This window comes from Dasypus novemcinctus, chromosome 2 (assembly GCF_030445035.2).
Source record: "Dasypus novemcinctus isolate mDasNov1 chromosome 2, mDasNov1.1.hap2, whole genome shotgun sequence".
NCBI lineage: Eukaryota > Metazoa > Chordata > Mammalia > Cingulata > Dasypodidae > Dasypus > Dasypus novemcinctus.
The window spans coordinates 44377757-44438704 of record NC_080674.1 but is presented as its reverse complement, the minus strand read 5'-3'; the positions used below and the strand labels follow the sequence as shown (position 1 = coordinate 44438704).

Genomic DNA, 60948 nt, shown 5'->3' with positions numbered 1-60948 from the left:
GCTTCAAGAGGAAAACCATGGAAGCTGAGGTCTAGAATTAAGACATCTCATTGGGCCAAGGGAGAGAATTCCCATCTCTACTTCAGATAGCCAGCATTTCCTAGGAAAGTCAATGATGACCTTGACTTGGATTCCATGTAGCTCCCTGAAGTCAGTGATGGTTAATGCTCCAGCCAGTTCTTTCCAAGAGCCAGCCAACTTTAATCTCTACACTGCTTCCTGCTTTCTCCTCCAAGGTATATCATATCCTAGCCCAGGTGACCCCTCACCTGGTCTGAGGTAGAGGGAGGGGTCATCAAGGAGAATCCTCATACTCCCTTGATTCTCTTTCTAATCTATTTTCCTGGCATAAATCATACTCCTAGGTTTCCTCAAAGTCTTTTCTTTAAATGTTCAAGAACTTATTTTGGAAGATTTAAAACATTTTTTTTTAATTAAAGTTAAATTAAAGTTGACCTTACAGACCTGCAGCAATGATCCTAATTCTCCCATAGGCGATATGAGTATACTGCCTGGTGAGAAGAAAGGTCAAGTACAAGAATTTTCAGAAAAGGAAAAAAAGCACAAAAATCAGTATGTCAAGACAGTATCTCTGTACAACTGCATTCACTGTTCCCTCCTTCTCCACCAACTATTCATTAATCCTTTACTTTTCCTTCACTAACTGCTGCAACAACTATCTTAAAATTTTCACTTGTCAAATCCAGCTGTTTTTTTTTCAAACTTCATTCTTCTATGTCATTTGATAATGCTGACCATTTCCTCTACACTGGGGGAGGGAAGAGAATGGGTGCTTACACAGTAGAAATCTGATTCCAACTTCAGCTTAAGTCAAGAGGAGAAATTATTAGAAGGATTCTGAGATATTTCCTCCCAGATGAATTATTTGTTCAACTCCTTGTCTCAAGGTCTGCATCTGAGCGTGGGATTTTTAATCTATCCCCTCTACCCAGGGTAGAAATTAACTCCATAATAAATCTAACAAATGCATTTGGCCTTAATTATTATCTGAATGTTACTAAATATTGTCTGAATGTTACTGTTTTCCTTCTATTTAAACCTTTCTCCTTATAACTTTCATGTATGGTATCTGAATCCTCCCTCAAGGGTCAATTTGATATAAAAAGCTGGATCTGAATCAGACATAAACCTTGGGACAAGAACACATTAACCATTCCTTATGGAAATTGTCTCTAAAATTAAACACAGAACAAAGCTAAAAAATTCTGAAGAATACTGTCTTCAATCTATGTTTTAATTATTGTTATTTTTAGATAAAGCTTTTTTGAAAGGTATTTATCAGTATCAAAAATACAGAGATAGCACTCAGCTAACATGGAGTTGAAGAATATCAACCACCACACCACGGAGCCTACAGTGCCTACAACTGAAAGGAAGAGGATTGCATCCAATATCCATGTGGAATCTAAACCCCCTCTTGACATAGATGTGGAATGGACACAACCAAGCCAAGGTCCACAGGAAGGAGGAATACAGTAAGGATCTGAGTGGACTTAATGATATTCTATTCATGAACTATTGTGGTTAATAATTGAGAAAATGTGGCATTGATGTGGAAAAAGTGGTCATGGTGGCTGCTGGGTGCGGGGAAGGGGAGGAAGAGAAGAGATGTGGAGGCATTCTCAGGACTTGGAGTTGTCCTGGGTGGTGCCCCAGGGACAATTGCCGGATGTTGTATGTCCTCCCATGGCCCACTGGATGGAACGAGAGAAAGTGTGGGCTATGGTGTGGAACACGGGACATGGGGTGCAGCGATGCCCGGAGATGTACTCACCAGACGCAATGGATGTGACATTATGATGGGAGAGTGTTATTGGGAGTGGAGTGGTGGGGTGGGGGCGATGGGGGCAAATGGGGACCTCATATTTTTTTAATGTAATATCTTTTAAAAAAATGACTAAATTGAGTAGAATTTGGAAAAAAGATAGAGATATTATTGTATATAAAAGCAATTTAAATTCCATTTGAACCCTCTCATTTCACCTGCCACAGCTACTTTTTGTTTTGTTTTGTTTTGCTTTAATGAAAGATGAATAAGGGATAAATAGAAGGCCAATGTATCAAACTGATCTACCTGTATGCCACCTGAGAAATACAGAATATGTACACGCTGGGGGAAACTGTTCTCTCAAATACACAATCACTCAGTAGCTCAGGCATGACCTGAAGCTTCCTTTAAAAAAAAATTTTTTTTAAGGCAAATTGCCTGTCTTGTGTTTGACACATACAAAAGAAAGCCCCCAAAAGAAGACTTGTATTTATTCTCAGACAAAAAAGCAGACAGCAGGCCCATGGCCACACCATGAGATGAATTCTCCTCTGACATTTAAGTGTTTCAATCTCCTGACAAGAATAGGGCCTGGGATCCCTACATGCCAGTGCTTGATTCAATAAGGTGAATTGTGAGATTACTACTTGGGATGAGATAATTATATCTGTCTTTTTTCATTCAAGGCCTCCTTTGTATTTCCTTTCACTGAGGGAGGCACCCTCCCTAATCAGGCAATTGTGCTCTTCCTTCTTTCCTAATCAATTTGTAGAGTGTCTTCTGGCCCATGGGCTCGATCAATCATGCTTAATGGAATTAGAGGGCGGAATGGTACATTCGAGTTTCTCCAGTCTAATCCTCTAATTTACAGATGAAAAGAATATTTAAGGTCTAGAGAAGTTTGCAATGTTTCCAAGAACACATAGCTAGTTCACGCAAAGACACGTGAAAGGTCTTCATCGTCACCGACACTGGGTGGGGAGGGGGCATCTGGATTCAGGTTTTCATGTCTGGAAGAACATAAGTTTGTGTTTATACACGTGGCGTCAAGTTCAGGAAAAAAGTGGACACAAGGGTGGAAGGAGAAAGAATGTGCCTTCCTGCTGGAAAGCTAGTTAAGGAGCCTGGTTATGTGGATGCTTTAACTCGGCTACAGTTGGCTCTCGGATTCAGAGCGTGGCGAGGAGCGCACGCAGGCGCCTCCTAGGTCTCCGCAGCGCAGGGCGTTATGCGGGCGATGTGGACTCTCTGCCCTCGGCACCTCAGGGCGCCAGCCTCACACTCCGTCATGGTCTGCTCGTTGCCGTTGACGTCCACGCAAACGCTAAATCCGTCTTCCTCACAATCCGATGCTTCTCGGCAGACACATTTGTTGCTCTGGGCTGGAAAAACAAGAGCAAGAGGCTTACTGGCACGTGGTGGCCGTGGGGGAAGTCAGCGACCTTACCTCCAAGGTAACCATTTGGAGATTAGAAAACTGTAAAACCTCCCGCCTCTGGTGGTACAATAAACTACGCAGTAGGACCAGGCAGTGGAGATGTTTTGGGTCACTTGGAGTAAATAGATTTTGAGGTCGGTGCCAGGCTTTTTACTGGTTGGATTCACTTGGGGCGCTCTATCGAAGTCCAGCTTTCTCTTCTGTGCTGCTGCAAAAATGAGCGGCGATTTTGAGTGTAACCCTTCCATCTCCAAACCAAATGAGAAGACCTCAGCAAATAGGAGAGCAGAGGGAGGGAGGGGGGAAAGGGAGAAGAAAAAGAAGGTGAGGGAGGAAGAGGGAGAAGGGGAAGATGTAGAGAAGGAGGGGGAGGAAGAAGAGAGGGAAGAGAATTATTATTTTTATTAAACATGCTTTGAGAGCAAGAACATGAAATGCAAAAGGCTTCATAGCCCATAAAAACAAACCAGAAATGATCTGGGGAGGAAAGGCGTCTGTGCTCTGAACACGTGCAGTTGGAACTGACCGGCCAAGCATCTCCAAAAGGAGAGTGACAAGGTCAGGCAGCAGACAATAGTGATTGCCAAACCAGAGGAACCCAGCTGTGGTTAGATGTGTGCATTATCAGTGCTACAACCGTGACAGGAGTGAGGCAAAAGACGCCCAATGGTACACACCAGGAGAGGGAGAGAGGGAGCCTGAAAAGCTGGCAGAGACCTTATGGACCACACAAATTTAGAGAGAGTAGACCGAGGGCAGTGACTTGGCACTGGTGACCCAGTCCTTCCCCTTTCATAGACAGCTCAAAGTACCAGAGGTGTGCCATGCCATTGGTGGGACTCAAGATTATTGTAAGTGCTCCTTAGATAAAGCATTCTCAAATATTGAATCACAACATGAGAAAGTAATTCCTCTTTCTGTTCCCTTCAAATCCTTTAAATTATCTATAGTAGAAAAGTGTCAGTTTGGCACTAGCATGCTTTTAACACCCCACTAACACTTGCTAAACCCTTTATCACAAAGAAAGAACATCCCTCAAGTTCAGAGGGTTCTGCCAGTAGCAGTATCTAGCTAGACTCTAAAACATTATTTTGCTTTTCTGTATTTGTTCTTATAGCTATCTGATATTTATGACAAGAGATACCAGCTTTCCTTTTAAGGATACATAGCTTCCTTTTATAATATGGATAGTGCAAGGACAGTAAAAATCATGAAGGTAGAATGGGAATCACAGAAGTTTTGGAGAACATTCAGACCATCAGGGACAGGTGCTTGTCCTGTTAGGAACAGGCTTGTCTTTGACATTCTCAGGGATCTGCTTTGATCCACTACTACACTAGACACAACATTTTTTAAAGACTCAGTAGTAAGTAACAAGTGTCAGCCAGGATGTGGAGAATTTGGAATCCTCACGCATTGCTGGTGGGAATGTAAAATGGCACCACTGTGGAAAACATTTTGGCAGTTCCTCCAAAAGTTAGACATGGAAGTACCATAGGACTTGGCAATTCCACTCTTAGGGTAATACTCAAAAGAACTGAAAACAGGGACTCAGCAGATACTTGAACACCAATGTTCACAGCAACATTATTCAAAATAGCCAAAAAGAAGGAGCAATCCAAGAGTCCATCAACAGATAAATTCATAAACAAAATGTGTTTGTGCATATATATGTATATATAAAAGGGTATATCATGCAGCCGAGAAAAGAGGATGAACTTCTGATTCTCCTGATACATACTGCAACATGGATGAACCTTGAAAACATTATAGTAAGTGAAATAAGTCAGACACAAAAGGAAAAATATTTTATGATTCCTCTTATATGAAATATCTAAAATAAATTCATAGAGACAAAAAATAGATTAGAGGTTGCCAGGAGCTGGAGGGGGGCTGAGGCATCAGGTGAGGCATTATTGCTTAACAGGTACACTGTTTGAAGTATAGAAAAGTTTTAGTAATGAATGGTGGTCATGGTATCACAAAATTATGAATGTAATCAATGCCCCTGAATTGTATACTTCAAAATGGTTAAAATGGCAAATTTTATGTTTTGTATATATATATACATATGCTACCACTATAATTTTTTTTAATTTAAAACCCTCAGTGCTATTGATTTAGCATTCTTATAGCTATAAATACAAAATGCTCCTTACCATCACATTTTCCCCAGAGTGGACATGCACCACAAGCTTTCTCAACTGTGGCAGGCAGAGTGCAGCTCTCTCCATCCATTAGAGTGTAATTTCTACCCCGACACCCAAGAACATGCATCTTGCAAACTGTCAGAGGCAGTATTCTTTTGCTTCTTTCATCTTGAGCACATACGTCCAAGGAGGATCTGAAAAGAATTTGTGAAAGATTTCCATTCTTACAAGCTGAGGATGAGATGTGAAAACCAAGGCTCTGATTTCAGTACCTCCACTGTTATCACCCTCAGCAAAAGACAGCACAGACACTCAAAGCCCCTTCGTTCTTACCACCCACTCCCTCTGGTTTTCAAAATGAGCATATTACTCTATTTGCACACAATTTTCACCTGCTTAGATATCTAGTTTTGATTTAGTCTCATCTAGAACAGAGCAGATGCAGCAAGTAAGAGAAGGCAAGGTCTGCTAGTGACAGTTGGTGGATTGATAAGAAGGAAGGAGACAGAAAATCAGCAAAGATCAAATGAGCAAAGATCAAATGCTCAAAGAGATCACAATTGAATGGGACCACTGACTGCAGGAGAAATTAGCTTTTCCCAGTCCAGCAGCCCTGAGAGTTCATGTCTGTAGTACACATTGTCCAATAATCCATGTTTCTGAATCATCAAAGAAAGATGAAACCATTTTTCTCTGCTATATTTACAAATATTTATATTTACAACATACTTCAGCATTATTTCCATAAAATTTACTTTTTTTCCTAAGCTTTGGTGCTAAAATGGTAAATCTAGCTCTTTAGAAGTCTCACTAATAAAAATAAGCATTGTTCTAAATGATTTGCTATAAGAAGACACTGCTGGAGTTAAATTTTAACATACTTTTGCATATCAGAGGGGATCAAAAAGAGCCAACATTCACATATTTTATTTAGCTCTAAAATTTTCTTCTTTGACCAAGAGCTAAATGCAATTAACAAAAACAAATCCTTGCATCTGTCTTTTAATCCGTCTATTTAAATCATAAACAGAACTACTCAGATCAGTTGAAAGTGCAGAGGCCTTACAATGCCACTTTATCAGAATCTTAAACCATGAAGTGATATGAAAGTTAACACACATCCATAAACAGGCTGCAAATAAACTAAATGAATTGGAGAAACCAGAAAGAAGTTGAAAGTGAGTCAAAAGAAACAGTGATTAATAGTGAATACCAGTGGAGTCAGACTAATATCTCAGAATGTACCTGACGGACTACCATTTCTATTTACACCATTTAGTTATATTCTCCTTCACTCTATAAGTTACTATTATCAGGTACCACCATACTGATCACCATTACCTACCGTAGATGTGAAAGGAGTTGGGTGTAGACTTCGATGGCCAGATTATTGAAAGCCAAAGTAATTGGTCAGTAAGTTAGTGTTTTCATTCTTAATGTGGAAGATGACCAGTTAGTCCAGGAGCTGGGTTATCTCCCGTTTGCCACTCCAGATCCACTGCTCACCCTTCTCTATCCTGCCTGGGAAGCTGACAGTGCATTGGCCATAGCAGTGGACCCCCTTAGCCTCTAGCTTCTGGGGGGTTTGGCCAAAGGGGAGTAAGGAATGAGACTGGAGGGAAGAAAGAGAGTGCCACTGGAGTGTTTATAACCCTGGCTCATTCTTGTGTGATACCTGAGGTCCCTAAAATAAAGGCCTCAGCTTCTTCTCAGCTGTCATCTCCACACAGCCCTCTTGTCTCCAGGCTTTCATAAATGCTTCTCTTCTTATTCCTTGGGTCTGGAAGTGGATATATATCCTGGCTATCAGCAGTCCAGGGCTACTGCTCTGTGGGTTGTGATTTCCTTTACCTTGCCCGCACTTACGTAAATAATTCCTCTAATAAACCTCTTCTCGTCCTAATTTAATTGTGCTACGTTTTCCTACTAGGACCACGACACAGACATCTAGTAGCAATTTCAGATATCCTCAGACAATGGAGTGATTTCAAGTTGAGCAGCATTCTTATAATGCAAATCTAGAGAAGATGCTTCAAAAATCATAAAAGTAGCTACTCTCTTCTCTATCAGTATTGCTTTAAGAATTTAAGTCCCAAAGGAATTTCAGTCCTAATTCTCTAAAGTTCTAAATCCTCAAGGGACAGTTTTGTCATTTTGCTCCATTTTATAGAAAGAACAAGTGGTACTCAAGTGATCCTTAGCTCTGCTCACTAGCCAGATTAGGATACTACTTAATGCCACTGGCAAATAACAGGCAGCGTATGGACCAGGCTGAAATGCAAACACAGATCCTTGTTATGACTTTGGTAAGCAATGCCTTCAATCTAACAGAAACTAGCATCTAAGGTTTCTTCCCATTCATCCTGAATAAAATAAAACTGACAGAAGTGAGTAAAAAACAACAACAAAGCTTACCCACATTCATAGGGCATTTTACAAACACATCTTGAATTCTGAATTTTCTCCCAGCGCTGACATTCAGGTACTTCCAGTGTCAAAGGGGCGTCTAAAAGAAAAAGGATAGGAGAGATGCAGTCATTAAGAGAAAAAGAGCTTCTTCATGGTAAAATTTTTTAAAAAACAATTTTATATGTATCATTTTAATTATTGGACCAGGTCATTTTAACCAGGTAAGTCTCTCAACTGCAACAAATTTGTATAGCAAAAAGCAAACAAACAAACACTGTAAAAACATTTAACAAGAGATAAGAGAGCTCCTAGGAGCACCATTCCTATACTTTAATTTATAATAGCCACCATTTCCTTGCACTTTTTATACATTGCAATATTTAATCCTCCATAACAAATGTCCATGTAAGACATGGGGAAACTGAGAGATAGAAAAGTTAGGAAATTGGCACATTTACTCAGTTGGCCAAGCCAGGAGTGAAGTCCAGGTTTGTCTGAATCCAAGGTGAGTAGATCAGGCTCCCTCCCAAGAAGGTGGTGCTTATAAACCATAATAGGACAGAAAGCAGCAACATAACTTGACCTATGCCCGGAGAACTCCCTACTATCCCAAGGAGATGTATAATAATCTCTTACATGTAAATGTCCAAGTGGTCTCTCCTCAACAGTGAATGAATATCCAGAGGTATTTTCACTAATAAAAGTCCTTCCATTACTTTCCCTTTTGTACAAAATGATAAAAATCAACTATCATTCAGTTTTGAAAGCCAAACATCATGGTCCAGCTTTCAAGAGCATAATATGACAGTCATTAACTCAGCCATACCAACCTGCAATGTAAGGAATCTAAAATAAGCCAATATTTCCACCTCCTGCCAGCTTCATTACAATGGAGACAATGGAATATATTTTTGCATCAAAAACTAGATGCCTATTTGATATATCTTTAAAAGCAGTTTATCTGAAGAGCATAATTTTATGGATATACAAACTATAGAATACTTTACTTTGGAAAGTGTAAGTGCTTTATACATTGAATTACAGTCTCATGAACAGTTTATAGACTTGCAAAAATGTTGGCCATTTGAAGCATGCCTGCCATCTCCAGCAATTTCTATAATCAATATTCATTCTGGAAACACATCTCTTAAAAATGGCATTATCCTAAAAGCAATGTGGTATTCTGAACTGGATCCTAGAACATAAGGACATTAGTGGGAAAACTGATGTTTTCTGAATGAAGTTTCTAGTAAGGTCAAGAGCGCTGTACCAATATTAATTCCTTAGCTTTGACCAAGTTATGTCAAGTTGTATAAGATAAAATCTTAGGAGAAGCAGAGTGAAGGGTGTATGGAAACTATTTTTGCAACTTTTCTGAAAATCTAAAATTAATCCAAAATAAGCAACTTTTAAAAATGGTATCTTGATTAATGCTTCTCAACCAGGGGTACTTTTGGCCCCTAGGGGATATTTGGCAATGCGTGGAGAAATGTTGGTTGTCACAACTGGAGGGTGCTACAGGCATCCAGTGGGTAGAGACCAGGGATGCTGCTAAACACCCTGCCATGCACAGGACAGCCCCGAACAAAGCTTGATCCAGCCTAAAATGTCAGTGATGCTGTGGTTAAGAAACTCTGCTCTAGATTTAACAAAGCTAAAGTTTAGTGATAACGCAGAATAAATTAGTTCTATATTATGATTTAGAAATGTATTTGCTTATCATTGATAAAGCTAAAATTTCAGATTTTAAGTTTTTTTCAAAAAGTTGTTTTTTCTTTCTGAAAAACCATTTCTAGAATTCCTAAACCAAGGACTTTTGCATCAAAGAATATAGCTTTCTTATCTTCATAGATTGGTTGATCAAATAAATAAGCTCTTAAGTCCCATGTAGGTTAAGTATCTTTGCTATTTTAAAACCAAATAGCATCATATAAGACTAAATACCAAAACTGCAGGTATTTTGAAACACCAAAATTTAAAACAACTTTGGAGGCTAACAAACCAGGACTTTGTTATAAGTTTATCTTAAGGGTAGTAATTAGTGTTATCCATGTCTTCAGAAAAAACTTGTCTGAAAAACATCCTTAATTAAAAATCTGCTTTAATAGTATTTTCCACAAAGGGGGAGAAAATTCATATGAAATTATGCTATAAAAATGACTTAAACAGATAGTTTAAAAAGACAAGTACATAGTTTCATTGAGAACAAAAGTGCATCCTCATCAAATGTGTATTGTTCTCTTTAATTTGGGGATTATTGGTACTCTAAATACTCCCAAATTAACTTGTATTTATGTTTCAGCATATGTAGAAGACAAAACAAATTGTCTTTCAGTGATGGTCTTGACAGCTAAAGAGCACATCAAGACTGGCAGGCAAGGCCTTCCAACAGATATGCTCCTATGCCATTCTAGCCCCTATCATCTATTTAACACTGCAGCCCATATCACTTCATTAGTAACAGAGTGCTCCCTGTAGCTTGTTCTCTCTTTTAGTTGTAAACATTTGGTTCACCTAAATGTATCACACATAGAATTCAGTAATTCCTCCTCACTATTGAAAGACAAATTTCAGCAGTGAATTTAAAAACATATATTAGAGAAAATGAGAATATTATATAAAATAACACACAACTGAATTTTTCTTCTTTCTTGTTTTTGTTATAAATATATTATTTTCCATGTATTTTAAACATGCAAACAAATAATGAATAGGGGATTGTATTAAAAACAAATCCACCCCATCTCAAATATTTCTTTCTAAAAAGAAATAGTTTGATTTTCTAAATCCCTTCTTACCTAAGGTTCTTAAAAGACCACTTTATTTTGCCTGGTGTTCAAAACTATTATGAATATGTTCATTCATAACATATGGAAGAAATTGTCACTGTACATATAAGATAACAGATCTTACAGTGATGAAAGACAATGTATAAAATATTTTTATTTCAAATTGTTTTTCTATTTTTTATTTTTATGTTTCATTTTTTATTTTTAAAATTATTTTATTTTCTTAATAACTCTACTTGTTTTTTTTGTGTTTTTTTTTTTTTGCCTTTGTTTTTGGAGAGGTTTTGGATCACAGAAGGGTCACAACTGTGACAGGGGAAGATCATTGTTGTGGTGAGGGGGGATGGGTGGGAAGGGAGCACCTGGGACATGTTTCTAAGGCATAAGTATATGATCATGTGTTCACGGAGTGTTGTCATGGTGAATGGAGACCCAAACAACAAGGAAAAGAATATTAAATTCCCATCCTGGGGACTCCTACAATGTTCTCTAATAGAATAGCAAGAATCTCCCAAGTACATCGGCAGTGCCTAGTGAAGGAAGATGGACCATTATGTCAGGCCCTTGATATTGATGATTATACTTATGAACATCTGCTTGTGAAATTGAAACTTAACCTAATATATATTCCCTAAGAGTTACCTCCTGAAAGGCTCCTTGTTGCTCAAATGTGGCCTCTCTCTGAGCCAAATTCAGCATATAAACTCACTACCTTCCCCTTTGCATAGGATATGACTCCCAGGAATAAGCCTCCCTGGCACCAAGGGATCATTACCAAGCACCCACTAGCAATGCATTTGGAAAAAGACCTTGACCAAAGGGGAAAATATTAAATACAGGTGAATTTTTATGGCTAAGAGATTTCAAAGTGAGTTGGGAGGTCATTCCAGAGGTTACACTTACACACATCTCAGCAGGATCTCATTGACTGCCACAGTAAACAGTACCTCCAATAGGAGGGCTCCTGAGAGCTCTGGAGGCATCCAGAGACTATAAGCAGGGCAGACAAACTCAGGAATTTGGCACCCTGTCCGTGGGCCTTACTTTGGAATATAGGCTCCACAGTGTAACAGAGTTAGACTCATTTATAATTTCCATACACATGTCTCTTCTGCCCCTTTTATTTGAACCTATAATTAGCACTATACTTATTAAGTATACATCCCAGAGACTTAAATCTTTGGTCTGTTCTTGTGCCAGTTGAGTCCCAAATCTCAGCAGAGTTGTAACACCTACTCTCCAGTTCATTGGACTCACCCAGGACAACTAACATGGAGATGGTGATGGACAGCACCCATCCCAAGGAACAAAGAGTAGCTGCAGTGGTAAGCAAGACAGTTCCACCCATCTGCCCCATGGGATCTGAGGCCCCTCTCAATCAGAAACAGAGTGGGCATCACCATCCCAAAGTTCTCAAGATTGGGGAATGAATAATGGATGAAAGTAGACTTATTATTATTCTTTTATAGACTTATTATTCTAGCAATGGAAGAACTTGTATCATTGCTATAAAGATAGTGGTGACTAGAGGTTCTGAGGAGAGGGAGAGGGAAGAATAAGTGTAACATGGGGGCATTTTCAGGACATTGGAATTGTCCTGCATGACATGGCAATAATGGATACAGGCCATTACACATTTTGTCAAAACCTATAAAATGGTGTAGGGCAGAGTGTAACTATAGTGTAAACTATATTCTATGGTTAGTAGCAATGCTTCAATATGTGTTCATCAATTGTAACAAATGTACCATGCTAATATAAGATGTTAATGTGGAAAAGTGTTGGAAGGGGAGGGGGTGGGGTATATGGAAATTCCCTTATTTTTTTATGTAACATTTATATAATCTAAAGCTTCTTTAAAAATAAAAAAAAATAAAAAAACATTTCACACAAAAAAAGAACAAGTTCAATTGATATAAAGATGGTGGTTGACAGGGGTCTAGAAGGGAAGGGATAGGATGAATAGGTAGAACAAAAGACATATTTGGGGTGGGAAGATTCTTCTGTATGATAATGTGATAATGGACATATAACATTATGCTTTTGTCAAGGTCTATGGAACTGTACAGCACAAAGTGTAAATGCTAATGTAACAATACACTTTGGTTAGTAGCAATGCTTCAATATTATTTCATCAACTGTAACAAATACACCACACTAATCTAAGATGTCAAAACAGAGGAAACTATGTGTGTGGGTTATATAGGAATTCTCTATGCTTTGGTATAATTTTTCTGTAAATTTAAATCTAAAACTTCTTTACAAGTAATATTGAAAATAAGAGAACAAGTTCATGAAGTACAATTCTTTTCCTTTGGTAACTTTTGCTTTTTATTGTTAAATGTCTTAAATTTTCAAATTTTTTTTTATTTTAATAATACCTATAAACTCTTTGAAAACCCAGAAATAAAACATACAGAATTTCGTTTAAATTATATCATCTGTACTTAGTACAAGTACAGGGGGAAAAAAAAACAAAATAAACAGGAAGAAACCAAAAACCAGTTTTTTTTTGTTTTTTGTTTTTTTTTTTTTAAAGATTTATTATTTATTTATTTATTTAATTCCCCTCCCCTCCCCCGGTTGTCTGTTTTCTGTGTGTTTTTGCTGCGTCTTGTTTCTTTGTCTGCTTCTGTTGTCGTCAGCCGCACGGGAAGTGTGGGCGGCGCCATTCCTGGGCAGGCTGCTCCCTCCTTCGCGCTGGGCGGCTCTCCTTACGGGGCGCACTCCTTGCGCGTGGGGCTCCCCTACACGGGGTACACCCCTGTGTGGCAGGGCACTCCTTGCGCGCATCAGCACTGCGCATGGGCCAGCTCCACACGGGTCAAGGAGGCCCGGGGTTTGAACCGCGGACCTCCCATGTGGTAGACGGACGCCCTAACCACTGGGCCAAAGTCCGTTTTCCAAAAAACCAGTTTTTAAAAATCATTTTTTTGGCACCATAGCAGCTATAAAGTTAATAATTCATACAGAGGATTTAAAGTAAAAGTTTTATTATCACCAAAACTATTCTTGTCTTTTATTTTTTAAGAGATTTATTTTATTCATTTATTTATTTCCCCTCTCATTGTTTGTGCTCACTGTCTGCTCCCTGTGTCTGTTCATGTGTGTTCTCTGTATCTGCTCTTCTTTTTTTTCAGGATGCACCAGGAACCAAACCCAGGGCCTCCCATATGGCAGAGAGGTGCACAATCCCTTGAGCCACCTCCACTCCCTATTCTTGTCTTTTAATGTATTCCATGAGTCTGTCTGTGCCATGTGAAAAAAAAGTATGTTACTCAGACTACAAACTTAGCTCCTTTTCATAGAGGGCACTGATGGTGTTAAAGTGCCAGGAAGGACGGCCCCAGGATGCTTACTTACCTGAGCACAGGTGTTCTCTGACAGACAGAGGGAGTGACTCACCTTTTTGCACGCACTGGGCATTCTTCATCTCAGGACTCCACTTAAGGCTGGACCCACAGAGAAAGGTTGAGGGACCTTCTAAGGACATGCCACCTGAACAGGAAAAGGTCACCTTCTCGCCAACGGCATAGAAATTCTTGAGGGGATGACTCTGTATGCCACCCATCAATTTGGGTAGAACACAGGCTATTTCTAAAGATAAAAGGGAGCAGAATACAAGAGTCATTGATTTTCTAAACAATCTTTAAAAAAAAAAAAAAAGCTTTGATTGGTGCTAATATAGCTGATCTCCTTTTTCCCAACATTAAAGGACCAGGAGAAAGAGGTAAGTTTACTCTTAAAGTGGCTGGTATGTAGTGGACTATGGTAGTTTGAGTTTTTTATGGATACCAGAGAATCATGTTCCTTAAATTGGTCCAACTTTGTGGGTGTGGGGCCCTTTGACTGGATTAGATTCAGTTGAGGATCAGATTAGATTACTTCAGTTGGTCATAACCCAGGGTGGGTCTTGGTCCTCTTGCTGGAGTCCTTAATAAATGGAAAGGAGGAGGATGAAGAGACAGAAACACCCAGAAGCTGAAAGAGAAAGCCCCAGGAGCCAGAAGCTGAAATCACTGAAACAGAGACAAAGAGGAGCCACTGAAGTCAGAGGCTAAAAGCAACAAGGTCTGGAGGAGAGGGGAGAACAAGCAGATGCTGCCACATGCCTGATCATCCACAGCTGCAGCTTGGGAGAAAGCATCTCCTAATAATGCCATAATTTGGACACTTTCATGGCCTTATAACTGTAAACTTATAAGCTAACAAATCCCCATTACAAAAGCCATCCCATTTCTGGCATACTGACCAGGCAGCCTGTATCAATCTAAAACATTGACAAATGAATTACCAAAATCCAAAACAACTCCCAAGCCTCCCACACCTGTCCTCAAAGCAATATGACAATTTAAAATGAATAATCTTACAAGCACATAGTTTTAAAACCCAGCCTGTTGTTAAAACCAGACTTTTCACAGCTTCAGCTTAACTCTCTGGTCTGGTGATATCCATCAGAATTTCCCCAAATGCCATATTCAACTTTATTTGCATATCATTAGCATATGTCCAGTTAGATCATTTGCTGTCTGAATTTTTTTAAAGGACCAATTTTAAATTTGTAACCATAATGTTAAATGTTTTTGGTTTCCCATCTCTGATCTTTCTTACTCAATTACAATCATTAGTTCAAACTTCTATCTGGAAAAAGAAAAGAGAAAAATGAAAAATATGAAGATCTATGGAAAACAAATCAGGAGGGCTCATGATTTAAAAAAAAAATCTTGGCAGTCTCCCTAATGGATTTTGGACAATATTATACAAAATACTGCTCTATTTCTCCATCATTTTCAGCAGAGAACACATTCATTCATTCATAAAAGCATTTATTGAATGCTTATATTTTGCCAAATATGGTGCATATTGCTGCTGGGGACACAAAGTACAAGTCACATATTCTGCCCTCAAGAAGTTAAAAATCTAGCATTTGAATTTGTTTGCTTCTGGCCATGACAAAATTGCTGGCTTCACACTCTTTCTCTTACCAAGAACAAGTAGCAAATCTGTAAAAAGTTAAAAGAAAAAATTGAGAGAATCAGAGAACTACTATGGCAGTAAAAGTTTGAAGGTCTAAGATTCCAGAAAGAAGGGAAGCCTAAAATGATTCTGACAACATGTGGTAATATTTTAATATTCGGGGTATTTGTAAATTTGAAAAAAATATGGTACTGAAAGCCTGATGAATTGAGAAGAAAGCTCCAGCCTAGAGGCTGAAAAGTTGAGGAGGATTTTTGACAGTCATTAGGCTAAGGGGTCCAAAATTCGAGCCAGTCCTGTAAAAAATGAGAGGTTCAGGTAGACATCTAGTACTTTTGGTCAGGGTCTCTTAATAGTTAAACCCTAGGAGTAAAAGTAAACCAGGAAGAAAAAAAAGCCTTATGAACACTGAAGCCCAGTTTCAAAATAGCTCAAACCCTGGATTCCACCTTAAATTCCCTCCAGAAATGAATCTAAAACGTCTCTGGAGGGAGATAACATCATCCAAAGCTTGAAATTATTTCTTCAATTTTTCACACATAATGTCTGGCACTCAATCAAAACTAATCAAACATTCAAAAAGATAAGAATTGGGAAGTTGATGTGGCTCAAGTGATTGTGCTTCTGCCTACCACATGGAGGGTCCTGAGTTTTGTTCCTGGAGCCTGCTAAAAGAAGATGAGCAAGATAGTGACCTGACACAATGGGCTGGCGTGGCGAGCTGATACAACAAGATGACAGAACAAGAAACACAAGGAAGAAAACATAATGAGAGACACAACAAAGCAGGGAGTGGAGGTGGCTCAAGAAATTAGGCCCTTCCCTCCCACATGGGAGGTCCCAGGTTTGGTTCCTGATTCCTCCTAAAAAGACCAGCACACAACAAACAGATCCAGCAAATGCAAACAATGAGGGCGTGGGGAGAAATAAATAAATAAATTTTTTAAAAATGTTAGTATTTACCAAATACAACAACAACAAAAAAGACACTAGAAATAGACCCATGGAGATCCTGATAATACAGTTAACAGATACAGTCCTTGAAATAACTGTGATTAATATGTTGGGGGGAAAATGACAAGATGGAGAATTTTATCAGAGAATTAGAAAGTACAAAAAAAAAAAAAAAAGAATAGAAACAAAAGAATCACCTAGAATTGAAAAATGAGATTCATGAAATTAAGAACTCAAGCTCTTAGCAAATAATTCACAACTATACAAAGAATAAACTGAAAGATAGGTCAATTGGAAATATTTGGAAAAATGGACAGAGAGAAAAAGATGGAAAACAAAGAAAATAATGTAAAAAAATCAAGTGGTCTAAAATATGTGCAATATGAGTCCCATGAGGAGAGGTGTGTAAGAATAGGGCAGAAGCAAAATTTGAGTTTATAATGATCAAGATGTTCTAAAACTGACAAAAAAACATTAATGTGCAGATTTAAGAAGTTCTTTAAACATCAACCAGGATAAATACAAAGAAAATCATATGTGGGCATTTCAGGATTGAGTTGCTGAGAAACAAAGACCCACCCACCCTACCGCCCCCCTAAAAAAAATCTTCAAAGCAGCGAGAGAAAAAAAGACATGATTTCCAAAGAAGAAACGGTAAGACTGACAGCTGTCTTCTCACTAGAAAACAATGAAGTCAAAAGCAATGTGATAACTTCAAAGGTCTTAAAGAAAATACCTGCTAACCTAGAATTTCTTATCCAGTAAAAATATACTTCAAAAGTGAAGGCAAAATATGGGAAGCGGATGTGGCTCAAGTGATTGAGCTCCACCTACCACATGGAAGGTCCTGGGTTCAGTTTCCGGTGCTTCCTAAACAAGACAAGCAAGACAGTGAGCTGATGCAATGGGCTGGCATGGCAAGCTGATGCAACAAGATGACACAAGAAGAGACACAAGGAGGAAAATGAGAGATACAACAAAGCAGGGAGCAGAGATGGCTTAAGTAATTAGGCGCCTCCCTCCCACTTGGGAGGCCCTGGTTTGGGTTCCTGGTGCCTCCTTAAAAAAAAAAAAAAAAGAGGAAGAGGAGTAAACAACTAACAAACAGCAAGCATAAACAATGAGGGGATGGGGAGAAATAAATAAATGAAATCATTAAGAAAAAATGAAGGCAAAATAAAGACACTGTCTGGGGAACAGAATTTATAGGCAATTTTCCACCAGTAGATTTATGATAAAAGAAAGGAAGCTCCTCAGGCAGATGTATCTTATTAATCTGATTATTAATAACAATTATTGATAATAATCTTGTTATAAATTTAATATCTTATTTAAAAAGAACAAACTTCTGGTTTTATTAACACCTGAATAGTGAATACTTATATTCTATTTCACTCATGGACTCCAGAAGACAGAGAGAGAGAGAGAGAGACTGGGAGGGAGGTGGGGGGAAGAGAGAGAGAGAGAGAGAGAGAGAGAGAGATACTATAAATCAGGAAGGAAAAGAAGCCAATTAGAAAAATAAGCAAAGGGGATATCCAAATGGCCAATATGCACAAGAAAATATACTTAACAACATTTGTCATTAGAAAAAGATTTTTAAAAAATAAGTATCACTACAGACTCTACCAGTATAGCTAAAATTTTTAGAAACTAGAAAAATGTTAGTGAGGCTACAAAGATCTATTGACTTCTCAGACTTCTTGTGGGAATATTAATTGCTGAAACCAACTGAACACTATTTAGCAGCATCTACTAAATCCAAATGCATGACCCAGAAATTTCAGCATTAGGTATATACACCAAAGAAAAATGTTCATGTACACTATGACTTCCCTCACAAAGCATGACCAACTGCTTTAGAAATAATATATGCCTTCAGCTCTGTTGATCTATCTACTCAGCAACCAACCAAGATGGAAGTCAGAGAGTAGTCTGGGGGGTGGTCTGACATGCAGAAGCACTTACTCCAATACCTAGACCTGAACATAGTAGAATCCATATAACTTAAGGAAGTAGATTGGTTGTGGTGCACCCCTAATAATTTAGAGAATGTCTTAGTGGTCATAGCCTAAAGTGAGCACCCTGGTCTATTTTAGTCTGCAACAGACACTTTAAGATTGTAATAAAATTTATCCTCCCTGACTGGAGCATTACCAACTAGAGAATGCTGAGGGCTTCTTCAGGGAAATCCTGAAACTTGGACTGGATCGTACCTGCCTCTCAAGAAAGATTGATCAAGACATGGGGCATATGGTGTACAGTTATTTATCTTGATTGATTCTCTTACACATTATTGGCCTATCTTAAATTATATACCACAACTGAGACAACTCACTCTGACATTGCATTTCTCCAACAATCCACTTTAAATCTTCTCCACATCTGGCAATTGGGTCTCCAATAAGAGAATATCCTTCTTTGCAAGTATATACTATGTTTTTCCCAACAGGAAACTTGGCACCTTCACTCTAAATAAAAATAAAAGATGGAAAAGGGTAGGGCTTCTCTGTTTTACATTATCAAAATGTTTCTTTAGATATATTTTACCTGGAAATCATACCTTCTTTAAATTATCTGGAAACCTACATTCAAATAACTGAGTTAAAAGCTTGTCTAAAAAATTACTTTTCTCCAGTAGAATCCTAGTCAACAACACAGATACCACCAGTAACTGCAATAAAGGTACTAATGCCACTACACTACAGTTTATCGATTACTTCCAAAATAACTGTGCTAAGCATTTAACTGCAATTACTTTAATGGACACTGTCCAAGTAATTTCTTTTCCCTTGTATTTTTAGGAAATGGTAGTCATTATACTTTTGAAACTTCTCTGTCAGTCTTCCCTTCATGTTAAGAGGTTATGGATACACAGTTGTATTTAATGGTTATAATCTCCTAGCCTTTCCAGTCCAGGTACTTTTTGAAAGTTTTTGTGTTTTGTGTGTGTGTGGGGGGGGGTGCCTCCTGCTACCCCTGAGCTTTGCAAAGAGACAGATGTGATTGAAAACTAGTTTTCTAAGGTGTTTATTGTAGTGGAGTCATTGGTTTGCAGTAATAAGTCACACTTTTCCATTAAAGGGTGTGGGGTGGTCATCCACAAGGCAAGCTAAAGTTAAGTTGTTAGAAGAACTCCTTAATCAGAAACTGTAGCCTTGCATTTTGTTGCTCTATTTCTTGAAAAGAGCTTGGAGATGCTCCTGATCTGTCCATCTACTGCTTTGGCTCCTTGGATCCCATCCGTTCTTTCACTTTAAAAAAAAACAAGTAATTGTTGCAGAGATCTCTGTGTTTTGCAGTCGCCCTTTTGCAAGAAGTACTTTCCCAAATAAAACAATTTAAAAAAGAGGTTATGGGCTGTTCATTGGCCATACTGCCTAATAAATGCCAGAATGAACAGCCAGAAATGTTCAGCATAATGTTGATCTGCTTCCATTCATCCTCCCACCCCATCATGCCAGGGAAGTGCTGCTGGTACAAACAGATTCAAGGACATTTCACTAGCTTATAGTGCCAGAGGTGAGCTGAGATGGAAAAATGAGAAGAAATTTGAATTCTGAAACTGTGAGGGGTTAATCATGATTTGAATTCTGAAACTGTGAGGGGTTAATCATGCTCATTTGGGGTCTTGCTTCTTTCCCTTACAATTCTGGTTCTCTCCCACCTAAGGAGATGATGAAGAAACTCAAGCCTAAGCCAGGGTTCAGAGCTTTTATCTACTCCAGCTCTGCAGTAGGCACTGCAAACAAATTTCCTGGTGTATGCTTCTTTTCCTTGTCAGTCCTGCTTCTCCTGGCCCAGACTGACTCAGTCATAGAAGTGGTAGGGAACAGAAGGCCCAGGTTTGAGGAAAATGGGGCAGAGAAGGACATTTTCATGTACTCTGATTCTAGCCCCAAGGTTTGCCTCTACCTTGCTGAGGGAATTCCACATGGGGAAATCTAACTCAACAGTGTCCAAACTTGGCTCTATATCAGAACCACTCATAGCATTTTTTAAAAATACAGATGCCCAGCCCTTTTCAATCAGAAATGAGAGGCAGGAATCTCTATTTTTCAGTTCACTGGGCAGCTCTGATGAAGACAGTCCATGGAGAAGTATTTGGAATCCCCTAGCTCTTCAGAAAGCATATCATGACTGGGGTTTGGGACAAGTTCATGGTTTGATAAAGTATATGAGTTTCCTTGGCCTTATACTCTGAGGACATGTCTCCCTCAGGACCTTCACGTGGAGTAGTAAATTTCGGGGAACAGTTTGGGTCTTTAAGAGCCTAGGGCTCATTTGTGCATGTTTTCGTTTGCTCTCTTGCTCTCTTTCTCTCTCCAGTGTACATACTCACACACACACACAAACACATACACCACTTCCATCTCCCAATAAGACCTACTTTGGGGAAACTTCAGCAAACTCTCAGTGAGTATAGCCTATGCGCAAGAGTATGGAATTTGAGAAGCAAAACTCTTCATGAAGAAAGCAAGCCTTGCAGCACTGAGAGAATCCTGAAAATCCTAAAAAATATACCCTCTGTGAATCATCAAGAGACTTCCTGGCGGCTTGGGCCAAAGGCTCCTCCTAATAAGGAGTAAAGCCTCTGTGGCAGTTTGAGATTATTTTATGAATCCCAAAAAGAAAGAGATTATGTTTGTAAACTAATCTAGGCCTCTGGGTGTGATACCCTTTGATTTCATTAAATTCAGGTCAAGGGCCTTTGATTAGATTATTTGATAAGATTGCTTTGGGCTGTTGATTGATTATATCAGAGGGTGAGACTCAGTTTGAGTTCCCACCCCCTTGCTAGGTCTGATATAAACTGGATACAGGGAAGTGGATTTGGCTCAACTGATACGAGTGTCCAAGTGTCCGCCTACCATATGGGAAGTCCAGGGTTCAAACCCAGGGCCTACTGACCCATGTGGTTAGTTGGCCCATGTGCAATGCTGATGTGTGCAAGGAGTCCCATGCCACGAAGGGGTGTCCCCTGAGGGCATAGGGGAGCCCCACTTGCAAGGAGTGCACCCTGCAAGGAGAGCCACTCTGTGCAAAAAAAGTGCAGCCTGCCCAGGAGGGGCACTGCACACACGGAGAGCTGATGCAGCAAGATGGTGCAACAAAAAGAGACACAGATTCCCGGTGCTGCTGACAAGAATGCAAGTGGACACAGAAGAACACACAGCTAGTGGACACAGAGAACAGACAATGGGGGAGTGGGCAAATGGGGAAGGGGGAGGGGAGAGAAATAAATTTAAAAATCTTTAAGAAAATAAAAGTAAAAATAAACTGGGTACACATAGACACAAAAAATGAGCAAGAAAGACAGACACACATCCTCCCATGTGATAGTAAGGAGGAGGCTCAAGCAGCTGAGGCCCCAAGGAGAGATGAGACATTTTGCCTGGTAACTTACAGCTGAGACTGGGAAGAGAAAATAGCTGAGACTGATATAAAAGGCCCTGAAAAAAACAAGCCCTATGACAGGAGAGAAGAGACTACAGTATCACTTAATCACAAAGCCTCAAGAGCCTGGGCTCACAGAGTTCAAGAGGAAGAGGAAGCCCAAAGGAGAAGAGAGACCAGGCAGAGATCACCCACCATCTTGCTTCATTCAACACATGGCAGCTGACTTTGGTGAGAAAGCAACCTTGAGTTGGACTTTCCATGGCCTTGGGAATGTAAGCTTTTACACCAAATAAATACCCATTTTTTAAAAGACAACAGATTTCTGGTGCTTTGCATCAGCATCCCTTTGGCAGGCTAATACAGCCACCGAACCAGGAAAATCCCCTAGAATGACAAGTGGTAGGTGATTCTTGTTCATTCCTCAGTAAGAAACTTGCTCAAAGTACAATAACCTATATCTCACCAGACACTGGCTAAATGTCTTACTGGCTCCAGGAATAAAACTAATACTCCATTCCAAGGCCCCAAATCAAGGCTTCTTTCAGTGGCAAGAATAAAGAAAGTTCTTTAAATTGAGGAACTTCCTTGTAGGTTCCTAATTTAATGTCCAAAGTGGAAATGTTTAGTGACCCTGTGGCATGATTACATTTCTAATTCACTGGGCAGCAATATTGATTTTCCTTACCACAGAAGATATACAAGCTTCTGCAGAATTTTAATCACCTCGGGCCAAAGAAGAAAAGTCACAAACAAAAACCCTCATCATTAAAACTAACATGCTCACATAAAATATTTTTAGCTCTGTTTCACCATGGAAAAAAGAAATAGATTATGACATCGGTTAAGAGATGGAACTTGGGACAAAAAGTAAATGTAAAAGAAAAAAAATAACGAACTTGAACAAATCCATCTTTCAAGGCAGGAGGTGGTGGACAGAATTCTGTTGGAACCAAAGACAAAGAAAAACAATGTGGTTCAAGCAATCTAAAAGGAAAAGGAAAGAAAACATGTAATTAATGTGATGGACTTCAACAGTATAATAAATATTTTGCACTGCAGTGAATTTTTCATTTTCACTTGAGGGAGTCCATTCATGTAAGCACATTGATGTGATTTTTTGACATGTTCTGAACCAAATATTTTATATTCTGAGATAGAAAGCTCAAATATAAACTCAAGCTTAAAAAAAACCCCACAATGCCTTAAATAGCTAAAATAGCTACTAGGTCAGTAATGAGAAAAACAGAAAGAAAAGAAAAAGAAGGACTAAAAAAATTAAAACTTTCTTCTGTTTGGGTCTCGTTACTTTAATATTGAATTAATTCTGTCTTTAAAATTAGGCAATTAGAATCACTGATCCTGTAAGACACAAAATAATAGCTAGCTTTTCCTGAGTATTTATTAAGTGCTAAGTTCCATGGAAGTTTCTCTTTGTGTATACATTATCTCAATTCATACAGCAACCAATATGAGATACATGGAGAAAGCAAAGACTCAGAAAATTTGAATAATTTATGCAACGTTATAAACTATTGCCAAAGCTGGATCCAAGTCCAGTTGGTTAGACTCCTAAAATCACTCTCTTTCTACCTCTCAAAAGGCAATGACGAAGAGTAGTGACTCATAGAGTGTCTATATTTTTTTCTGAAGTATATATGATTGATAGCAAATCCTTTGGTGAAAGCAAGTTTATATGGAGTTTGGGGCAGGAATCCTGGGCCTCTGAAGAAGATGGGGGAAGAAAAGGACTAAGACCATCTCATCCATGCCAGTCTCAACACTTGACTATCACCATGAGGTGACAATTTCAATAGGTCCCCTGAGGTCAATTTACCACCAGGATAGATCCACTTTAGAGATATAAAACCTGAGGGAAAGCATTACAAATAGCCTGTGAATGGTGCCTCCTTCTCAGCAGAGTTCATTATATTCTTGCCACACTCTGAGGAAGCTCAGAAATATGAAGTGATAATCATAATTTTCCTGTTTTTACTGAGGAAGAGGAGATTTCCACTACTCTGAACACAGTGAAAATTTCTTCAATGCTTTCCTTAGGGTGCTCCCCTCCTAGTTTTATTTGTAAGAGGCAATACTCATTAGAGCAGAGGCCTTGAAAGCCTTCGTCTTCCCCAAGAGTTATGCTCTGAAGTCCACATTCTCAATAATCCCAAAGGCTTTCCAGACTCCTTGGTCAGGAGATATTGATAATTATCAAATTATAAGGCACAATGACCTTAGAAAAAGGTAACTCACTTCCTGGTGCTTCAACCAGGTACCCAAACATCTCACACCTTTCTTCAACTCCAATGACCTTCAAATTATCTCATCTGAACTTTTTGCCAAGTCCCTGATTAGAAGAGATTAATAAGGACAGTTTAAAACAGTAGGGTGTAGAAATAAAAAATTCAGAACTTTTGTTCATCAGTTAAGCTTTTTTAATATTGCTTTTGTAAGATTTGCCAGACTACTGAGCTAATCAGTTGAGATATCCACCTCAAATGTCTGGGTATTTGCTTGATAAAGAAGGAGGAGGTGGAGGTGGAAGAGGAGGAGGAGGAAGAGAAGACAGGAAGAAGGGAAAGGAGGGAGGGAGGGAAGAGAAGGAAAGAAGGGAAGAGAGAGGCATATCTGAAAATAGCTGACGTTGAATACTTGCAATGTGTCAAGCACTGTACTAATCACTTTACACATTTAACCTCTTTAAATCCTGACAGCATGTCATTGCGTGTGTTTTTTTTTTCCTAATATTACTATCCTCATTTTAGAGATATAGCCAACAATTTGCCCAAGGTCTTACAGCAAGTAAGTAGGTGGCAGATCCGTCTTATGCCCAAGTTACTGCTCTAAGGCACTCAGCTGGACTGCCTCCCAGTGACCCAGCCTTTTGTAACATGTGTGTAAGGAAAGTTGGAAGCACAAAAGTACAAGGCAGGAGGCAGCTGACCCAATGCTAAGGGGAAAAGCAGTCACAGTTAAAAACTGCTATTTCACTTTTAAATCTTTCCATGGCAGCAGTCATGTGTTCCTTGTTTCCTGCGTGAGGCATTTGATCTATTAACTTCCAGGAGGTCTGGTCTTCATTACCGAAAATGCTCCAGCTCCTCATCTTCGCATTGCCTGCTTTCTGATGTTTCACCAATACAGGATTTCCCACCCCTGCTGGGAGGTGGGTTATTGCATTGTCGGTTCCTTGTTTTCTTTCCTTGAACACAGGGACCCCAAGCCGACCAGCAACTCCAACCTCCATCGACCCCTCCTGTAAGATAAGAGGGATGTTTTGCAGTAAGTACTTGGAGAGGATTTTGGAGCTTAGTTGGATACTTCCTGCTAATGTGTTTATTGGAGGAGCAGAGGATTCTGGGTCATATTAGGTTTACTCTGTTCACTGTGGTTTTCTAGAATGGCCAGAATGTCTCCATACACCGAGTAGGGATGTCCATATTAAACTGTGTTAGCACCTTTCTAGCAATCATAATAGCTTAAATCTACCTATTATTTTACAACTGCTTCAAAGCACTTTTGCATGCTTTGTATCATTATTTATTACTCACAACTATAAATTGAGATGGGCAGGAGGAGGCCTGTTATCTCCATTTAAGAGATCAAGGAAAAATATCATATGATTTCATTTATATGAAATAATTAGAATATACAAATTCATAACATCAGAAACTAGAATACAGGTTACCAGGGGGCAGATAGGGGTGGAGAAAGGGGAGTCCATGTTTAAATTGTGCAAAGTTTCTATTTGGCTTGATGGAAATGTTTTGATAATGGATAGTGGTAATAATGGTGGCACAATATCATGAAAATAATTACCACCACTGAATTGTGTAATCGAAAGTGGTTTAAGTGGGAAAACCCAGAGAATTATACAAGATAAAGAGTGAACACTAATGTAAACTATGGGCTGTAGTTAATCATATTAATATAACAATATTGTTTTATCAATTATAACAAAGGTAGCACACTAATGCAAAAATGTTAATGATAGGGAAAACTGGGTGGGGGTACATAGAACTCTGTACTATCTGCATAATTTTTTGGTAAACCTACAACTGCTCTAATAAAAAATACTAATAATTTTTTAAAAAGAGATGAGAAAACAAAGACAGAGTAAGTAGTTAAATGCCGTGCCCACAGTCACAGTGGCTGGAAAGAGGCACATCCCAGACTGTAACCTGGACTTCTAGCTGAGGTCAGATTCTTTGCATCATTCCAAGTCTTTCAATAAGGCAAGTAAAGTCCTGTTATTCAAGGAGTGACTGAGTATGAACAGAGCATAACCTACCTGGTGTGCCCAAGCTGCTGACCCCAGGGCTGGTGCATTACAAGATGAAGAAATGCATAAGTAGGAGAAATCCTTTTCAAGCCATTTCTTTTTACCTCCTTCCAGCATCCTTTTCCAGTCTACAGGGGCTTTGCTAGCCACCTTTCACTGGAGGGGCTTATGCAACACTCAGTTCTAGTATTTTCTCCTATCTTATCCCTTGGAGGAGGTAAGAGAGAACTTGCACCCCAATCTAAGAGTCTTGCTTTCCTAGTTAGAAAATGATCTAACAAGCCTTCCCCCAAAGCATTGTATCCTAAAAATAGATAGGTGTATCCGGACATTGTAAATCCTCACAGGGCCCACTGGATGGAATGGAGGAGAGTATGGGCCATGATGTGAACCATTGTCTATGAGGTGCAGAGGTGCCCAAAGATGTACTTACCAAATCCAATGGATGTGTCATGATGATGGGAACGAGTGTTGTTGGGGGGGGGAGAGGGGGGGGTGGGGGGGTGGGGTTGAATGGGACCTCACATATATATTTTTAATGTAATATTATTACAAAGTCAATAAAAAAAAAAAAGAAAAAAAAATAGATAGGTGTATTTACTGCTCCTTAACGATCTCTCCCTATGTGACCCACGGCCCTCTTTTGCCCCCACTCAATATCACACACACCAGACCTAAACTAATTTGCCCAATATTTTCCCATGGCCTTCCTTATGTTTTCATAATTATAAGTTGGTTTAATAAAGTAATCCCAAGTATATTAATGGAAATGGTGGGAGTTGAGTAATATTGACTTAATATCTTGTAATTGCTATCCTAGTCCTTTCTAGCACGGGATGCTTTCATTTAAACAGATAACTAGAAATCTAAGAAGCAAAGGAATGAATCATATTGATGGAATTTCAATTTATCAGAACAGATCACTTGGGGAGATATTTGGTAGCAAGGATGCCTTCCTGATGCTGCCTCTAAGTCACCATAATTTCATCATGTACTTACTCATCTATCAAACATTTAGTTAGTGGCTTCTATAAATTAAGCCCTATGTCAGACTCTGGGAATTTAAAAAAGAGAGAGAGAGTCAAACAGCCCTAATGTAAGGAATGAACTTTATAGTAGAGAGAGAGAGAGACATATAAATAAATATAAAAACAGAGTTATATAAATTGTAATGATACTTTGTCTACTCATAAAGTCAACTCCACATAGCCCTATAATAAGTGCTTGAAGCACCAAGCACACTATTGAGAATACTGCAGATGCTCCATTAGTATTTGTGAATCACTGATTGATTGTACATAATGCAAAACAGAAACAGAGGTATTTTGAAGAGCTTACCATCAGAAAGGTTAAACAGTACAAACACAAGCTCCATAGACCTATTTGGACATGGACTTGATGACTGTGGAAGGATGGAAGGTATTATAGGGATAATTCAATTCTAGTGGAGAATGGAGAATGCAGGGCACAGTGAGGATGTTAATTCCAATGGGAAAATGGAGAGACAGCAAAGGACCTTGACCACAGTAGCTGTAATCTAGAGGTGGGGAGGAGAGACAGACACTAAATTCAAATGCCTGATGAAACTTCCACCTCATGCAAAAAAATGCATGATCCCAGGGACCAGAGAAAAAGGGTAATTCTTTTTTCTATTCAGCGCACTGACCTGCCTGATTCCCTACAAGGACTCCTTGCTCACACGCCACACCAAACGTGTATGGTTTGCAATGGCACTGACACTGGGTCCCCTCGACAGTGGCCATGCCACCATTTTGACAAGGCTGGCAATGGCAGGGGTCAAATTCATCCAGATATTCCTCAAGAGCCCGTTTCAGGTATAGTCTTTTCACGGAGGCACAGGGCACTTCCTTTACCAGGTCGTACAAAGGTGTCAGCTATAAAGATAAAGACATTGTAGTCAGTGCTTTAGAGGAGACTATTTTCCTTTGGCATTTAGTATCAATCCTCATAAAAACCAAATCAAGGGCTACTCCTAATGGTAATTCTGATTGTTTCTTGACCAAATTAAAAAAAGAACAATTATCTTTTGTTGCACCAAAATCAATGCAAACTTAGGGAAAATTAGGACCAGTTAGGGGAAGATTAGTGTTTTTATTATTTTGGACTCACAGAACAATTGCAAAAATAATACAAAACCCATACAAAGAATTCCAACATACCCTTACCCAGATACCCAGATCCACCAATTTTAGTACTTTGCCTCATTTGCCATATCATTCTGAATCCATCTACCATCTATCTCTCTATCTCTGTGCATCTACTTTCTAAAGATTTGGGAGTAGATTGCATATACCACACTCCTTGAATACAAAAATACTGCCATGTACATTTCCTAATAGCAAGCATATTCACTTATGGAACCCTTAAGTGCAGTTATGGAGTTGAAGAAATTTAACACTAATATAATGCTTAGAGTTGATATTCCAATTTTTTCATATGTTCCAATATGTCCTTTTGAGCCTTTTCTTCTCCATTACTAGATCCAGTCCAGGATCATGTATGACATTTAATTGTCACGGTCTCTTTAGTTGCTTTAAATTGTGGAAACACCTATATATCATAAAGTGTCCCATCTCAACTACTCCCAAACATACCATTCAGTGGGATTAATTACATTCACAATATTGTGCTATTTTCACTACCATCCATTACCAGATCTTTCTCATCACCCGAAACAGAAACCTTCCACCCCATTATGTGTATACTACTTATCTACCATCATCCCCCTTTGGTCCCTGATAACCTGTACTTTCTGTCCCTAAAAGTTTGCATTTTCTAAGCAGTATCATATACATGGAATCATACAATATGTGTATCTTTGCAGCTGACTTCTTTAGCTCAACATGATGTCTTTAAGGCTAATCCATGTCGTGGCATGTATCAGAACTTCATTCCTTTTTAACACTGAGTAATATTCCGTTGTATTTATATACCACATTTTGTTTATCCATTAATCTGCTGATGAATATTTGGGTTGCTTCCACATTTTGGCTACTGTAAATAAAGATGTTATAAACATTCTTGTACAAATATATATCTGAGTCCCTGTTTTCAATTCTTTGGGGTATATACCTAGAACTGGGATTGCCAGGCCCTATGGTAGTTTTAAAAACAAATTTTTGTATATATGTGCTTCCATAAAGCTGAAAACAAAAAAGCACATTCATTTTGCAGTTAGTTAAAGATTATTTTGAGGACAACACATTTCCACTACTGTAGAGGACAAAAAAAAAAAAATACACCTAAGTTAAATTTAAGTGTCATTAATCTTAAGAAGAAAGTTTATAACTCAGAGACATAATGTTTCTCTAGTGGAAACCATGGACTGCCTACTCCTGGACAAATTTAAAAACTGGTAGATGTCAGTGATCTGTGTTGGATATGGTAAAGGTTTAATGACCTGTTCTCTGGAGAACAAAGAGGCACTGATCTGGAATATTTGCCAATTTCTTCAGTGTAACTCCTTTCACGATGGCCAATTTCAGGCTATGATTCACTGAACACAGAAAGGGGAGGAGACGTGCTCAAGAAAGAGTGGGTACAAGCTGGCTGCCACTTACGCTGCACGTGTCAGAGAGCCAGTCCCTTTTCCCCATGCCTGCCCAACCGCTTCTGAACAGGATTGCTTTGCTTTCTTTCTCTCTCCCTTTCCTGACCAGCTAATAAGTTAGCACAGATATAGTGAGAGTCCCGTGTGGAAAAATGCTTAGTGGAAAATGGTAAAGAATGTCTGCTTTGGCCTAATCAATTTAGGATTTTTAAGGGTTTGTATAGAAGGCAGACAATGGAAATAGGCCATTTTGAATATTAACAATAAAACTTGAACATAAGTCTTCCCAGGGAAAATTCCCCTCCCATCCACACCCTTATTTGGAGGCAAGTGGGAGCAGTGTTGGGTTAGGAGGGTATTTGAAGAGCTGTTAGCTTACAAAATGTATCCAAGTCTCTATACCTCTGAAAGTCAAGCTTTGCCTGGGACTTGACTTGACTTCCAAGGCAAGGAATAGATCACAACCATCAGTTCTGCTATACTGCTTGTTTTGAAAATGCAAAGATCCATCGTGATGGATTCATTTGCTCAGGTACAATTTCATCCACAAGAAGCGCCAGATGAACGAGGAAAACTGTACCCCACAGAACTGGAACTCATAGTAACACATAAAATGCACATGCGCACACAGCTAGGTGACCGCAGTTCACCGCATGTGTGATAAACCACACCCAGCCACATCTGGTTTTACCACTGTCCCTCTGCTTGCAGTTTCCTCCTTTCCATCACTTCCCAATAACTCACAAGCTGTCACCCTTCCATTGCTTATGTCTCCAAGCAAGTTTGATGTTCTTCAAGGTAACATGCCTCATTAATTGCAATAGGTATGAATTTCTTAACAATTTGAGTAAATCTAGTGCTACTGTTTTTATTGGTGCCTATCTTTCTGCTGTTGTTTTAATGAGTGTTATAGGAGAAGTTTTTTTGAGTGTTGTGTCCTGTAGTAGTTTGATATTATTGATGAATTCCATAAAGAAATATTGGATTATGTTTGTAAACTGAATCTTTTCCTCTGAGCATATTAGATTATATTGGATTCATAGGTTTACTTGATTAAGTAATTATGTAAACCTCTTGTGCCAGTAGGACGTTGAGTCCCCACCCTTTGGTGAGGTGGGGACTCACAGATAAAAGGCATGGCAAAGGACAGAGTTAAGGGTTTTCGATGTTGGGATTTTGATGTTGGAGCTTGATGCTGAAGCCTTAAGCTGGAGCCTGGGAAGTAAGCTCACAGAGGAAAGAAAAGCCAGCCCCAGGAAGAGAGGAACCTGAACCCAGAAAGAAGTAAGCCCTGGGAAGAAAGGAGCCTTGAACCCAGAGAGAAGCAAGACCCTAGAAGGGAGGAACCCAGGAAGCCTAAACCCTCGCTGCCGTCGGCAGCCATCGTGCTCCAACACGTGAAAATAGACTTTGGTGAGGGAAGTAACTTATGCTGTACGGCCTGGTATCTGTAAGCTCCTACCCCAAATAAATACCCTTTATAAAAACCAAACAATTTTTGGTATTTTGCATCAGCACCCCTTTGGCTGACTAATGCATACCCCTTCCTCTCTATTTTTCCCTTAACCCCTGAGCTTTTGTTGTGCGATTTTGCACCACTCAGTGATTTGTAGGATCACATATGTTATGTTGTAGAACTGGCTGCCTACAATTCTGCCAGTCAAATTAGAGCCATCTTAATTTAGGCCTGGGAGCTGGGAGCCATGACCAGAGGAAGAAAGGTGACCTGACAGCTGCATCAGTGACAAGCCTAATTGTCTTCAATTTGCAAGAATATACAAACAAACTCCTCTGAATTTGGGACAAAAGGAAAATATACTCAAATTTAGGTTAAAAAATTTAAATGCAATATTTGTCATTAATTTCTCTTGGGATTTACAAGGCATTTACCCTTTAAAATTAAAATGTGAACATACCAGATAATGCACTTACTGTTTCTCATTATTATGTATGCATGCATTTTATTATAAAAAACCTAATTGGGATACAGAAAGTGCTAATCAGAGCAGTCTCTGTTTAACGACCTTGATTTAATTTCATTTTCCCAATGCAAATAAACAAGACTGTTTCTGCTGCTTCAAACAGCACATCATGTACCTTTTGCTTTATGACTTGGGGAAGACTAGTCACAGATTGTGCCCAGGAAGAATATCGCCTTTGGTTTCCAGCAGGATTGTCCAGCTCTAGGAAACTAAGGCCAGCAACCTGCCCTGAACTTCCCCCTCTGACATGTGGATCTCCTCGCAATGTGTTGTCCTGGGTTCCTGTACAAGAAGAAACCAAATGAAATAAGTCAGGATGCATAAGTGAAATGAAAATGAGAACATAAAAGTAAGAAGTCCATTAAGTACTAATCTAACACTATATAATTATCATAATCTAACACTAGAGAATTATTTTAATGTTATTAGATGAAATAAGAGTATCGTGTTATACAGGAGAATGTACTTCTTAGAAGATACATGCATATATTTAGGAACGAAAGGTCATGATGTCTGAAACTTATTTTTAAATGGTTCAACAAATATTACAAATATATAAATATATGACATTTGCATAATGCTAAATAATCAGGCAATATTATAAATATTATATAGTCATATATAGTAAAATATCAAAATAATAAATGTATATAGAATATGGGTATTTATTATGTTCTTTCATTTTTTGATAGGTTTAAATATTTCATAATAAAATGTTGGGAGAAAAATAATTCACTGCAACTGGAATAACAGTAAGCAAAAAACTGTTAGGTCTCAACAACAAAAGAATGAGCCATTAAAAAAATAAATTGGATTTCTTCTTCACTTCTTCAAGTAAGATATAGAGATAGCAAATAAACACATGAAAAAAATGGTTAACAGCAGTAGTCTTAGGGAAATGCAATTTAAAATTCAGTGAGATACCATTACATATCTATTACCACTACATATCTATTAAAGTGGAGAAATTAAAATAAATAAATGAAAAGAACCAATGTCAAGTTGTAGCAAGAATATGGAGCAGCTGTAAATCTCATACACAGAGGGTGGGATTGCAGAATATTACAACCACATTTCAATAAAATGTGGAGGGTTCTTATATAGTTAGTGTGATGGTTTGGAGCTTATGTGAACCTCAGTTGAGTATGTTCTTAAAGTTAATCCATTCCTGTGGATGTGGACCATTGTAAGTAGAATCTTTTCATGAGTAAGATCTTAACTTAAGATGTGACCCACCTTATTCATGGTGGGTCTTAATCCTTTTACTGGAGTCCTTTATAAAAGAATGAAATTCAGCCAAAGAGAAAGAAAGCCATGAAAGCAAGAAGCTGAAAGCAATGAAACCTGGAAGAAAAGGGAGAGACCAGCAGACACTACCATCCATGTGCCTTGCCATGTGACAAAGGAGCAAAGGATCACCAGCAGCTGGTCTTCAAGAAGAAAGCATCACCTGATGATGCCTTGATTTAGGCATTTTTCTCAGCCTTAAAATTATAGGCTTGTAAGTTAATGAATTCCCATTGTTAAAGCCAATGCATTTCATGTTATCTGCTTGAGTAGCTTAGCAAACTGAAACAGTTAAACACATATGTACCATATGACCCAACAATTCAAGTCCTATGGATTTACCAAGGGAAAGTAAAACTTACATGCACACAAATGCTTTTAGTGGCTTTCCTTATAATCATCAAAAACAGAACAACCCGGCGGCGGACTTGGCCCAGTGGTTAGGGCGTCCGTCTACCACACAGGAGGTCCGCGGTTCAAACCCCGGGCCTCCTTCACCTGTGTAGAACTGTCCCATGCGCAGTGCTGATGCGTGCAAAGGAGTGCCCTGCCACGCAGGGGCGTTCCGCGTAGGAGAGCCCCATGAGCAAGGAGTGAGCCCCGTAAGGAGAGCCGCCCAGCATGAAAGAAATTTCAGCCTGCCCAGGAATGGCGCTGCACACACGGAGAGCTAACACAACAAGATGACGCAACAAAAAGAAACACAGATTCCTGTGCCGCTCACAACAACAGAAGCGGACAAAGAACATGCAGCAAATAGACACAGAGAACAGACAACCAAGGTGGGGGGGGGAAGGGGAGCGAAATAAATAAATCTTTAAAAAAAAAAAACAACACAACAACCCAAATTTCCTTCAAGTTGTAAATGGATAAAAACATTTAAAAATTTTTTAAAAACTTGTGGCTCATCCCTACAATTTAATACTAAGCAATAACAAAGGAAGGAAATACACATACACATAACAACAGGCATGAATCGTAAATGCATCATAATAAAAGACTCAAAAGGCTACACATTACATGGTTTCATTCAGTTGACTTGACAAAGATAAAAATGATAGGAACAGAAAACTTACTGGTACTCGTGAAAGGGGATATGGGAGGAGGGGTTGACTACAAAGGAGAACAAGGGCATTTGAGAGGGTATTCTAAATATTCTATATTTTGAATGTGGTGGTGTTACATGATTGTCTTCTTTATCAAAATGAACAGAACTGTGCACTAAAAGGGGTAATTATACTCTTAGTAATTATATCTTGGTAAAAAGGGGGGCTAGTACATACTCAATATTAAAACAAAAACTGTATGTATAGGCATACATCAACACTTAAAAATTTTTTCTGAGATATTTGAATGCTAATTAAATCTTATTATTCCATGCAAGTGCCTCATAATTTCAGAAATATTTTTATCTCCATTTTAAACTGATTTCTACATTGGTAATGACTAAAACTTCCTAATTTGGCAGATTGGATTTTGGGTGATATTCATTTTCTTTCTTGTAACATTCTAACTTTGCCAATTTCATAAAATGAGCATTTTACTTTCATAACCAAAAATGGCTAAAACCTGTTTTCTAAAAAATTGCTAAGTGCTTTCTCATCTTCATTGCTAACTGTGTTTCTTTAATAGGAAAATATTTACCCTCAGTGCAATGTATCACAGCAGCTAATCCTTGAACTACAGAAGTAGAACTACCTGGAGTAATTGCAGATTTCTGAGCACCAACCAGCCCTACTGAATCAGAAGCCTAAGAGACTAAGCCTTAGAATCAGCATTTTAGTGGACTGCCCCAGGTAATCCTTACACATAGTAAAGTTTGAGAATTGCTTCCTTAACCCTCATGCCTGTTTAAGAATTACAGACTCTAAGAAATCTGTTTTATATTTATTCTTAAACCATATTATGTTTGCACTTTCGCTCCTGTCACAGACCCATGAGTCCTTCTGACGCTTTTTGCCTCTGAAAGACAGCCTGGTGCAACAGTGAAGAGGCCAGATTATGAGGCCAAATTTCCAGCATTTGAATCTTGTGACAGAGTCTTTATTAACTATGATCTTAGACTACCTCTCTGTGCTTCATTGTCCCTGTGTATAAAGTAAGAATACTGTTTAGTACCTTACTCTTAGGCAGGAGAAGTATATTGGCTAATTTCTGTAAATCACTTAAAATTGTGCCTGGTACATTGTATGTGCTATATGTTCATTAAATACAAAATAAAATAAGTGGGCTCTTTCCAACAGCCAGCTCAGCTGATGACTAATGTCAACATTTCTCCAATGCTTTCACCCCGTTTCTATTTCCAGATCATTAGTTTTCCAACTTGTTCAAAAACTTGTCCTTTGTCATGTCAGCTCCATGAAGACAGGCACTTTTTCTCATATTCACTGCTATCTCCCCAGCACCTAGAACACTGGATGTGGCTCCATAAATAACTGATGAATGAAGAAAGCGAACAAGTAAATAACTTTAATAAACTTGGTTTTACTGCTCTGTCTTCCTCCTTTTTGTGGTCATCTATCGATATCTCAAGAATCCCTGCTTATTCATTGAGAACTTTAGCACTGGGTCAGTCTTAACCTTCACTCCAGGAAAATTTTAGTTATAATACTGATCAATTCATGATCTCACTCAAGGCACTGCATTCTTGTTTCTATCCCAATCACAATATAGAATCACTTCCTTTAAGGAAATTAATTAGTTCTTATTCACCCAATTTAATATACATTTTTTCAGTTCCTATTTTACTTGACCTCTTAGCATTTCACTCTGTTAACTCCCCCTCCTTTGCTTTCTAAATCACTGATCTCCTCTGGTTCTTACTCTCTCAGATTATTCCTTCTCAGTCCCTGTTCTTTCTCTACATCTTGCCCTTTGCATTCTTTCATCTAATCACTTTCCACATAAAATCTTTTTAATGGCAACTTATAGCCATCAGAATGAAACCAAACTTCTTACCAAGGTGTTTTAGTTTACTCAGCAGCTTAAGCAAATACCATTCAATGGTTCGGCTTTAAAAATGGGAATTTTTTGGCTCACGGTTTTGAGGCTGGGAAAATGTGCGGATTAAGGTGTTATCAAAGCAGTGCTTTCTCCCTGAAGATTGTGCATCCTGGGGCTGGCTGCAGCCATCCTTGTTTCCTCCATCACAAGGCTTGGTACGTGGTGGCATATCCTGGTCTCTTCCTTCTCTTCTGGGTTCCACTGCAGTTTCTTGCTTCCTGTGGCTTTCTCTCATGCGTGTCTGAATTCATTCTACTTATAAATGACTCCAGTAATAGGATTAAGACCTATCTTGTTTGGTCTGAGCCACACACACCTTAACCGAAGTAACTTTACCAAAAACATCTATTTACAATGGGTTCACATCCACTGGAATGGATTAAATTTAAGAGCATGTTTTTCTGGGGTGCATACAGCTTCAAACCACTACACTTGACATCTCAGATCTTTCACAGACTAGATCAGTTTATCCCTTTAGTTTCTCTTTTAATCTCTCAGTGACTACCTCTTGATCTTTCCAACCCTCTCCATCACTACCACCATCAACAGCATGATCCAAAGCCTTTTACTTCACTGAGTATCCATATCACAAAATGGAACTGAACCATATACTGACCTTGTCATTTTGCTAATCTTATTTGCCAACCATCAGGGGAAAGTAGGGGAGTGTTTACGGAGACCATATTTACAGTACACAGGAGATACCCAGTAACATCTCTATTCAGTATGATGTCTCACTGCTAGGGCTGATGAAAGAGAGATCAGAGGTAAAAATAACCACCTAGATGGGAAACACATACAGAGTAGTACACCTGCTAAAGCTTTCAAAAGCCCTTGGAGACCAAGAAATAATGACAAGAGACAGAGATAGAGATTAAAAATGCAAATTGCCCCCCTTCTCATTTACCTGAAGCAGCTTTTAAGGCCTGTTTGGCTTCTTGGCACTTGTGCTTTGATGATTTAAATATAAAATCGAAAGCTTTGGAAGTACATTTCTCCCTAGCTTCTGAATCAAAACCTGGAAAAAATTTGAAAGGCATGAGCTTAATTTCTACATTCACTGAAGATGTCATTTGAGAGGGGGACAGTTGTGGGAGTAGGGATAAAAGATTGTTTCCTGCTACTGTGGCTATCTAATCAAGAGTAAATGGATATGAACACTTCAAAACCTGTTATCTTATACCCACCCAGCAAATATCAATTCTGAAATAGATACAAGTAGAAGCATGTGATGGTTAGGCTAATGTTTCAGATAATGGTGCGGCCTTTGTTTGGTCAAACAAGCACTGGGCTAATTGTAATACAAGGGCATTTCATGGACTTTAATCACCAGTGAGTTGATTGCATAGATGGCTGGTTACATCTACAATCAACTGAGATTTCCATCAGCAATGAGTGATATCTCATCCAATCAGTTGAAGGCCTTAAAAGGAGAAGTGATTTCAGCATTCAGAGAGAGAATTCCTATCTCTTCTTCAGACAGCCAGGGTCTCCTGGGGAATTCATTGAGCACCTTTATGGGAAACCCTGACTTGCAGATGCCCTATGGAATTTGGACTTGTGCACACCCACAGTCACAGAAGACAATTTTATAAAATTTCATACCTTGGAGAGATATTTCCCTAGAGAACCCTGACTAATTCAGAGTGTAATGGCCTCCAGCACACCTACTGGAGAGCCCAAAGCTGGGTTCTGCTTCTATGGAAATTAATTCCTAAAAATTTACTTCAACTGCTCCAGACACTCCATCTTTAACCTCTATAGTTTTTCAGTTTTTACCATCTCTTTTCCATGATGCATAACCTTAGAATGTGAGAATTTCTACTCATTATCAAATGGAGTTTTGCCCATGCATGAAAAAAAAGGAGAATAAAAAATAGCTTTATTTAATAGCTATAATTAGAAGAACCCTAATATTGCTTCATATAAGAACAATTGGGGGGGTCATAGTTCTCAGGGGGTTTGATTACATTTAAATATTTGAATTCTACTTTTAGAAAGAAAAGAAGCTACTCAAGAATAATATGTTTACTTAGCAAATACTTCTACCAACTTGGAAAATTAAAAATAAAAATCCTCCCAATTTCTTTCAAATGCTAATGGGGGTAGGAGGGAGGCAGGAAACAGGCAGTGAAACTGAATCAAGATGAAGCCCCTTGCTGGACTGATTTTCCAAAGAAACATTGCCTCTGTCTTTGCTACAGAAGCCCGTGCTTGTGCATTCATTTCCAGTTCTGGTGAGGTTAGAAAAGTTCAAACCTTAGGGAAATCTTACTTGGTAGAAATGTACCAAAAAAAAAGAATCCAATGAAAACACACAGAAATGTTATAACTTGCCCACAAGGAAAGTCTACAAGACATCTTTGAATCTCACATAAAAAGTCTTATTCTCTTCCAAGGTTGTAAGGGAGTCATTAATAAAGGGGAAGACCATGAAAACAAATGTGATTTGCAATGGAGAAGGAAGTGTGGGCATAAGCTAAAGAGGCAGGAAGGAGCAAATTTGGCTCTGAACACAAGAAAACCAGTCAAAAGTCTTTGGAGAGAAGGAGTGGATGTTACAATGTTGGGACAAAAATAAAAAATAAATAAAAATAAATAAATATTTTTAAAAAAACAACAAAAAAAAACGTTGGGGCAGATGTTGAGGACCCTCCCTTCACAGTAAAGTCAACAAAGGATGAACTCAACGCAAACCCTGATTCTAATAAAAAACTAGCCAATTCTAGCAGCAGAAATAAGCCAAGCTAACATTTCAACCAGTTAGACCTGGGTTTAAATACCCTTCTTACAATGTATATGATCTTAAATGAGTCCCTTAATAGCACAGCATCTCCATTCCTCAATTTGCTGGACAGGGATTATAGCAACCATCTCATGTGATGGTAATGAGGATTGCTAAAATATGTAACTCACCTGTCACTGGAAGGGATCCATTAAATGTCAGCTCTTTTTTTACAAGTTTTAGGTAGTAAGCAACTTGTAATATTTGGAGCAAATGTGCAGATTTTTTAAAGGAATTTGAGCAGTGAAGAATAGAGGTAAATAAAATACTTGAAAAAAAAATATTGGGCTTCTGGAACATCAGTAGATTCCTCACTTAGGTTTCACTAAGGAATATTGTTTAATTAGAGAAAGGGAAAGGTTAAAAAATATTCTAAAAATCCAGTCAACACTCTCTGGAGGTAGACAATAATGATAATGGTTAAACTCACATTTCAGGACACCCTCAAAAGAGTAAGCGACTTTTCTTAAAGCATGTCAGATTTTGAATAAGGTATAAGCGGTTCTTGCAATTTTGGATTTCTTTGCAATCTAAATCTCTATTTGTCAAATCTAAAGTCTTCTAACATTTAAATTAACCATGTGGATTTTTTCTCCACTAAAATCCCTTAAATGGTTTTATATAATGATCTTTTAATACTCTACCATTTTGATTTATTTTTTCTGAGTCCAAATAAAATAGAACTTTGTACTCTCCTCCTAAGGACCCAGACTGCACATAATGAGTCCCATACTGATCGATTAATCTTCGGTAGGCACTGTAGTCATAGAGAGAAGGAAGATGGGAGAGTTCCTTCCAGAACGGCTCAGCAAGTTGTAAAAATTCTGGATTATTATTGATGAACTGAGCCACTTCAACAGTATTCTGAATAACCAGTAACTGATAGCTCTGCAGGAAGAGAAAAGAGTAAAAAGACTTTAGATGAAAGATAAAAAGGCATTAAAATAGTCCCCTGTCTGATGTCTCCACCAACTGCCACTACTAATCAACCCAGACAATATGAATTTTGATTTTTGGTGCATGATGATGTCTTTTCTAGGACCACCTTCTGGAATTAAGCCAAGGATGTTTTGAAGTCTCAAGTAGGAAGAATATCTGAGTGATGCCACATCAATTTATTTTATACACAACCTCTAAAACCCCAAGGTCAAATTTGCTATGCTCTCCCCACCTAGAAAAAGAAAATCAATTTCCTTAACTTCCAAATAATCTTAAAATAAGTATTTAAATAAAGGTAGCAAGTTGTTTTTTTTTTAATTTTCAAATGATAAATACTTTATGAGAAAAAAAGCACAAATAAATACATTATTAAATAAAAAGATAAGACTATATTTTTACAGAAATATAGTATATTGTCCTTTTTTAAAAATGATACTACTACCCTAATTAAAAAATGAAAACTGAAGCCTTTGGTAAATACATTTTTTTTAAAGTTAGCAATAATTAAAAAACATAATATATGAAAAAGTTGACTGATACAACATACTAACCTTTTCCTTATGGAGTCCTTTGTTACTGAAAGTATGACTATAAGAATCAGATGATGAAGATCCAAAAAAGGATGTTTTCCTAGTAGATGATGTAAGGTGTGTTGATGTACTTTTTACATAAGACCAACTGCTGTTGTAAAATTCATAATTAAAATCATTATTTACTTTTACCTGGAAAGAAAATGAAAAAAAAATTTTTTTGACCAAAATAAGTCTTTGGATATTTTACCCAAGTATTTTATCATGGATTCTTTAACCTGGATATTTTCTTCATACAATCTTCCCAAAAAGACAACTTATAAAAACTGTGACTCTCCTCAAAGTCAGGCCTTTATGAGTATAAGGAATAGAATTCATTCTACAATTACAGTTTGTTAAAGAGACATGCCATCAATCTGGACAATCCCAAGCATAGTAGACTGAATTATGTACCCCAATGAAAGACATGTTCTTAATCTTAATCTCTGTTCTGTGGTTAAAGGACCTTTTAAAGAAGTTTTCTCAGTTAAGGTATGGACTCATTTGTGAAAAGGATCTTCTAAATTGCTATTTAGATGTGGCCCAACTTAATCGGGGTGGGCCTTAATCTGCATTTTTGGAGGCCTTATAAAGAAAAGGCCATAGGAAGAAGCTAGAAATCACTGGAAACCAGCAGAGCAGACACATGGAGAGAGAGAGTATGTGTAAGGGAGGCAGAGATGCAAACTAAGGAATCCCAAGGAGCATGGCAAGCCAACACAAGAACGCTATAGAATTTGGGGATTAAGCATGGCCTTGCCAACACTCTGATTTTAGACTTTTAGCCTCTGAAGTCACGACACAAGAAATTTCTATTGTAAAGCCAATGTGTGTGTGTGTGTGTGTGTGTGTGTGTGTGTAGTATTTGTCATAGCAGTCCTAGCAAGCTAAGACACCAAGTGGTTACAACACACATTTCTGTATAGACATCTTCCATACGATGCTACCATAATGGTAGCATTTAACACTGAAATGAGCAAATTAACAAAATGATGCTGACAAAACTACAAATCATTTGGCTCTCAATTTGTCATCTAATAGAAGGGAACACAGATGCAAATATTATAGGAAGCAATTAGATCTTTTAGACTTTTTTTGAAATGTTTGTGTGTATGAGTGTGTGTGATCCAGTAGTAGATTTAATTTCTAATGACATTTAATTTCTACTTCTGTTTGACTTGATCAAGTTATAAAATCATTTATTTTCTTATGTTAGATGGTAGAAGAAAAGGACATCCCAAAAGAATTTTAAAACAGATAGCAGTTAGTCACATGTGGCTAACCGAGAATTGACTGCTCTAACTCAAGGTATGCTTCTTGGAGAAGACATTTATTCATCTTTTATTTACTCTAGATCAGTTGTAAATGAAATGCCCACAGACGGCTGGCAAGTAATATAAATGTTGGAAACATCCAATGGGAAGCATGGTGATGAAGAAGTGAATACACATCCTGTGTAAGTTAAGCCCTCTAGTTATCTCCCTTTCCCTCTCCCCCTCTCCCTATCCTTTTCCTTCCCTTTCCTTTTCTCTCCCTCCCTCTCTTTCCCACCTCTCCCTCTCCCTCACTTTTCCTCTTCCCCTCCCCCTCTCTCCTATAAGAATAGTGTGTTGCTAGTTGCCAGACTGCTAGGGTTCAAATTCCAGGTTTGCCAAGTCTGTTCCTCTGGGATTGTGGGTAAATTATTTAGCATTTCTTTGCCTTGTTTTCATTGTCTGTAAAATAAAGATGACAGCACCTACTGTTTGGAGTTATTATCAGGAAAAAAAATCCATGTAAAGCACTTGGAACTTTACTTAGTACCCAGAAGTCTCCTAATAGATGTGAGTTATTTTTAGCATTATCTAAATTATTGCTGGATAACAAGGTAGATATTGATACCATCAGTACTTCTACCAACAGAGGAAGCAGAGGCTCAGGTAATTTACCATTAGTTAAAATTTCCTTTAGATTATATTTTTGCTATTCATCTGATGTGCATCTGGGATCTCTCTTCAAAAAAAGCACAGTACAATGAACAATGAAGTACACTGAAGACCAACTAAAGAAGGATCCAAGAAGTTATTTATTTTCTCCATCATGATCTTTACTTATCCCCATCAGCAACCCATCCCATGCTGAGAATAAACACAGCAGTTATTCACTGTCTCCCATGCTGAACTAAACAGAATGCACCTTTCCAAAGAAACCATGGAGCAGGAATGTGCTCAAGTTACAAAGACCTTTCTTGTTGTATGAAAAGTATGAGTAAACAGAGAATGTGCACTGCATCAAAGTAAATGGCTTATCAAAAACAAAACAATGCTGGATAAACCACAATGGTGATAACCAAAATAGAGATTATGAGAGAGGTTAACTGATACTAGTTTTGTTTATTCACTAAAATTTATTTTCTAGAAGCCAAACGTTGCCTTTCACACAATACCAAACACCTCAGAGAGCTGAATACCCAGTGAGCCCTAACTCAATACATTGGAACCATCAGGCTGCTCACTGTCTGATACCTACATCGGGATTTAGCACTTCCATGACTGACTCACCCACCTGTCGCTTCCACCTCACTTCCCTCAGGCAGGATCCTCAAAACTGCTCTATTCTTCACTCCATAACAGGCTATAATTTCCCTCTACTTCTGACAAACTCCTTCCAATTCAGTGACTGAAAAGTCATTCCAGATGTCAATCCAAAAACCAAGCCATACTGAGGAAAACGAATGTCAAGATCATGCTGTTATTAAATTATTCCTCTTCTTCACAGGCTGCAGACTTTCAGCACGTCTACCTTCCAACTAAGTCAGAAATTCTCTGTGTTATTATTTTCTCTGCTCTGTAACTTTCTAAATTTGACCACAAAAATACATGCAATTTCCCCCTCCACTCCCATCCCACCCCCTTATAATTATGAAAGAATTAGCAACACATCTTCCTAGAAGTAGAAGGAAACCATTCTCTGGATATGTTTACTTCACATCCTCCTTTATGACCAAAGGTTGAATTATAGTACCTATTGTTCCCATGTGGATTTACAGATGAAAAAAATACTAAATACAACTAAATGAGAGAGTGAAATATAATGTAAAACTAAAGGACTTTGAAATCTGACAAACCTGGATCCAAACTCCACTATTTAGTTATTTGGTGGCTTGGAACAAGTCAGCCGAGCTATGAGCCTCAATTTCCACATGTAGAAAAGAATAAGCTATCACTTACCTTATGAGGCTGTTGTGAGGATTAAATTTGCATAAATTGCCTAAATAGGGCAGACGCCAAAGTAGACATTGAAAAATTAGTAGATACAATTATTTTTCATCTAAATTTTAGTTTTGATCTCTGTGATTCAAAAACTATTTGACATAGTGGGATAGTGGGTGGGTGTAGCTCAGTGGCTGAGCACCTGCTTCCCATGTACGAGGTCACGGGTTCAATCCCTGGTGCCTCTTAAAAAAAACCAACTATCTATTAAATGTAACTTATTCTATTGTAAGTTAAAGGATGGTGAGTTGGCTATTTATAATCAAAATTGCTGACTGGAAAGGGATCATCTTGATAAATAAAAGTTTTTTTTCTATGAATACCCTAATAGCTTTGGTTTACAACTTTGAGAATAGTAGATAAAGAGAGCTTAACAGAAAATTTTTGGAGTACTCAGAAGAAGGGAGGAAAAGAGGAGTAGAGGGGATATTAGAAGAGGGGAACAAGAAAGAGGCTGAAACAGAATGAGGCCAGCAACTTTAATTTGTTGAAACTGTTAAAGAACATTTTAAGATGGAGGATGCCAACTGTTAATGCTTGAATTTATTTGCGCCACTACAATAGAAATTCTCTCCTCTATCTTTCCTATAAATCCCAAGAGAAAGCCCCGAAAACCAAAACTCTTTTGCATGCATACATTTTGTGTGGAAATCAAGGAATGAGATGTGTTTCATCTTTAGGTGTATATGACAGTAACAGCATTTGGGAAGTAGAATCCTGGAAGGACAGTCTCAGAGATCATAAGCAAAATTAAATAATCAGGCAATATCAGTATTGGCAAGAGTGTGAAGCAGAGGCCACTCGCCTATGCTGCTGGAGGGGGTATAAATTGGTACAATCACATTGGAAACCTTACCTAGTAAAATTTAGCATATGCATGATCTACAAGCAGTAAGGGATCCAGTTGTATGGCCTGGAGAAAGTCTAGCCCATTTGTACTGGGACTCATGAACAAGGATGTTCCTCAATTTTCATAAGACAAAAATGAGAACAGCACACATGAAATAATTAATAGTAAAATAGATAAGTAAAGTATATTCTATTTAAACAATAGTACACTATTCAGCAATAAAAATATTACTGTACTGGCATGAAAAATCTCAATGCCATAATTTTTAGTGAAAAAAAGTCATAGGAAACATATCATATAAACTGTAAGAAAAACTAAACCACAAATCTTTGTTTAGGATAAAGACATATGGGATAAACCTATACAGAAAATCAAAGAAGTAATTAACACAAAACATAAGGTAGTGGTTATCTGAGGGGTGGGAGAGGGATTTGATCAAAGAGGGGCACATAGGAGCCTTCAAAGTCACTGACAGTCTTCTCTTAAGATGGGCAATGGGATATATGGATGTTTGTTTTATTAGTTTTGTTTAACCTGTACATGTGTTGTCCACACTCTTTTGTATATATAAACTATTTTATGATTTTAAAGTAAAAGCATTTTCAAGTAAGCTGACATTGTGCAGTCCTAAGGGCCATACCAGTCATGGCCATAAACAATCATGGCCAAGGCCTTGAGTTTTATATTCATACAGGAGCAGACAGTAAGATCCTGGGCCCACATAGGGCCTGGGACTGAAAATGCAGCTGGAGATATTTTAGTTCGACTGGCACAAGTTAAACGTATCATCTAATTGACATCATTGCCCTGTCTGTGTACATATTCTTTAAAGCTTACATGGAACATTGACAAAAATTGACCATATATTAGACCACAAGTAAATTCTCAACAAATTCCAAAAAATCAATATCATATAAATAATGATCTCTGACAACAATTCACAAATAAGGAATAAATTAAATCAATTTAATTAAGTACCTGGAATGTATAGGAGAGGACATTTCCACTCAGTCTATAGAAATCTCTTTCATCCCCGCTAAACACCTTTCGGCATTGACCACCAAAACTTTTAGTGTTGATAACTCTGTTCCTAAACTGCCCAGTGAGTGCGTTGTAACTATTAAAAGAAAGAAAAAAGAGAAATGAAAGAGAAAGGAAGAAAAGGCAGCTAAAAATGAAAAAATATCACTTACTAAAAAAGTCATCATTAGCAAACTCCAGAAATCCTTGAAATACATTACAATCAAGCACCTCTTTGAGAGACTTCCTATAAACAGAACAGCATCCTAATATACATCACATATTATCCAACTTCCTCTGCTTGGTATAATAGCTAATACTAATAGTTAGGAAAATCCCACATCCTTTCAACCTAAAAACCTATTTGGGAAACACACAGCCCTTTTCTATCTATGGCAACAACAGATTTTGAACTGAATCCGTAGACAAAACCAACACAATTAACGTGACTCTTGAGAGAGTACAATGAATTTCAACTAATTACCTCTTGATATGCTGAATGGTATACTCTTAGAATAATTTTATCCTGTTTCTCTTTTTAAAAATTTTTAAATATTACAGAAAAATCACATCTAACTATCATTTTAATATCAATTCTTTTAAAGCCTGGAACCCTGGCTTGGGTTAGATGACCCCTAAACATTCCTCAGAATTCTTTATGAAAAGACAAACCCAGGATTTTTCCAACTTTACTTGGAAATGAAAGTTTCCAGTTGGGTTGGGAAATCACTTTTCAGCCCAAGTATTACAAAACGCCCCTTTCTCTCCTCTGTTCCTTTTCTCAATCTCTTATCTCTTCGTTCTCTTCATGAATAAGTAGTCCAACATCAGGATAAATAAGACAAATCATTAAGCCAATCCCTTTTATAAGAAAAAGCAAAGCAACCCTTACCCATTTCCAGTGAGTTCTATGTTTGGAGGAGGCTTATCAATGTCACAGGAAAGTCTGCTTTCCAAGTTCTCACACTTGTCTTCATCAGCACTATCTTCTTCACAGTCGGAATCGCCATTGCAAACCAAAGATTTGCTAATGCACTGACCTAAAAAAGAAAAGCAAAAATGAAAGGAAAACACCACCCAAGATTTAAAAGGTTTCTCTCCCACTGCAACACTGTACTGATTTTCTAATGTGAATTTAAAATAAACCCTCAGAGTGTCCAGGTAAGGACTGGTGATTAATCTGATCCTCATTTTGCAAATCATAGAATTGATTTTGACCTCAGCCAGATACAAAATTGAAAATAGGCCCTGAATGCAAACTTCCAGACTCTTGACAATAATGATCAAACAATTTATCTGAATCTGCCAAAATCATAAAATGCCAACTACTGGGAAGATGGATTGACTTCCTGCCCTTCAACTTTCTATTTCTTTTCTGTAATCACTGACCAAGATGCCCAAGTCCTGCTTTTCTGGTAATTTCAGTGTAAAAGCTTTGAGAGCATAGGAATGGATCAAAAGATTAAAACTCAACGTTTCTTTAGCACCTACTCTGTGCAAGACATTCTTGTGGATGCTGGGGCACAGATATGAGTAACCATGGCCTCTAGCCAGCTTTGCTCATAACTTACAATTTAATAGGGAAGACTGTGAAGATATAGATCATTGGTCATTGTAAATGTTGTAATCATTGATCACAGAAAGAGGGCACCAGATGATCTAACCCTTGCCTACCTGCCCAGCATCATCCCCAGCCATTCTCTTAATAGCATGCTATGCCTTAGTCATAGTGGACCACTTGCATGAATAAAAGACCAGGCTTTCTGTCAGCCCCAGTTATCTTGCACTTATAGTTGTTTCTTCCTATACGGTTTTCTCTACCTACCTCCTACTTGGCCTTCAAGAATCAAATTAAACATTATCTCCTCTCAGAAACCATACCTACCCCATAAACCAGGATGCATGTCCTTCCTCTGTTTTTTCATAGTATGTTCTGTGCACAACCATCATAGCACACAGACTACTATATTGTCACTCAATCCAATGCAGCAAACATTTGTTGAGAGCCTACTATGTACCAGACATGTCATATGCAAAAATGGAAAAAATATAATCCCTTGTATTCAAGGAGTTCACAATCCCCCCAAAAAAGATATCCAGGCCAACAAATAATCGAGATTACAGGATAGTACAAGGTATAAAGAAACATAAAGAAGTGAAATGTTAATTAGCTCTATCAGTTGAGGATTTAGGGACGACTTCCTGAAGGACGTATCATCTGATTTAGGTCATCCAAGAAGAGATGTCACCTTTTAGGAGTTTGTAGATACTTTTGAAGAGCAATTAAGATACAGGGATTATTTATGTATTGTTTTCCTGCCAAAAGACTGTAATATTTTTGAGGGAACGGGCCATGTGTTTCATTTCTATATCTACAACCCTCATCACTATATCTGAACATAAGAATAATAAGTATTTGCTAAAAATTGTTGAATTAATTTGACTGCATAAATACAACAAATAAGTCAAACACTATTCAATGTCAAAACTATGTTTTAATCACCCCATAGATAGGAGTCACATATATTGTTCCTTGATTAGCTATTTAGAGCTACTTGTTTTGTAAACATAACAATAATTTGGGCAGTAAAATTATTTAGGTCAATCTCATTGCTCATACCAGATTCACTCTACATCTTCCCCCAAACATGATATCAAGAATTGTTTGGGTCTAAATATGACATCATTTTCTCATGAATTATAACAACTGTATAATACTAATATGTGGTGTTAATAATCGGGTGGGTTGGGGGAAGAACACACCAAATGCAAGATATGAGCTATAGTTAGTAGTAGTATTTTGATGCTCTTTCACAGATTGTAACAAATGCTTCATAACAATGCAAGTATTGGTGGTAGGGTGATCCATGGGAGCTCTGTATGATAGTACGCATGTTTGTTTTATAAGTTTACAATACACTTATTGTTTATATATGTTCATGTCATTAACCACAGTTCTATTCAAAGAGTGTAAGAGTATTCCTACTTATAGTACCAGTTGCATTTGAAAGAATGACAGCTGAGCATGTCAGTAATATGCCAACAAAAATCCTGCTGATATTTGGGGAAAGTGAATTTATAGGACAATCTAAATTCAGTAAAATTCAACAAATATTTATCTATTGAGCAAGTTATACAAAAATTTATCTATTGAGCAAGTTATACAAAATTTGAATTTAGAGTCTGCATCCTGAGACTAAGGAAGGTGAATTACCTGAAAAGCACCTAAAACGCTGTCCACAGCCCTCTTCTGTTGGGCATCCTCGTGTAGGTTCACATAATTGGGTTTCAAAAGGACTTCCCACACAAGCATGGCCCCCATACTGGCCATAAACAGCAACCGGCCGCCTGCGAATCTGAAAGGAAAACAGCTAGTGCTTTTAGATAGCTTCAGTTTCCTTTATCTGAGAAATGAAATCTAAGAGAAATAAATACAATTGGAGAACAATGTTTGGGAAATTGTTTCTGGTGTTCTACAGCAGCAAAACCTCCACAATCAATGAACCCACAGACCCACTTGCCCTTGAGTTCAGTGACACTAGGGTTATAATTTCTAAAGTGCTCTCAGCTATGTATCTCCTTTTGGGGTTGAGTGAGAAAAAAAAAAAAGTGAATCTTGAAGAAAGTGACCTGAATAGGTCGAGCTCAGCTGGGTGGAAATAAAACAGATACAGAATGCTTAAGGATTTTGCCAAAGCTGTATACCAAGAGGTAACTGGAAAAAGGGCAATGAATTATGCCAAAAGGACGGTAAAGGGGCTGAAAATGGGAGCAGAGATTAAGAAGAGTCAGGGAAACCTTTAGAAAATGGAGTCAATTGATTTGAGCTAAACTTTAATCTTTCTTCTGGAAGGAAAGGCAGCTACAGTAATGTAATTTGAACCTGAACAAGATGGCATCGAGGAATCTAGTTCCTTCTATTGTGTCTAAGTAGAGGGGCCACTGAGGAAAACAAATGAGTGGAAAATGGATCCCAGTAAAACAGTTGATAATTTTTTTAATTTTTGTTTTAGACTGATGAAGACAACTCTCATAAGTGGCTTATTAATTTGTTCATTTCCAAGGTCCCAAAGCACAGATTGGGTTGTTTGTACAAGTAATGTTTTCCCTTTCTATCTCACCAAGGTGTCCCTGACGACTGCCTACTCTCAGCAGTGTCATTCCCACCTGTCAAATTCGGATCTTATGACCCTAAGGATACATCCATTGCATGACGGCCTTCTACCCAATGGAAAAAAACAAACAAACAACTAATTGGAATAATACCTTCTAGCTTTCTATTTTTATTTAGATATCTTTCTTAACTGGTTTTTAAATTATAAAAATGTTTTATGTCCTTGGTGTTTGCTTGACTTTAAATAATTTTAAAACTAGCTTTAGATACACATTTTTATCCAATTTAAGCTATCTTAAAACTATTTAACCATTAAAACGTTCAGAACTTTAAAAATAAACATATTTCTAGGAATTTATCATCAGAAAATAATCAGAAAAGAGGACAGATATCTATGTACAAAAATCTTTATTAAAATTTTATTTCTAATACCAAAAAAATGGAAAAAATCTAAAATATCAAACAAAAGGGAAATGTATTAATAAGATAGGTATATTTACATAAAGAAACATTATGCAGCTGATACAATCATACTCACAATATAATGTTAGGTCTAAATAGTAAGATACAAAATTATGAACAAATAATCCTATTTTAAAAAATTATAAACACAGAAAATAAGCTGAAAGAATAAATAACAAAATGCTGATGTATTTGTTCCTTCTAAATAGTAGAATGAGTGACTTTTTCTTTCTTTATATTTTTTAAATTTTCTCCAGTGAGCATTTCATAATAAGAAAGACATTTTTATAAACACTTTATAATCTCCAGGTTAAATCTGGCATTTTATTTTAATTACTTAGGAATTAAACTTTAAAATATTACAAAGTGTTTAGTTTTCCATGGTCACTCACTATTGTGAGGTAAAACAAAGCAGACCATCTAGCTTCTTGTGTTTGTTTCAGTGAGAAGAAAATTTGAATTCAGTCATATAAAACAGATTTTTAATAATCTGATTTCATTTCATGCTATTCCTATTTCTCCTTAACTTTTATCCACTCCTAGCTCAAGGATAAGATTTAGAAAGGTCCTTCAAAAAAGTGAGAATGCAGAAATTACTGTATTGCAAGATTAATTATTAAGCAAGTCATACTTTCCTCCCTTCAAAATCACTAATGTGATTTTCAAGAAACATAAAAATGGTATTCAGAAGTTAATGCCTCTTGGCTATACCTAAGCTAATTCTGTATATAAATAATCAAAGGCAAAGCTTCTGCATGGTCCTACCTGGGTTTTGGTACAGCCGTTGCATTCTGACCAAGGGGCATAGGAATCCCACTGGCAATTGACTGGAGAGGAGGCACTGTTATGGTGTCAAGTTGTCCATCACAAAATAGGTAGAAAGATAAGAGAGGGAACACAGAGAACAGCCAAAATGAAAGAACATTAATTTCATGGATTTTTTTTTTTTCTGGAGACACTAAAAGTATCCCCCAAATGTGTTTTTCTTCGAGATCAAGGAATTCAGCCAACATTTATTAAACATCTATTAGATGTCAGGTGCTATTTAGACACTGGTATTACAGAAATAAATTTTTTAAAAAGGTCACTGATTACTGATTATTGGTAGATGAGAGGACAGGGATGCGATGTGGAAACACATTATCATAATACAATATATCCAATCTGATGTATATCATAAAAATATTCATACATGATAAAGTGTTACAGAAATTTCAATAAGGGAGAAACTAATGTTGAGGACAGAGGGTCAGAACAGATAGGAGGAAGATATTATGACCTCTGAAAGAGTTCAGAATGATGATTTGAAGCATTACTCAGAAATTCTCAATGAGAGACAAAAAGTTCTAATAAGACCCTATGAGAAATGAAAAGCTAAAAAATGGTGGAGGAATTAATTTTAAATGTTCTGCCTCTTAATTTAGGCCACCTCGCAAGCACACATCCTTGTAGGAAACTGCTTTGCTCTTGAGCAATTCCACTCAGATAAAGTACGTGTGGGAAATGGAGAAGTGACTTGAATTGTACTATTAAATTGTTCAATTGCAATGAACAATTCTGACTTTTCATACAACACGCAGCTCTGGTCCTATAGGGAAGGTCTCATGGATTACTCCTAAGAGATTAAGGAAGACTTGCTTAAAACCAGGTTCTTCAAGGAATAATGGATTCCTGATTTCTTGATTTTGAGCACATTCCATGGCTAGAAGACATCATGAGTCAAGAAGATTCTTGCTTATCTGTAGGCTTTCAAGTTACCCTTATAATGAGTTCCACTGCTTAGCTGCATGTGCTTCATGTGTTTTTTATGGGACCAACCTTACTACCTGTAATTTTAACATCACTGCCATATCTCTGATAATAGTACCAATGTTCCAAATGCCTGAGTATTTTTTACCCTTAAACAATCTGAACTTATTGTTATCTATTTACCCAAGGGAAAGCCAGATCCCTTTGGGTAATCCCCAAATCCCCAAGGCTTAGGAAAGAAAGCTGGCTTGGCCTCATCTCCTTGGTACTCCCACCTCACCCTGAGCAGACCTTTCTTATAGCTTTTATCACATTTGGACTGAAATGAATTGCTTGAAGATCTGAATCGCCCAACAGGCTCTCTATGCCATCCTAGTACTCATTGTATCCCCAGGAAGCAGCACAGTGCCTGACACATATTCTGACAGTTCAGTAAAGTGAACTGACCTGGTCCTTTCCCATCAAACACATGTGCAAGCAAAACAAGGCCATGGGTAAATTATGCTGGCTTTTTTTCAGGCCTCAGGAGCAGATAAGATGCTTTGCAAAGATTACATGTTAAGATCAAATTCTGCTGTAGGATAGGTAGGTCTACTCCAGTTCTCTGGATTTGGGGTAAAACATGGTACTGGACCAAGCAAAGGACTTTAAATTTTTTTCAGACTTCAAGTTTCTTCCTTACAGGGAGAAAAGGTGAATAACGTAAAATAAGAATAAGAATGCACTCTTTTGCTATCCTTGCCTTTTCTAAAAATATAGAGAGAACAAAGGTCTTTGAGTGATAAACACATTCAGGCTGCAATATAAAATCAGACTCTAGTAAAGAATGTCTTAAAAAAATTTTTTTTATTAATTTCCACAATCCAAAAACATCTCACCTTGAAAAATCTGGGAACTCTCCCATAAAACCCACCAAAATGAATAAGCTTAACACCTGAAGAAGAAAAAACAAAGCAATATTTTAGTTTGCATTTATTTAAATGAGGTGAAAATCAATGCATTTGTTCAAGTTGAGATTTGTGAATTGGGAGCATAAGAGAATAAAGGAAATAGAGAGAAGCTACATGACTCTTCTTTTTTTTCTTTTCAGTTTCTATTTTAAATAAAAGTTTAATATAATTCTGTTGATCCTATCTCTTATTGTTCTTTTCTGGGAAAGCAACTAGTGATTGGGCAATGTCATGGAAAAAAAATAAAATGAAAGTGCTCACTTCTCTAGGGCTGCAGTTAAATGACCTGAAGCATGTCCTTAGGGTCCCATTACTTTGAATCCCTTTCTCTACTCCCCTCCTCTCCAACTTTAGCACCCTTGAGGAGAAACACCCAGAGAGAAGAAAGCCTGGAGAAGCCACCCCTGCTTACTGCTGTTAAAACGGAGTCCTGGGCACAGAGAGGTAATTCTCATCCCAGCCCTTCGTACTATGTATGGGTGGCTCCTTCAGTGATTAAAACCCCTCTGAGGCCTCCTGTGATCACCTTAATATGGAAGCACAAGCCTGAATACTGAGGCTCCACCCAGTTTCAAAATTGTAGGCCAGATATAATTAGTTTTGTTTTAAAAGACAAGCGGGTACTGAAAAACAAATCTGCAAAGAAAAATAACAAACAATGAACGTTTATTTCTGGGTGGTGAAATTATAGGTGATTTCTATTATTTTTTACTTATATGTGTTTTCCTACTTTAACTGACAAGTGAGGAGGGAATACAATTTAAATCTTCAGTGAGGACTCTGAGAACTTCGAATGCATTCAGTTCAAAACCCAGTATAAAGTCCTTAAAATCTTTTCCCACATTTCAACAGGCCAGTGTCCTCACTTTTTTCTCTGAGCTTCCCAGGCTTCTTTTCCCACAACCTAGTTGTGGAGTCGCTTCCCTACATTTTTTCTAGACCCTTCCACTTGCCTTCCTAGGTTGCCAGTCCTCCAATTAGGTATCTTTCTTTCAGTTGTACTCTCTTAGTTGCCTACTTCTGGCTTTTATAGTTCTAGACATTTTTATGCTTTTCATTCTGATTAGCATATCAAAGGAGCCCAGAGGTACCGAGGAGCTGTGAGCAGTTTCGAAATGGGTGAACAATGTAGAGGAAGGTTTGAATATGTGAAATGTATGATTTTTAAGGTTTTTAAAATTTTATTTTAAACTTTTTTTTTTTTTTTCACATTGTGCCTTTCCTCTGTGCTATGTTTTTATTCCTGCCCTTGGGAAAGCCTAGCTCATAGCTTTACTTGTCATTCTCAGACATTAACAAATAGGCATATTTTCCAGTCAACAAAAATTCTACAAGAGTCTAATATTGATACTTCAATTCCTTTCCTAGGTTTCTGGGGGTCTATAATGGAGAAGGTGGTGTCCACCTCAAAATTCTTCTACCTTGCTCTTCCTCACCTCTTCTCTACTCCCCTGTATTAATCAGCCAAAGGGGTGCCGATGCAAAATACCATAAACCTGTTGGCTTTTATAAAGGATATTTATTTGGGGTAGGAACTTATAGATACCAGGCCATAAAGCATAAGCTACTTCCCTCACCAAGGTCAATTTTTACATGTTGGCACAAGATGGTTGCTGGCATCTGCCAGGGTTCAGGCTTCCTGGGCTCCTCTTCCTGGGTCTTGCTTCTCTCTGGGCTCAGGGTTCCTCTCTTCCCAGGCCTTGCTTCTTTCTGGGCTCACAGTTCCTCTCTTTCTGGGGCTTGCATCTCTTTCTTTTCTGTGCTTACTTCCCAGGGATCCAGCTTAAGACTTCAGCATCAAACTCCAACATCAAAACTCCAACATTAAAAACCCTTCAACTCTGTCCTTGACCATGCCTTTTATCTGTGAGTCCCTACCCACTAAGGGGTGGGGACTCAACACCCTACTGATGTGGCCCAATCAAAGCCCTAATTATAATTTAATTACACCCAGGTACAGACCAGTTTACAAACATAATCCAGTATCTATTTTTGAAATTCATAACTACATCAAATTGCTCCAGTACCCCAAGCATCTTTTTTGGAGAGTGAGATGAGCAAGGACCAAAAAGAATTTTGTTTGGCAGATCCAGCTGAAGTTGAGGGTGGTGAAACAAGGTATGTTGGATATTTGAATGTTGATTCTTCAGCTCTCGGTGTTTTCCTGAGTCTTTGGATTTCCCACCCTGGGGGTCTGTGGCCCATGTTCTCTAGCACAAATGATTCATATATCTGTTCCTCACTTATGACAATCACCAGTGCCTGCTTCCTGGCTTTCCATACTGATGCTGTTGGCAGTGTTTCATCCTGTAGGCAGTTTCTAAGGCAGAGTGCCCAAAAACCCAAGGCTGGCTCCCTTCCAGAATTCCACATTTGGTCCATGGGAGACAAGCACACATCTTTGTCTTGGCAAAATCTAGATTATCACTAACATTGCTGTACTGATTTACTTTGCTACCAGATGGGCCAGCCAGCCTATAGTTTTTTTTTTTCAAATTGCATCAGGGATCCGTCTCTATATCGCTTTTCCAAGGAACACAATCCTTAAGCCTCTATTTGTATACTCTTAAGAATAGGGAAAGCCTAGGGGTCACCAGACTGGTTTGGAGCTACTCTCTTTTGAAATACTGCATAGAATATTAGCATCTCACTTTAAAATGTGTGTGCACTGAGAATTTATTGCTCTTGGCCTTTGAGTTTTTGCCAGAATTAAATTATCAAGTTAAAAAAAAGAGATGTCTTTAATATTCTGCTACATGAGCTTAAAAGAATTTCAGCCAAGTTTTAGGTTTTAGGGAATATACTTTTACTCAGGAATGCCTTTATTACCTCCTTCCCCAAACATGTACTCCTTATTATAGCCCATCACATTCTGCTTCTTACAGACCAGTTCTGGGGATGAGTTATACAAGCTGAATCTCATAGCAGGAGAATTTTTTGAAAACTTGCTAACTGGGTAGCGGAAAAGGAAGCAGTTACTGTTTCTTCCTTTGGGGAGTTTATTATCAAATGGAAAAAATAAACAAAAGTCACATGAATGACAGAAATAGACCAACATCTAAACTGATTCTATAAAGGAATTGCTTAGTTGAAAAGGTATGGTAGATTCGTACTGTGTCAATTTAGCTAAGCTGGAACTACCTTTCCCAGAAGTCCCTTCTCCTCTTCCTTATCACTGAATGAGTATTATCTTATACTTTCATCTTCTGACGTGTTCCAACTACAACCACCATCTCTTCTAATTTCTCCCAGGATTTCAAGTCTGACCATTTGTGTACGTGTTTTTGAACAATGAACTTATTTTACGTCAAAATAAAATCCTAAATTCTGTAATATACCTGGATTTCAAATGTACAAATCCCAAAAGTATAGCAAATCAATCTAATTCATTGGCATGTGCTAATTAATGCATTGATCAATACATTCAGAACATAGAGCACTGTATAGGTGAAGAAAAGTGCAGATTTTTAAAAATCAATTTACTTATACCTTTTAAAGAAATATACATCTGTTCACAACATTTCTAACAATACAGAAATATGGCATGGCACCATAAGTTGATAGATACTATACAGTCACAATAAGCATGTTTTTACAGATTTTCCAAAGACAGGAAATATGCTGATGATATAATGAGTAAAAATATCCAGATACAGTTTGATAGCAATTTAATAAAATAAAATTTATACAAATTCACATAAAAGATGGAAAGAAATAGATTAAAATGGTAACAGTTATCTCTGGGTGAAGAAATAATAAATACTGTTTTCTTTAAATTTTAAACTTATATTTGCCAGTAAGATAGTATTATAATCTGGAAAGGATTTTTTTGTTTAAATGGCACACAAACACCAACACAGTATAGTTGGCAGGCGACAGCTGATAACTTCACATTAGCTCTGGAGGTGGCACAGAAGCAAAGAGGCTATGACCACAATGCATGGCCACATGCCAGCCGCATGTGAGTGAACAGTATCCTACAGCATAACTCAAGGTTTGGTTCAGTCCTAGGAGGGTAGCATCACAGACGGGGCCACAGCAAGCTTAGAGGGAAACTTCTTTTGCTTTGAAATGAGAGTTAAGTTATCTCCTATTGAAGAGATGCAGAGATAGCCAAGAGGATTCTGGAACTGCCTCGATGGATTTAGTTCACATGGGTAGGAGGGCAAAAGAATACTCCTGCTTAAAAGGACACCCTGGAAACCACTTTTGGTTTCTGGATACAACAGGGCTCTCCAAGTTTCCCTTCTCTAAAGTCTGTCATAGAAACATGGCTTTTCAGATTTACAGTAAAAATATGAACATCAACTTTCAAATACAGGTAGGAATACTGCATGCCACTTGGAGTTAAATAATTGTTTAATGTGTTAATATTCTATCAGTCAATTAAAGGATAAATGTCTATTTATTATTGCAGTAGCAAAATACCATAATAATCAATGATTGTGAACACTTACTCTTGAGTACAAAAAAAACTGTTAAGATGTCTTATAAAATAATTAACAAAATAGATTGATGGTTAATAAAAATACTGGGAGAGAGTATGTTAAGTAGATGATTTTAGTAAGACTGTCATATACATTTTGAGCTGATAAATGTTCTAAAATTTAAAATAAAGATAGAAGGCAGAGTAAGAGTAACTGAGATTAAATTTTAACATAATTCCAATTTTTAGCAACTTTTAGGTTCACCTGGTATTGTAGCACCCTAGCATTAAACCAATTAACTTTATAAATTGTGTTTAATATTTAATTATTTAATTCCATGCAAGCCATGAATTATTCAAGGCCCATATATTGTTCCTTCTCCAACCGCAATGGTAATTAAGGGTAGATGCAGTATTGCAGATGGACAGCATAGTTACCTTGAAAACAATCTGGCAACTGACAGTACAGTAAAAATAAAAAAAATTTAAGTTTAAATATAAAAATTTATAAGAACAAAATTGTACTAATAATTTAATCCTATTTTTGTATCCCAAAAACTCAGTCTATGATGGTGATTTCTGTCTTTGGCCTTTTTTTTTTTTTTTTGATAAATACTTCTTTTTTTATTATTTTTTATTACCTTTTTTTTAAAGATACATAAATCGCACAAAATGTTACAATAAAAAATATGAGGTTCCCATATACCCCATTCCCCACACCCCCCACTCCTCCCATATTGACAACTTTTTTCTTTAGTGTGGTACATTCATTGCATTTGATGAGTACATTTTGGAGCATTCTTTGGCCTTATTTTTGCTTGAATAGTAATTTTTAAAATATATTTGGTAGGCCTCTAGTATAATTCCATCTCCCTGTATCACCAATTCTCACAATCCTGCTCCTTTCATCCAGGATTCCAAATTTTAAAGTTCCAAGTCCCTCAATTCCCTTTTATATAAATTTCTTAGCCAGCTCAGTTAAGTCGCAGGCTTTATCGCACGGCTCCCAATAAAGCAAAAATAATACACTGAAGGAATTTTTCCTTAAGAAATAACAGTAGGACTACTATATTTCTTTATCGCTTTCTCAGAAGTTTCCTAAACATTATCTCCCATTTCTTATTCCCAACTGTTTGAACCAATAATTTAACTACCAGACAAGAAAAAGGAGCTCATTTTGGCTGAATTGTTAAATATAAATAAGTAGTTTTAATCATCCCCAGATCTTATATTCTCTATTTTCTCATGTACCTTTCCTTATTTCTTTCAGTTAAATATTACCCCCATTTGAGATAGCTTGATTTATAAAAGTAATGATGTTATTTTTTTAAAAAATAATGACATTATTATCTTACCTTCATGTTTGGGAAAACATTCAAGGAAGAAGAGAGGAGGAAAATTTCTACTGCAGGCACAGAGTGGGTTTTTCAACAGCAGGAAGAACCCAGCAGCCTGTCTCCCTCTTTGTCTCTCACTGGGGTAAATTAACTTGACACCCATATATAGAGCAAGTAGTTATGAAACTTAGCTCCTTTCCCCAGCCAGATTCTCTGGGAACACAAAGAGCCGGCCCTGATACTTAACCTGTGTCTTCAAGCCAGATGCATTTTATCAGTTACACAGGACTTAGTTATAGCCAGCTGGGACTGTTTGGGACTGTATTTCTGAGAAACATCTGCAAACCAGGAAAGAACAGCAATTGTTCTCAGTTCAATAGTTAAGTGATTTTCAACCAAAGGAAACTGTGTATGGCAAGGGATCAGCTTCCTTTCCGTCCCATCTACTAAACTAAAAGGATGCATTCATAATGCTCCTAAAGGGTGTTTGTTATACACCAGACTTTGACATTAAACACTTTGTAGGAGACTAGATCTAAATGCAGTTCGGAAGTGCAATTCCCCACCACCCCCCTCCGAAATAGCCGTATTTACATGCTTGACTTTCACAGTTTGGTCATAAACAGCATAATTTCTGCAAACTCATTTGAGGGCATCATGGATTTTCCCAAGAGCCTCCCTTAATCTTTTGATATTCAGATTTTTCTGTTGGAAAGTTCTTATCACAATCATCATCCATGTCCATTTTCTCATCTGCAGTTGTTACGTCATCTTTTTCTGCCAGATCCTCTTTTGATGGCTTTGTACTGACTAAAAAAAAATCATTTTCAGAGATTTCATGAAATCCTACATTTTTTGCAAGATTTCAGATCCCCTGTTGAAACTGAACTACAGTTTCATTTGCATTGTTTGGCCAAATATTTTTAAACTCAATGCAAGAACATTATGGGTAAGATAGACATAAGTATTAAGTAGAAAGAAAATTTGAGTTGATACTAACTTTATAAGTTAACAGTCCAGTAATGGATATCTTCAAGTTGTAATACTTTTTCTTCCTACATCCAAAGAACTTGGATAATAGAGACCAGCCTCCCCAATCCCATAAATTAATTGTGGCCTTCCAGAGATAGACCTTCCACATCTTTTATTAAAACCGTTAGTGATTTCTGTGGAAGAAATTGTTACCACAGAGAAAATGGCCCCTAATTCCTGAAAGAAATATTTTTTTAAAATTCATCTGTCATTGCATGAGTTTCAGATGTCACTGACTCTTTTTAAGTACTCAGTCTGCAGTTCTATGTTCCGTGCCTGTCTTAGTTTGGATTTCCCCAAAAGCAGATTCTGAGACAAGGATTCAACTGCAAATAGTTCTGTTTGTTTGTTTGTTTGTGAGAGGTGATCCTAGAAAGTACTGCTAGGAGTGAGCAATGAGACAGGGAAGGGAAAGAAGTCAATAAAGGGTGCTTTACCAAGCAAATTACTCTGTGGGCAACTGGAGCTCAGTTCCAATGTAAACACTGGGTTACATTGCAGAGCGCGTTTCAGAGTACTTCCAACTAGAGGGTATAAGAAACTGCAGTATTTATCCACTGTCACCTTTTCCATTGTGAGGGTGGTTGATGGTAGTTTCTGGAGGTATTGACTCTATAGCACTTCCCACTTGATCTTTGGACAGGCTGAGCACATGCCTGTAGAGGGGAAAAAAAACACTTCAAATAGAGAGTTTCAGATATTTCCAGTATTTTTTATATAGAGGTGTTAATAGGATATAGGCAGGACACCAACAGCGTCTGATACAGTGGCTTTTCATTCTTCCATTTTTTCATGCATTAATTCATTCATTCTAGGCTCAACAAATATTTACTGAGGATGAATAATGTGATACACTATGAGGTATGACAGGTAGAAGTCTTGTCTAGATCCTTCTTTTTCTTCACCTTTACCTGGTATAGTAACTACGTTAGCCTATCTATAGGCTACCTCAGTCTAGGTGATGATTCACATACACATAGATGTATCATAACCATTTAGAGCTTGTATCATTCAGCCTGGGAATCACACAGATTTTGTAACTCTGAAAGGCTTACCAAAATTACCTTTCTCCAAGTGCCTTGCACTCTTCCATCTCCACATCTTTGCTTTTCTGTTTGGAATTTTAGTGGAGGAACCATTGGAACAAGGCCTTTAAATATGGATGAGGGGAAGTGGATTTGGCTCAACAGATAAAGCATCTGCCTACCACATGGGAGCTCCAGGGTTCAAACCCAGGGCCTCCTGACCCATATGGAGCTGGCCCATGTGCAGTGCTGATGTGTGCAAGGAGTGCCGTGCCACACATGGGTGTCCCCCGTGTAGGGGAGCCCCATGCACAAGGAGTGTGCCCCTCCCCCGAAAAAATAATAAATAAATAAATAAATAAATAAATAAATATGAGTGCCAAACAGTGGGAAATTTGATCACTGGTA

At 37.8% G+C, this 60948-nt stretch overlaps 1 protein-coding gene across 1 annotated transcript; it reads right to left on the bottom strand.

Moving 5' to 3' along the window:
* Positions 1-2264: 2264 nt before the first annotated feature.
* Positions 2265-58818, bottom strand: C7 (complement C7). Its single transcript, XM_004448208.5, has 18 exons — positions 58502-58818; positions 52649-52704; positions 50787-50862; positions 48660-48801; positions 46338-46485; positions 45404-45542; positions 40307-40477; positions 39461-39704; positions 36939-37049; positions 31857-32023; positions 27855-28083; positions 24991-25162; positions 22803-22890; positions 18845-18977; positions 13981-14172; positions 7793-7883; positions 5387-5571; positions 2265-3171 (listed from the first exon to the last, which is right to left on the bottom strand). The coding sequence occupies exons 1-18, from the start codon at positions 58505-58507 to the stop codon at positions 2993-2995; spliced, it is 2529 nt and encodes an 842-aa protein (XP_004448265.1). The 5' UTR covers positions 58508-58818; the 3' UTR covers positions 2265-2992.
* Between the last annotated feature and the right edge of the window lie 2130 nt (positions 58819-60948).

Bases quoted from the DNA above. Each gene is read 5' to 3' on its own strand.
- C7 (XM_004448208.5), bottom strand. The intron at 40,478-45,403 runs GTACTTAATTAA...TTTTCTTTCCAG, and splicing joins TCCTCTCCTATACATTCCAG to GTAAAAGTAAATAATGATTT. The intron at 25,163-27,854 runs GTCAGTGCGCTG...CTTATCTTACAG, and splicing joins CCTTGTAGGGAATCAGGCAG to GAGGGGTCGATGGAGGTTGG.